This window comes from Haemaphysalis longicornis, unplaced genomic scaffold (genome assembly GCF_048455015.1).
Source record: "Haemaphysalis longicornis isolate Haplotype H1 unplaced genomic scaffold, Haemaphysalis longicornis Haplotype H1 scaffold_7, whole genome shotgun sequence".
Lineage (NCBI taxonomy): Eukaryota > Metazoa > Arthropoda > Arachnida > Ixodida > Ixodidae > Haemaphysalis > Haemaphysalis longicornis.
The window spans coordinates 30844495-30899494 of record NW_027526422.1 but is presented as its reverse complement, the minus strand read 5'-3'; the positions used below and the strand labels follow the sequence as shown (position 1 = coordinate 30899494).

The window sequence follows — 55000 nt, the reverse complement described above, 5'->3', positions numbered from 1 at the left end:
GATGTGCTGGCCACCAGAATGTCGTCAACGTAGGCGTAGACGAACAGTAGCCCCCGTGTTACGGCATCAATGAAACGCTGGAATGTTTGTGCAGCGTTGCGGAGTCCAAAGGACATGCGCAGAAATTCGAACAGGCCGAATAGGGTTGTGATGGCAGTTTTAGGGATGTCTTCTTCTGCCACGGGGATCTGGTGGTAAGCACGAACTAAGTCTATCTTAGAGGATATTGTGGCCCCGTGGAGAGTGGCGGTGAAGTCTTGGAGGTTGGGTAACGGATAGCGGTCAGGAACGGTCTTGGTGTTCAAGGACCGGTAATCTCCGCAGGGGCGCCAGTCATCAGTTTTCTTGGGCACCATGTGCAGTGGTGATGCGTGGTTACTGGATGATGGACGGATGATGCCCAGTTCCATCATGTGCTCGAACTCCACACGGGTGACTTTGAACTTGTCAGGCACGAGCCGCCGTGGTCGAAAAAAAACGGGAGGGCCAGTGGTGATGATGTGATGACGGACGTCGTGACGAACAGGCTGAGTCCTGTCAGGTGGCGCTGTCACGGTTGGGAAGTCCCGCAGCAAGGAGGCGAACGGTTCATCGGCAACTGTAGCGCAGAATGGTGCTACATTAGCAGATGCCTCCGCTGACACACCTTGCACTGAGAGGAGTGTGGTAGCATCAAGTAGACGCTGCCGCTTAAGGTCGACGAGAAGGCCATGTTTTGCGAGGAAGTCGGCACCTAGAATGGCGGTGCGAACGTCGGCGACGAGAAAAACCCAGCGGAAAACTCGGCGAAGCCCCAGGTTTAGAGTGAGTGCCACCTCGGCCACCTCGGCGTGTCCACTGGAAACACGAATGACTTTTTCGCTCGTCACTCCCGCTCCTCTCTTGGGGGGGAGCCCTGTAGCGGCAGCTCCAGTGACATCGCTAGATCGAGCACCGCACCTCGCGTGGCAGCCCAAGCGACATGGCGGGCAGGCGTGACCGCGCGAGCGCACGAGGACAGGGGGTCTCGCTGAGTTCCGACAAAATAGAATCTCCTTGTTCTTGCCGACGAACGGTCGTCCTGTCCGAGGCTCCAAATCCTCCCTGTTCTGTGAGGCTCCTTTCTCTCGCCCGACATAGCGCCCTACAACGCAAACATAAAATCAACGCCTCGGCTTTGCGAACTTACATCAACTGTAACAAACAGTGCATCTCCGTCTCACAAGTGAAGGGATCTATCGGAGCAGCGCTGGCAGCGTGCGCAGTGTGTAACCATCGTCTTCCAAGCTATTCGTTCCTAGTCCTCCAGGTGCGCTCTCTCTTCGCACCTTTGCAAACACGGCTTATCCACCAGGACGCCTAAACGAGCCACCACCACCCGTTTCGGAAAGGACACCCTTCCGTTCTCGAACACCGCTACGGGCTCTCTGGGAAATACGGACCATGTCAGGGATGCCTTGTCGGACCCAGCAACCAGGCATTAAAACTTGCACCATTTTGGAGTACCACACTACCGAATACATTTACCGGGGCTTTCGAATGACGAATAACCTTTGTTTGCCCTCTCTCCCTCGGAGGCATTCGCAGCAAGGGGGATTGTTTTTCGACGCCTAGCGCTGTATCCTGAATGAAGTGAAGTTGAGGCGGCAGAGTTGCGTTCAACGGAATGACAGGCGTGACAGGCAATAGACGCCCACCCACAGAGTTGAGTTAGTGCTTTCCACAGGACTGCGCAGGCGAGCATCTGTTTTCGCTGGCCACTTTGCGCAACGCACACGCTCCGGAACATTGCGTGAATGGCCGTTCTTCCACAAATTTCTCCCTTGCCAATTTTGTTGAGTTACGATACGATCACATTTTGCGTAAGAAGCGAGCTTGTACCGGACCGCACCGCGTGAATGCGCACACTACCTAGACAACTCCACCACTGATTCAAACAGCACATCATAGATTTCGGCTTGACATAGGCGTTCCTTCCACCTTCTAAGAACAGAAACATTGTCCACAGACGATCGACCGGTGTTTGCCCAAGTATAACAGTGAGCGAAAGGACCTTGACACGGGATGCTAAGCTCGTACATACGCGCTCTGCCAGAACACAAGATTTTGGGCACGTGGGCCTGACGATGGGAAGCGAAAGTACGCCGTAAAAGCACTGCTAGTATATCTCAGTGAAACCTGCCAGGATAGCAGGATATAGGTCAAGAGCCCGAACATACTGCAGGTGTTTTTATTGCGAGAGCAATAACTGGTCCACTGAGCGTAAATACCGGCGTCCGGCGTCGGCATCGGCTTCCGTAGCAGCGAACCGGCCCCTAGAGCACGTGTCTTTCAACAGTTCTTTTCGCGAGGCGTTCTATAGCACACGCAGCGCAGTCCACTATCGTCGTCAACTCTCCCAATGCACGGCGACAGGAACGAGCAGCGACGCAACGCGCGGGAGACAGATCGAAGCCACTCGAAAGCGTTAAAGCGGGAGCGGATCGCGGAGCATACCTTGCCAAGTGGCATTTAGATGAAGCCCTTCGAGAACGCGGGAAATGTCTGTCGGACATTTTTGTTTTTACAACGAAGCCGTCTATGCCAGGGCAAGCCTTTCGGCGTGTAAGCGAGGAGAAAACCCTCTGAAGCAAGGAGTGTGCATGCGCGAATGAAACCGTCTGCGAGGTGTGCAAAGCCACAAATGGAAAGGGAACGTCGGGGTCTTTCGGGGCGAAACGTGCAATGGCCACGTGTTTTTGTGGCGTAGTTGGCGAGCCACGGAGGGAAAAAGAACACTCTCGCGTCGCCGACGCGGCGTTGAGAGAACGAGAGCACGGCCGTACGGCCGAATGGAACGGTCGCTGTTGGGCTGTCTTGTGTCCGGGGAAGCAGAACGGGCCGTGACGCCGAGCGCAAGCGCCAACGTCGCGCCGATACGGCAACAGGGGAGGAAGAGCGGGATCACGAGAGAGAGAGAGAGAAATAACTTTTATTTACATAGTGGATTAGGGCGCGGTGGGCGCAACCCTGAGGGTTGCGACGACTTCAGCCGCTCGAGTCACGAGCTCCTTCTGGAGCTGGGGGTCCGAGCGGCCCAACGCCTCCATCCACTGGTCAGGGGAATTAATGAAAGGGAATGGGTCCTCTGCACAAGCCCACATTTGGTGCTGGACCGTGGCCCTTTCACCGCAGCGGGGGCAGAGGGGGGATGGGTACAGGGAGGGGTGGATGTGATGCAGGACGGCTCTGCAGGGCAGGGACTCCGTTTGCAGTTGACGCCAGAGGCGTTCTTCCTCTAGAGTGAGGGATGAGTGGGCGGGGGGAAGCTTGCGGCGGGAGAGGCGGTAATGCTGCGTGACCTCTTTGAAGGTCAGGAGACTATCCCTGGTTGATCTGGCTCCATGGAGGGTAGAGTCCACATCGTATGCCCGGGTGACAAGTGCTCGGGCTGCCGTGTGGGCCGTCTCTATCCCTCCAATGCCCGTGTGAGCCGGGAACCATTGGAGTTCGACCGTGTGGGATGGCGAATTTAGACAGAGAATTTTGTGTGCCTGGGCCGAAATGAGACCTTTGGCGTAGTTTTGGACGGCCGTTTTCGAATCGGAGAATATAATTTCTGGGGTGGGCCTTTGTGTTAATGCCAGCGCGATTGCCGCCTCTTCTGCTACATGCGGGTGTCGGGTACGAAGGGTGAGGGTAGCAAGAGGAGGAGATGACGATGAGTTAATAACGGCGATAGCGAACGCCTCTTTATGGCGATATTCTGCAGCGTCCACATAAAGGTTAGCTCTGGAAGGGGGAAATTTTCGAGCTAATGACATGGCTCGATGCGTCCGCCTTTCAGTGTGGAATGATGGGTGCATATTTTTTGGGATGGGTCGAATGAGGATACGATTCCTGATTGACGATTTAATGCTGCACACTAACGCATTCCCTTTGGCTGGGCCGATCCCAAGTCTCTCTAGGAGGAATCTGCCCGCAGAGGAGCGCGCCAGGCGGTTGACTTGGCCAGTGCGGTGGCCTTCTATAAGTTCTGCTGTCGTGTTGTATGTCCCTGTTTCCCCCAGTCTGGCAGTGGAAGCGTTCGGTGGTAACTGCAGAGCAGCTCGGAATGCTTTGCGAATTAGGCCATCTACTTTCCTTATCTCGCTGTCGGTAAGGGATAGATAGGGAAAAGCGTATGTAATCCTGCTGATTAGGAACGCTTGGACAAGTCTCAGGCGCTCTTGCTCTTTGAGGCCGTGCTCTCGAGCAACGATCCTTCGAAGCAGGCCGATTACCTGGGTTACATGTGCCGAAAGCTTTTTGAGCACCTCCGTGTTGCGCCGATTACTCTGCAGCGTGAGTCCTAGGATTGTGAGGCTAGTGACTCGAGGTACAGGCTTTCCGTCCACTGAAACGCGGATGGAAGCTTCTCGGGAAGGTCCTGATCTTTTAGCGGGCAGAACTAAAAGTTCTGACTTTGTTGGGGAGCACTGCAGGCCCGCTACTCGGGCTCCTTGTACGACGGCTCTAGCACCAGCTTGAAGGGTTTCTTCGATGGAGGCATCACTTCCCCGAGTGACCCATAGGGTAATGTCATCTGCGTACATACTGTACTGGAGGCCGGGCACTCGGTCCAGAGCGGATGCTATGTGTGATACTGCTAAATTGAATAATAGGGGGGATAGAACCGACCCCTGCGGCGTGCCAAAAGATGGAAGCTGAAGTTCTGGTGATTCCAAGTCCCCCAGTCTTAGCGTGGCTGTTCGGTGAGATAGAAATGCGCGAACATAGTTGTATGTCCGTACGCCCGGTCCTATACGCTCCAGCCCTGCCAAGATGGCTTTGTGAGATACTTTATCGAATGCCTTTGTTAGATCCAAGGCCAGGATTGCTGCTGAGTCTCGCGAGGGAGGGTCCTTTAGCAGATCGTAATATAGTCTCAGGTGGACATCGTTTGTAGCAAGCCCGGCCCTGAAGCCATACATATTGGGTGACAAGAATTCCTGTTCTTCTGCTAACCTGTTTATTCGAGTTAGAATGATGCGCTCAAATAATTTTCCTATACATGAGGTGAGCGATATTGGCCTAAGATTTTCTATCGAAAGCTGCTTGCCCGGCTTGGGGATTAGGGTTACGTTAGCATGACGGAATTCTGGAGGAAGAGTGCCCTCCATCCAATGCTTATTAAACAGCTTAGTGAGGTAGGCGATCGAGCCGTCGTCCAGATTTCTCAGCATTTTATTTGTTACACGGTCTTGCCCTGGGGCGGAAGACGTTCGCACGTCCTGTAGCGCTCCTCTGACTTCAGCCTCTGTGATTTCCTCGTCCAAGGAGGGGTTAGGTGGCCCGGAGTAGTCCGGGTGATTTTCGTGTTCGCCGTCTGGTACATATCTTCCGATGAGGTCTCGAATTGCCTGGTTCGGATCAGTCTCAAGATGTCTGGTGAGCTGGGTAATTTTGTTGGCCTGCTCCGTTTTAGAGCGGCTTGGGTCGAGGAGGTGCCTCAGAAGGGACCAAGTCCTCTTCATGCTCATAGAGCCCTGTAGCCGATCGCATAGCTGTTCCCATCCTGATCTGACTAGTTTGGCAGAGTAACATTCTATTTCCTTGGTTAGAGTGGCTATCCGTTTCCTTATGCGCTTGTTGTGCTTTTGAGTACGCCATCGCCTTTTGAGGCTTTTAAGAGCTTCCCACATATGCTGCAATTTAGAGTCGACGTGTGGCGTCGGTATTTCCGGATCTAGTTCTTGTTGATGATTTCTTACGTCCCCCAGGAGCTGATCCGTCCATTGAGCTAGGTCGAGCGTCGGGGAGGAGGGCAGGTCCTCAGCTCGTCGTGCCTCCCGGAAAGCGTGCCAGTCTGTGATGACAGTCTGCATGCGCTGTGGTGGTGTGGGGTGTTTGAGTGTCGTGTGTAGCTGTATTATGTGATGATCACTGCCTAGTGTGTCATCGAGCCTTCTCCATTCTGTATGGCCCACTCTGTAGGTTAGGGTGAGGTCGGGGGTGGTGTCTCGTTGTACACTTGTTCCCTCCCTGGTTGGTAGGTCCGGTGGTGTTTCTAGCGTCAGCTGCTGAGACTGAATTACATCCCAGAGTTGCCTGCCCTTTTTGCTATCCCTAGGATAACCCCATGCCGTGTGTGGAGCATTAAAGTCTCCAGTGACTATTAGGGGTGAGCCCGAAGCGGCTTTTTTGGCGGCCAGGATCAGTGATCGAAAATTATGTGCGCGTTGCTTGGGGCTGCTGTAAACGTTTAGTATGTGAATGACCTGTTGTGTCCTACGCTTCGGGTAGACCGTTACAAAGTCGTGAGGGATGAAACAGCTGTCAAAGTGTGTGTGTTGGGCAGATATGTTTCGTTGTACTAGTACTGCAGTGTCGTGTTGTGTCTGCAAGGACTGGTATCCTAGACATTTGACCCGCTTTCCAGGTTCCTGTAGCGTAATTATGTCAGGGGGATTATCTACTTTTTCTAGCAGTAGCTGTAGTTCCGCCCGTTTCCGAGCAAAGCCCCGACAATTCCACTGCCAGAGCACGACTCCCTTTTTAGAGGCCTTCATCAGTGATGTCATACATTGGGGCATTTTGGGAGTTTATCCGTGCAGCCAGGTCTCTGACACTCGACAACATCTCCTGGTGCATATTTTCAAATCGAGCCTGCATTTCGCCCTGGGCGGTGAGTATGGCTTGTACCGCTTGAGTGTATTCATACTTGTGCTCCGCTAGCGACCTTTCTAGACGCCCTAGTCGCTCCTCCGAGGGTGGCTCGGGCGAGGGAGGCATTTCCCCTTCGGGTGGGTTGGGTGCTTTCCGTTTTGGCGGGGGGTCCTCTCGCTTCGCAGTGCGTAATAGATTGATCTCTTTTTTGAGGGCGGCATTCTCAGCTCGCAGCGCGGCCATTTCGAGGCGCATGGCTTGTAATTCGCGTGCTATGTCAGATGACAGGGAAGGGGTGGGTTGGATGGGGTTGGATGATGAGAGGGGAAATGCTGGCATGCAGGTTGGGTTTCTGACCAGGGGAGTAGAGGCGCTGGGGCCGCTCACCTGTTGCCGTGGGGGTCTTCCACCTTGTTGGAGGGCGGCTTTGTAGGTGCCTTTGGGTCCTGCCCCGTGCTGGTTTTGGGGTGGGTGCTGCCCCGTCTTGTGCTCGTTGCCCTCAGGAAGCTTGTCTCGGTCCTTGGAGCTCCGGGCCTGGTGCTCTGGGTGGGCAGTCCGTGTTCCGTGATGGAGTCCAGGAAAATCTACGTCCCGGCCGTCCGGACCTTGGAGCAGGTGTCCTTGTTCAGAGACCGCCTGAGCATACGAGGAGGGTGGCTTGCGGGGTTGAAAGCGTCTTGGGCAGTCCGCGGAGCCCGTGGAGTGAGGGCCCTCGCACACTATGCACCGGGGGGTGCACGGGTGGTCACCGGAGGGATTCGTCGTGCCGCAGCGGGAGCAGCGCTGGTGGGAACTGGCGTTCGGGCATACGTCTTGTCGGTGCCCGGCTTGCCAGCACGCGGCGCAAGCCTCCGTCTTGCGGCGAAAGGGTTTGCACCGGTACGTCGTTGCTCTGTATCGTACCCAGAAGGGAACTCGGTGACCGTCGAACAGAATTTGCACCATGTTGGAATTGTTCAAGCGTTTGGCGTCAAGAATTGGTAAGTCCTGGTTATAGTTGAAAATGCTGTCCTGCACTTGTTCGGGGGTGTCGTCTTCTGGAATATTGAAGATGATTCCCATGGTCGTATTAGCTGGCGCGGACACGTGAGCGGCTATTTCGAATTGCTGACCGCGGAGCACAAGACTTTGAATGCCGACATATTTGGTGGCACGGTCTTCTGAAGGTGTGCTGACGAGGAGATAATTAGCCACGTGGTGCACTCGAATTTGATCCTCACGGTTCGGTGGCACTCCCGCTTGGGCCAGGATTGCATCTGCTAATGTAGCTTGCGCTATAGATGAGAGCGCGAGTCCTCCTCGGGGGCGCAGGACAATTTTCACATCAGAAGATGGGAGAGGCGAAGCCGGCGGCGGGCGACGCGGGGAACGCTTTTTCTCTTTCCTGGGTGCTCGTGCGGCGGCCGAGGCGTTCGTGGATGCAGTAGACGCACGTGCTTGGTCGCGCAAGGCGCTTTGCCGGTGGCGAATCGTAGCCCACCCGGGCTGCTGTAGCTCCTCGGGTTCGATGTCCTCCCCTTCCACGATGCTTTCCATGCTGGGTCTTGCGATGAGCGACGATGTGCCGGAGCTCACGCCGCCGCTTGCAGATCACGACGCCTAGCGCGAGAAACAGCGGCGAGACGGCGAAGACGCTGTTGCCAGTAAAAATTCATCCAAAATGTGTTGTAAATGTATTCATACTGTTGTCATCGTGTCTCCAATGTAGCTGCGCCGGTCAATAACCTTCACAGAATGGAAAGGCCGATCAATTTTTTTTAAATATTTTTTTTTTGTCTTTAGTATGGATATTGCTGATGTGGAGTAAATTGGACGGTCGTACTGTCGTTTCGCCAATACAGCTTCGCTGGTCAACAACCTTCACAAAGTGGAATGGCCAACGAATTATTTAAAATTTATTTTGTGTCCATGATGTGGACATCGCCCGTGTGCAGTAAATTGGACTGTAGCACATTTTTCCTGTGTCATTCTTGCCATATTACATGCTAGACGTGCATTGCGTGCACATACCGCTTGCTTTCGTTGTAAGCTCACGTGCCTTTGTATCATCTCCTTTTCTTTCTCCGTCCTTACACTTGCGCTAGTGGGACGTAAACGACCAAGAATAGTCTTCCAAGCCGCACTCTCTTTCATTTGATGAGCCTTTCTCTACCTCTACCTCTTTATATACATGTTTGAGACACGTGCTGAAGCCGAGCTATGAAACGCACGTGTTGATCATGGCTTAGTATTAAAGCGAAGCTGTAGTGTCGCGACTGATGCCGTTGTACACCAATACGCCCTGCAGTAAAGCCAACTTTCTCTGACGATGATGATGAATGATGGTGGGTGAAGTGAAAGAAAAATACGCTTCCCGTGGCCGGACTCGAACTCGGGTCCCTCGCGTTATGAAGCCGACGTCTATCCGATTGCTCCATTTCGACATGGTAGAAGAGGACACCAAGCAGCACGTACCGATTCGCGCCGTACACCCCAAACCCAAACGTTACGCCTATGGAGTTCACACCCGAGAGTTGCTGTGGGTTTTCTAAGAAAGGTGGTGCGGACCAGGCGGACTTCAAAAGACCCCTTACACACCAGGGACACGCCTTAGCAGCGTGGGACGCCAGAAGACCACCAGTACTTTCCGATTACCCAGTCCCCATAGCACCCCGGCAGCGACCAGCAATTGATACTTCTACGCATAGCAGACCTATAGAGCGTACTAATAGTCTATTGCGACAGCGACGAATTCGACGCATCCAAAGGGATCGCCTTCAGTAAACCAGTACGGCGCGGGCCTTGCTTGGACATGCCCTGAGGCACCGGTTCTCTCAGGGTACACTACCATACTTGGCAAATAACTTTCCAGCCTCGATGCGGAGCTGTACGCTATTAACAACGCAGTGTCAGCTATCGCCTTTGACTGTGACCCACCTCTAGCGCCCTCCATACGCATACTCACAGATTCGTACGAGGCCCTCACAGCTTTGCGATCGTATGATTCGACCCACCCTGTCGTCCACGAAATTCTGTTTCAAATTCAACTCCTCAAACGGAACAACACCAACATCCGCGTCGACTGGTTACCTGGCCACGAACCATTTTCTTCAGGCAACCAGGCGGCTCATGTGGCCGCTCAGGAGAGTTCCCCCTCTTATCCTCCACAGGTGCCTGGGGCAAGGCCGTCGCGGTCCCCCTCTCCCTCCCCAGCGATGCGTATTCATCAGCACAAGAAGGACCGACGCACACGTCTAAAAGCCCTAACTCCAGCTGGCTACCTCAGCCGCCTACCTCCTATTCCCCGCTCAGGCGAAATTTTTATTAACAAATATATTGCAAATTCAGCGTACACACCTGAAACACTTCGCAAGTGGTATACCCCTCACCTGCCCCCTCGATGTCCTTACTGCCGTACCACCACTCCATCAGACCTCACACACCTAGTTTGGTGGTGCCCAGCTTTCGCCACGCACCGTACATTTAAATCTCCCCAACCCCATCCCGATCCACAACAAACTGATGCACAACTATTATATGAAATAGCGGTTTATTCAATTAAAAGCGGTCTGGCACGGGTTGTTTGAGCGGGTCCTCCCCCGAACGAACTGGTGTATGTGCACAAACCCTATTGCGATCACCATGAACTGGCCCATGAATTGCAGGTTACAAGAACTGGCCCAGTTATTGAGTCTACTGAGAACGACCAGCATTTATTTGTTTATTTTCTCTTACCCTCCTTTCCCATTCCTTTCCCCCATCGTGACCAGTGGTCATCCTTTTCTATTAAAGGTTGTCTCTCTCTCTCCTCCAGTGAAGCACATACTCGCCGCGTGGGATTGGCCAACCAAAGAATCCATCACGAGAGGGTGGGTGGAACGCAATTTATTGGCCTTTAGAAGGGGAAGGGGTTGGGGAAAGGAGGCCGGGACTCCGGCTCAGGGGAATCCGAGTGCCATGGAAGCGGCCTCTGCTCTGCGACCAGTAGCAGCATGGTCCTCGAGGGAAGGGCTGTCCAGGATCAAGGCCTAGGAGCATGATGGGATGGAAAAGGGATGCTGTTGTTACTGCTGGCTTGTTGGGGTGCCTGTCCCGAAAGCAAGGGAGGAGGAGTGCCGATTCGAGGAACCGGAAAAGGGGCGGGCCGGGGTGTGTCTGCAAAGCCACACCATGTGCTCCACGGTTCCGTCGCCTCCACAGAACTTGCACTGAGGGTTGGTGAACTTCGTTGGTGAACGAGAAAGCTACGCGTTCAGCCATCGTCGCCGCTGGACGGAGGGGCGCATGTCTGTTGAGCAAGTTTTTCAAACAGTAACAGGAATTAACGAATGACAGAACACTTTTTGGTCATATTTCCTCCTTGTCGCTCTGTTGATCTTAGTTGCATGTGCCGTCACAATCATCCGGTGACCGTCTGCTTCAGTAGGGGTTTTACCGGAAAAACCCGACTTTTCTGTTGAAAGAAAAAAAAAGGTGATTAAGAACGCGTTCAGACCATTTCAACCCTGACTGACTATGTAAGGTTCCTTGCGGATTGGGCTTTGTATTAAGGACTAACACATCGCAAGCCAGGAAGGGCGGGAATAATATGGGAGAGGATGCGTCACAGACACAAACAGGCTTGTAATGATCACGACGATGATGTTATTTTGTGGTGGTGGTGATGATGATGATGGTGGTGGTGGTGGATATATCCGGCCGACTTGCGTGTGTTGCAACTTGGCATGCTGTAAGAACCACTTTTGTGAGTTTTCCTGCGGCCTTTGTGAAGTAAAGTAGTCAAGTCAATTTCATGCATGATTATACCAACATGAATAAAAGTGGTTACTGTGTAGAGGAGGTCCAGAAGTTAGAAACTGTTGGGGGGGGGGGGGGGGTCTTCCGCGAATCAACACCTTTAGCACAACAATAACTCAACAAGCAGTGAAAGCACTTCTTACGAAGTTAATAAAAAACGATTACAAACTTCCGAAAACACGGAAAGATAATTCAATCAGCCGCCGAAAAACCAAATGTTTGACGCATGGCCGGTGCCGTGTACGCACAGTTCGGCCTTAAAGGGACATGCGTTCCAACTCTGCCTCGAATGCCCACTGCGGGTCTCACGCAGCCATTGATCTTTGTTTTGGATGTGACTCTATATTATGGAAGCTTGCGATGCTTTTTACGCCTGCTTTTCAGGTGAAGGCGAAAAGCGGAAATGCCCGAGTGTCCAGATTTCGGCGTACGTTAAAGATCCCCAGGTGGGTCAATATTAATCCGGAGCCCTCCACTACGGCGCGCCTCGTAGCCCAGGTGTAGCTTCGGCGCGTTGAACGAAATTTTTTCCTGCATTTTTACCCGCAACAGAAAGCCGCCTGGAAGGCTTGAGCGCAATCCTAGCCGCTTTCGCTTTGACGCTCACGTGACGTTCTAATCACGCGATTTCGTTTCCGGCCTTCACCGGGACATACATAACCGCAACCCCGTAAGGGCCTTCCTCTGTCGTTTTTCAGCGGAACTCCGAACAAAGCTCAGCGGTGGTGTCATTACGGTGTTAAAACTCATTCCCTGTAAATTTAAGCGTCGGTTAGGAAAACAGTACAGTGAAAACTTGATTTAACGAAAGTCTTGATTTAACGAAGATATCCCGATCTCCCCTCAGACGCCAATAACGAAACCGATATCATGATATGTCCCGGTTAAGCGCACCTTTTGTCAAAAAATGCAGCTCAAAAAGAGTTAATTTTTGGTCTATTTTGTAGCGAACGCCTCAAAATTGATTCATGCCGCACCAAAGATAACATCGCGGAGCACCTTTGTCCCGCTTTTACGAAACTGCGTGACGCAAAGCGGGAGAAGGAGGAGGAAGCGGTCTTCAAATTTACGCATGCACGCCTTGCCTTACACCTAGCGACCAGTGCAATGCTTCCCAGCACGTATAAAGAAATCTAAGGTAAATTGATAGCAACTGTGGTTTGCCTGTGAGACATTCGTCTCACAAGCGCACCACAGTCTCACATTCGTCTCACAGAGACATCCGTCTGTCTGTCTGTCTGTCTGTCTGTCTATCTGTCTGTATGTCTGTCTGTCTGTCTGTCTGTTTGTCAATCAATCAATCAATCAATCAATTGATTGATTGATTGATTGATTGATTGATTGATTGATTGATTGATTGATTGATTGATTGATTGATTGATTGATTGATTGATTGATTGATTGATCAAATTATCGTAAGTGGGCAAGAGGTGGCACAGCTTGTCGCGGCGCTGCACTCTCCTGCGATATCTAAATTCTCGCCTCCAAACCACGGTGGGGATCAAGTCCATGTTTTACGAGACAACCTGCTTCTACAATGGCGGCGCGCAAAAGCCACGCACGGCTATGTCCGTTTTCCGGTTCGGATCCTTGAGCGAGAGCGCGAGGCTTCAGAAGCCATGGGTGCGGAATGCTCGACTGCCAGCCGTTTCACGTTAATAACACGGTCATCGACGCAGTATTTACGAGTAGTGGGCTCAGCATATCCTGTTTGATCTATGAGTCGTATTTGTCCTTGCCCAAGCAACAGCTGGTCGTTGCACAACTATGACATTGACCCAGTGCATCGAGGAGCTTTACTACTGCGCAGGCCGAGGAACACCAGCCAACTTTTGCTATATGCTGATCGCCTCGCTGTATACGTGCGTGCGTCAGCTGACCGTGGTGTACTTCATTTCTTCTTTTTTTCTTCTTCTTTTGCCTGTCCATGAGTAACCCTGTTGCCTCATGGTGAAGTGTTGCATACGCATAACTCTTATTTAGAAGCCGGTGATGCTTTGTAGCCTCTCTTTTCATGTCAAGTCTATTATGCGCGTTGACAATGTGCGGTTGCTTATATGTTGTTGCTGACTTACCACCTTGTTATTCTGCCCTCACCAAATCACTGTTGTACCAGGTTTATGTATCCCCCCGTATGCACTGCCCTCTGGAATTTTAAGGTAAATAAATAAATAAATAAATAAATAAATAAATAAATAAATAAATAAATAAAATATTAAATAAATAAATAAATAAATAAATAAATAAATAAATAAATAAATAAATAAATAAATAAATAAATAAATAAATAAATAAATAAATAAAACTCCATGCAGCGTTTATGCGTTTGCGTTGGAAGCGTGTTTAATAATAGTTTAAATTGCACAAAAAGTTCGTTTCTCGTTCCTCGTGTGCTGCTCTGCGTGATCTGCCATCCTATACGTCTGTGGAAAAGAGCCGTAGCTCTACTATGAAGTAAATTGCATTTCGTTTACCCGCTGTAAAGGCTCTATAACCGCGGAAATTTTTATTACGCTGGGTAGCTTAGATGTTCGTACAATCACAGTTTCAAAACAACTTGTTTAGCTTTTCGGGACTATCTATTTAGCCATGTAAGAGCAACTCGGTGACTGACTTTTGCGTCTATAACTGCGCTGCGCAATTCACAGTGGTAGTCACGCACGTTTATAACGCTCCCACAGCACTGGAAGTGACTATGAGGTCAGCGCCCATCAGCTTCCCATCGGAATAAACGGGCCGGCTCGGTATCCGCGGAAAGGCCTACGCGCAGACCACGTCACGATGTGCCGCGTGAGCATGAACCGCCCCTGTTCACGTATACCGTTTCGAATACGTAAAGAGGGACTTCGGACCTACGTTGCAGGTATGCTTATGGACTCGACCGCGGCGCGCACTACGTCGAGGGACGTATTACATCGCGCTTCGTGCGCTGGCATCTACAGATGCAGTCTATGCCATCGTTCACACAGCCGTTTTTCAACCCGTCACGTCCCCGTCACGTCACCGTCTTCCGTCATTGGCGACGGTTTCTTGGGCGATTTCCCGCTGAAGACGGTGCGACGGCGACGGGAGGCCGAGCTCTGCGTTTCCGTCATGTCAACGCGACGGGACCAGGCCCGCGGTAAACCAGCCAATCAGAAAACTTATTCTTGCATTACAGCCTTGTATCATATATATCCCAACAATTTTTTTGTACTTTTCAAATTAAGCACGCTCAATTCTAGGCTAAACTGACCACTAGGCAAACGACCCTGTACTCTGACGGAGAGCTCCACTGCGAACGCTACTCCGTTACGTCTCCGTCGCGGTTTTTTGAAGTGACGGTGACGTGACGGAGAATGTGACGGCTATGTGAATGAGTCCTATGGCGAACTACATCAAACGTTGAGTCCGCACGGCGGTTGAAATGCCCATGGATACAAAAAATTACCCCACCTTCCCGCGAGGGGAACCCTGTGGAGATGCGACGCATCTTGGGGCACTAGCGTCGGCGTCGGCGTTGGCGTTGGCGGCCGCTCGGCCGCTCGCTTCTCGCGTACGGCAGCGGCTTCACGCTGACGAAGTTCAGCATCGGCTGCTCGCTTCAAACGTTTGCGTTCAGCATCACGTTCACGCCGCTTCGCAGCCTTGTCTTCAGTGGTGCTAGCCTTCCTGTTATCACAGTGATCGGTGCTTGTTACGGTTGCGCGGGCGATAGCAGAATTGTTAGGCTCCATTCAACGCATCGGTGGAAATCGGAACGCCGGTGCTGGAACGACCGCGGCTATGACGCAACGTGACGCGGCTATGACGCAACACGATCCGACACAATCCACTTTAATCCAATCCAATCCAAGCTAAGCCAAGCCAAGCAAACCGAATCGAATCCAATCCAATGCCCCTCGCGAGAGAGTGTTCGCTATCGGAGAGGAGAGCGGGTGAGCGACGGAGAGCGCAGCTCGCGCGGCGAGGAGAATGGGGGAGGGGTGTGGACGGACAACAACAACGCCGTATGGAGGGACAAGGCGAGTGAATGAGATGCAGTCGCATCTAATACAAGTTGCGCTTAATAAAAAGAGCGTTTTGTTTCGATAACAATGATGTCAATTTTATTGTAAACTTGAAACACATAATTGAGACATTAAAGAACACACGTGAAGCAGTGGCTACTCCCCAAAAATTTTCCGATGATTTCTCAGTGGCATCCCAACGACTTGTTTCGGCGGATGGCGGCCACCGACGGATGCCATCACAAGAAATTTGACTCAGCCATTGTAGTAGGATTTCTAGTTCCGCCTCATCTTATCACTTGGATTCTAACGTGCAGTTAACGCGCCGATAACTATGCTTTCGTGATGGCCTAAATTATCGCACTCCGGCCCATATTACGTCACTGTAGCGCGAAGCAATACCGCAAGTTGGGCTGGTTAGTGCATGATTGGAAACTTCAAAGCGCACAAATAACGGGGACAAACAGGAGCGACACACACGAGCGCTTACTCGCTTGTTCTCTGCAAAAGCAAAAGTGGGCAGTCTCTGCCGCATTGTTAAAGGGGCCCTGAAACACTTCTCTCAACTTTTTTTAGAAATCTTAAATGCTTGCAGAACATGGTCACCCAACACACCCAGTACTTAGATTAGAAGGTCACAAAGCACCTCAGCCAAACATTACTGCTCTATGCCCATCAGATAACTTGTAGACTCGCTCAAAAGATTATTCTCTCTTTCCCGGTCTTGATGTTCTTCGACGGCTCGAATTACGTCACTGAGGCCAAGTAGCGGCTGTTGGCCGGTTTTCCTTCAGTTGCAGAAATGAACGCTTTTCGATAGCAACTTTAACAATAAAGGCACAAAAACAAAGCAGAAATGGAAGGCGTATCTGGTGCGACGAGCAAATTACGCAGTGCCGCTCCGTGCTTGCGATAAATATAACGTTCGCAGTGCTTCCAGACGCGAAGGAAAAGGGAAAGCGTTTTTTTTTAAGTTTTGCAGGGTACCTTTAACTTCGCCCTGTGCGAGATGCTTAAAAAGAGGCAAAGTGGCATAATGCGGGTACAAAGCAACATGATGTGGGTACGATGATGCTATCGAGGGTCTCCAATAAATTCGCTGTGCTCTTAATTCGTGATTGCGTAGGAATGCTTAATTGTTTAGTGTCACAATTTACCCGCAGTAAGTTAATACATTCGGTATTGCTCGCATGCGAAAGCCTTCTATTCGCTGACTAGTGTGTGTGCAACAAGACCTCTGGCTCCCGTAATTTTAATCAGCGCTGCCTCTTTCTTCATTTCATTCTCTCCTGCAGAAAATGGTAAGGATCGAATAAGAAAATCGAAATTTCTTTTCTGAGAAAACATTTCGTTACAACTAACTTCTTTTTTCAGCAAATCTCTCCAAGTTTGGAGGGACCGGTTACTGCGCTTTCACAATTTTTCATCCTTTTTTTTTTTATGTGAGGATTATTGCTGCTGTGAACGCCCATAAGCTGAATTTGGGGAGTTACTGAAATTAATGCCATGCGCGTTGAGGGAATTATGCCATACGCTCGGTGAAGCGCTGCATTTTGAAGGCATTATGTTCTGAGGGCCTTTCTTTTTTCGTTATTCACCCGCCGCGGTGGCTCAGTGGCTAAGGCGTTGTGCTCCTGTGCACGAAGACGCGGGTTCGATACCCGACCGCTAAGCCCGCTTTTCTGACTGAGGCGAAAAGGAAAACCGCCCGTGTCTACGAGATTTGGGCTCACGCTGAAGATCCCCAGGTGGTCAAAATTAAAGGGACCCTGCAACACTTTCGATAAGCCCTTTCTTTTTTTCCTTCGCTCCTGGAACCACTGCGAAAGCAATAGTTATCGCCACCACGGAGCGGCATCGCGGGATTTGCTCGTCGCACCAAATAAGCGTGCCATTTCTGGTTTGTTTTTGTGGCTATATTTTTAAAGTTGCCATCGAAAAGCGTTAATTGCTGCAACTGAAGGAAAACCGGCCAACAGCCGCTACATGTCCTTAGTGACGTAATTCAACGCGTCGAAGAACGTCAAGACCGGGAAAGAGAGAAAAATATTTTGAGCGAGTTTACGAGTTATCTGATGGGCATAGAGCAGTAATTTTTGGCTGAGGTACTTCGCAACCCCTAATCTAAGTACTGGGTGTGTTGGGGGACTACGTTCTGCAAGCATTTAAGAACTCGAAAAAAAGTTGAAAAAAGTGTTTCATAGTCTCTTTAATCCGGAGCCCTCCACTACGGCGCGCCTCATCGCCTGCGTTGCGTCGGCGCGCTAAACCCTACAATCAATCAATGAATCAATTGGTTGATATTTGTAGGGTTTAACGCGCCTACTCAACGCAGACGATGAGGCGCGCCGTAGTGGAGGGCTCCGGATTAATTTTGACCACCTGGGGATCTTTATCGTGCGCTGAAATCTCGTACACACAGGCGTGTTTGCTTTTCGCCTCCATCAGAAAAGCGGCGGCCGTGGCCGGGAATCGAACCCGCGACCTCTTGCTCAGCAGTGCAACTCAATGAATCAATCAATGAATCAATCAATAAATCAATCAATAAATCAGTAAATCAATGAATCAATAAACAAATAAATCAATGTATCAATCAATCAATCCTTATTTTTTAATTGAAAATAACCTTGCTTGATACAACTATTACCAGGCTTCACGCTAGAAAGTTGATCCTGTTGTTCCGTCTTCCCTTTTTCATGGGCACGGTCATAAATTTGACGTTAGTGTTCTAGTGGGCGAGTAATGAAGCGAAATAACTCCTTGGGTACTTGAGTCTGCTTACACGTCGTGTGTACGAAATTTCGGCGCACGTTGAAGATCCCCAGGTGGTCGAAATTGATCCGGAGCCCTGGCGCGCCTCATCGCCTGCGTTGCGTTGGCGCGTTAAACTCTACAATCAATCGAGTCTGCTTACGTGGATTGAAGGCCAACGCCTATAGCGAGTATCAGTCTTCATTACTTCCGCACACTGTGTTCGCGTCTCTTTCATCGCTTTCGTTTTTTCTGTCTTTTGACGCGGATTACTCGGAGAGGCAGAGGCCGCGATTCACCCTGCAGCCACTGGCGGTTCTAAAGGGGGCGGGGTCCGGATGGGCTGGCCCCCCTCCTTAATTTTTGAATTGATACCCCACACTATTGGCTGAAAGCCTCCAGCGTCAATTAGTGTCAGTGCTTCAGCGCGCTAGGCATACGTGTCTGCTCCAACTTTTCTTCATTCTTTCCTTTCTCTCGTTCCCCCACATTTTCCCTTTCCCACGTGCAGGATAGCAAACTAGGCTCGAGCCAGGTTAACTTTGCTGCCTTCCTTCTAACTCCTTCCTTCCTTATACCCCCAGGAAGACGACCCCTAAGGTCGTGGAAAACGTCTAGGAGATTGTTTTTTTTTCTATTTCTTGTAGTTTTGGTTTTCAAAATTTCGGTGAATAAAAAGGATACCTTTTTCATGTTTATCTAATCACCTTTCGTCATCATCAACTCATACCGCCTTATCTATGCCCTGTGGCAAAATAAGCGCGTTTTAAAAAAGGATACGAGCCTCCTCCTCCTCCTCCTCCTCCTCCTCCTCCTCCTCCTCCTCCTCCTCCTCCTCCTCCTCCTCCCCCTCCTCCTCACCATCATCATCATCATCATCATCATCATCATAATAATCAGCCCTGATAGAAGCTGACCCCCCTATAACAAAAACCTGGATCCGCCCCGGCCTGCAGCGTCCCACGGCAGAGCTCTCCGCGTGCGCTAGTTCCGCTCACGTGCCGTCACGTTGCCGTCTTTCGCCACGCGCCAGGCTACTTCTTGTTCCCTTCTCGCAGGATGTCGGCTTATCGCCGTGGTTAATGCGCGTGGCTCCGCTCTGGCGATGCCGTTTCAAATCCCACACGAACCCAAATGTGTTTCTACTTATTAATTTTATCTTAACAGCGACGGCTGTTTTTTGTACCATTGGTGTTGACGACGACAGTCACTTTTCATGTTTGAAAGGGCACCTAAACCTTTCGCCTTAACAAATACCAGTGGTTTTCTCAGCTAACATGGCACGACCGTTCAGATGCATTGACATCTAAAATGCAGCTTGGCTCAGTTTGGTTGACCTTAAGTTTCCTTACCCTTGCTTTGCCCATAAACGTTTCTCGGACCAATATTTTTGTTGCGCTATGAACCGATTCTTGGAAAACTGTAGGTGCAAGAAAAATATGGCGGTATGCTTTAGGACGTTCCGAAACCAGGAACCACAATAATGCTCTTGACACTAATCCCCCCTAAGGCATGTCAGGGAGTCTACTTGAAATATGCTAATTACAAAAATGTGCTGATGTGTCGGATTTCTCTATAATTAAATAAATTCACCCTGCTAAAATCTCCGGGCTGACAAATCCGGCAGATAGCCCGAGCTCTGCTTCTGGGCGAATAAAGCTCTCTCTCTCTCTCTCTCTCTCTCTCTCTCTCTCTCTCTCTCTCTCTCTCTCTCTCTCTCTCTCTCTCTCTCTCTCTCTCTCTCTCTCTGTCCGCCAATAAATCCCTACCTCACCATGTCACGATGCATCATGGCCCGCATGCCGCTGCGACTTGTAATTACTCATTTTGAAGTATAAAAACGCGGTTTCTGCAGGAACGCTTTCTTTGTGTTGTTTTAGCCACTGTACAACCATTCCATCACGTACCTTTCCACGACTGAAAGCGTGTTGTTTTGTTTATTGTTGTGTATATTCCATCCAAGGCCACAGTCTCCAGTCGCGTTAACCTGCCTGTGCGGCTGAACATCCCGCAGAAATAAAAAGAAAGCTTGTCGGGAAAGGGGCATTGTCGTCACACCTCCGTTTCGAGGTGAAGATTAAGGCCGCTTGTGTATCACCGTGTTAAGCAACTTTTCATGGCTCGCCATGTTTGTTTACGTTGCTACGCGGTCCGCGAGCCCCGAGTGATAAGCCACGCATGACAACTCGCTCGTCTACATCGCATTGTTCTCGCGCCATGTTCTCCCGGCACTCCATCGATCTTCCTTTCCTTCTTTTTTTTTTTTTTTGCACAAACGTCAGAAGTGTGCACCCCCGTGATCCGCGCACGCATCCTTCTTATTCTTCGTTTCTCATTTTGGTATTTTTTCGCAGGGTCCGTAACCACGTTAGCTGCTCCTCGCTCGCAGAAAAGGAAAAAAATAATTCGGCGAAAGAAATAGTGCGGGGAATTTTGACATGTGTTTGCGTTACGAGCGAGGTATAAGCATCTGCGGCTTGTCGTCGTCTTCCTTCCTTCGCCCTCTCGCCTCGACAGTTGTAGAGCACGGGCACGTTTCTTTTCGCACCGTGTAGTACTTTACTTGTGCGAGTGGGTATTTCGCAGCCACTTGATTCTGAACTTCGTGAGTAACGCTCGTTCATTGCGCTTTCCACTTTTCTTTTCCTTTTTGTTTTTTTGAAGTGACACCTCGAGGTTACGTTTTTCTTATCCGTTATCGATCCTCCCCCTTTTCCCCGCTTCCACAGATTATTCTGGGTGTAATTTCGGACCCATTCGTAAAAGCTGATATTTTGAATTTTTTGTGTGTTTGTTTATGTCCGTTGTGGAGAGGCGAGTGTGGCGAAGATTAGTCGGGGTGCATCACGGCTTCCGTGCTCCCGGGACGCTGCGGGTTGGACCGACCGGGATCACGCGGACGACTGAAGCGGCGGCCGCCGAGGAAGTGGGTGGGGAGGTGAGGAGCGAGGAGTACGAGGAGCAGAGCGCCGCCCAGCGCGGTCCTCGCCTCCCTCACCCTCTCCGCGCATAAAAGGGGCCGGGAGCGACCTGCCGGACTGCATTCGGAGTGTGATCCACGCGCGCGCACCGCACACACGGTGCACCGACGCCGCCGATGTCGTCCGCTGCTCTCGCCCGGCGCCTCGCGCGCCAAGCCGCGGCCGGAGTCGGCCGGCGCGCGCGCTCCACCGAAGCCGCCGGCGCCGCCGGCTGCCCATTCCACCGAGCAGTCCGTGAGCAGCAGCAGTCGCCGTGGAGCAGCGGCGGTGAAGTGCCGGAGCAGCATCGCGGCGCCGCGCAGCCCTTCTCGGCGCTGCCCCGGCCCAAGGGGCTGCCCGTGCTGGGCACTGCGCTGGACGTGCTCCGGGCGGGGGGCGCCACAAAGATCCACGAGTACTGCGACCGCAGGCACCGCGAGCTGGGACCCATTTACCGCGAGACGCTGGGCAGCGTAGACGCTGTCTTCGTGGCCGACAGTGCGCTCATTCAGAAGGTGTACACCAACGAAGGCAAGTTCCCCATGCACATGGTGCCGGAGGCGTGGCTCATCTACAACGAAGTGAAAGGGATTCAGCGCGGACTCTTCTTCATGTGAGTACGTTTCTTCCGCACTGGTACTCTCCGCCTACCGCGGCTGAGGTCGCCCGTCGACCCGCTCGACACTTGACTCGGGTTCAGTGGAGAACAGCTGTCCCCCTCCTTAGCGCACGGCGACCTGTCAAAGGCTGACGTGACAGGCACTCTCCGTCGTAAATCCTCCCATTCCCGCAGTGAATTTCGTGTCCGACCTTTCTTTTTCTCTCTCTTCCAAGGTTCGTCTCGAATAAGGCGTATTTTCAGGTGCAAAATTCTTTTTTTTTTTTTTTATTCACGTGGCTAAGTGTACAGCTTCAGTCGGTATCGCAGTTCTGACATCATTCTAATGGGACGCCTTTGGCTATTTCTTCTTACTAAGCTGTTAAAACTCTCATTTTTCTTTTTCCGCGAAGCCTGCTTCTGGCAATTCGTAGTTACTTGATTGACAGAAAAAAAAGCAGCGTGGCTGGAATGCCGGACAGCAGACGGGACAAAAACCAGCGTTAGCGTGTATATCTTCTTACCTTCTGTCTTCGTTCCAGCCAAGCTGTTTTTTTTTTTTCCTGCTAATTATGCCCAACCAACACGCCCAAGTAGTCATGTTAACACTGTTTGTTTCTCTACCTCTACTCGGCACACGCGCAGCAGCTGTCATAACGGCCCGGTGGTCCATATGACGTGCACTACGCACGCTTGCATTGATACGGCATGGATTTCCATTAGTTTGCTTGATATCTCGAGTCCTCCGGAAAGAATTCGACCGGCGCTTGTCGCTTGATTGTCGCGTCGCCGCCTGCGCGATTTTTTTAATCCTTGGGCTATCACTCAACACCGAGAACAATGAAATGGTAGGCAACAATTTGCTACTACTGCCCTCGACGACGCTCTCCGATATCCCTTTCCAGGCAAACCAAAGCGTTTGCTGTGGAGCCATTCATACATCTCTGCTATCCGTGGACAGCTGTTGACTTCAGAGAGCAAGTTCCGTACATGACATCGTTCCGAAGCTAATTTAATTACGGCGCTAGGTTGCTCCTTTCAGAGGGTTTGGAGATCTGCGTGGTATCATGCTTATCAAGAGATAAAAGTATATACTTTAATTTATTGCGGTTCCGCTTTGTTTATTTCTGAAGTGAAGTTCTTGTAACCACTAGGTCACCTGTTCGCCGGCTGCTCTGTGGCGGAGGGCGAACTATATGCCATTGATATGTATGCAACAAAAATGGAAATAAGCTCGCCTTCACATGTTGACGGCAACTCTATTTTAAAGTCTTATACACAGATTAAAAAGCGTTACAGTCGATCAAACCTGCGTTCAGTTCTCTTTAAAAACTGTTCGACTCAACCTTCGACCTTTTCGTTCAGTCGTGCCATTTCGATTTCATTTTGCTGTTTCGACTACCGACGAACATACTGTCATCGCCTATATATACGCGGGGACAAGTTTAGCCACAGAGAACCGCCCATGCGGTTTTTGAGACTACAATTAGGCTGGCGGGTTGAACTCGAAATGACGAAACTGACCCGAGAAGTATCCTGGCGTTGGCTTCCCCGCGGTACTTCCGTGCGTGACATGCTGCCAATCTTCTAGGCTCGTTTACTGGTGGTCCGTGTGCTTTTCCAACTGGTTCTCAAAGCTTTTCCATCGCCGTCACGTGGCTCCTGCTACGCTTCTGAGTACAAGTGAAAAAAAAGGAAAGTTAATCGTCATGCAGCTGTCATTTGTTCTAAATCTGGGCCCAGGATGGCTATTATAGCTTGCTTCTGTATTCTGTATCCTTTCAATTCCTTACTAGACACGCTCTGCGTTTGCTGCATGTGTTAACTCGTAGCTCCAAGACAAAGTACAAATTATTTGTGTTGATTTGACATCCAGTGACAATCACGTGCTTCCAAATGCAACGAAGTGTCAGTGGACATTATTTCTTGTAAAAAGAATGCTTCGCGCGCAGCTGTTAGTACGAGGCATTTGTCACAAGAAAAATGCCTATCGCTTTCGGGAGAAAAAAGCCTTTTCGAAAGACCAAGCCTTTCAATAATGTTACCTTAAATAGCGCATTACAGAGAAACCGTACAAACTGTTTGTTGGGAATGCGTTTCAATCAACAGAAAAAAAGAAATCCTCGCTTCTCCTTGTGTGTTCATTCCGTAATTTTTCTGAGGTATTTTCGTTCTGCTCGAAAACTAGTCGCTATATCGTTGATTGACTTTGTTTGCTTTGTTGTTGCTGTTATTATACGCTTTACGATTGTCAAATCCAACGAGTTAGTGGCTGCATGCAACAACAGGCACCATTTCTTGACTTCTAGCGCCGGAGGTGCTTAAAGGCAGCACAGTGTGGCCTACCATGTTCCATGACATTCGCAAATTTTAACGTAGGTACTGTGAAACTTACAAACGGTGGAAAACCAATTGTTGTGCTGCAGTAATTCCGAGAAAGCCATGATAAAATTGGCAATGCGTGAGAATTTGGGTGTATTTGGAAAGAAATGAACAGCTGAGCGTTTGGAAAGCCGTTGTATACTTCGCCTTTAACTGTGAATGCGTACTTATGCACAGGTTTCCGACATTCCTGGCTCTCCGAAAATATTTTACTGTACACAATCCGATTTATTTGTTAACGCGCTAGTTCTAAAAATTTTGTCCCCGATATCTCCATCCCCGCTTACCGATTCACGCCATGCAAATACCTGCCTTAAGTGTCCTGGGATTATTTTTTTAGTTGTAAATGCCACATTTGCGCTCCTAGTAAATTTTTTTGACTGCACGATTCGAGTGACAGCACATGTGAACCTGCGGTCAAAAAAGGAATCGCTTCAGCAACTAACCCAAAACCTTTAGCGACGCAGCGGGCACCGCGACGGGTGGTTTTGCCCGCAAATAAGGGCAAGAAATTTGCGTGCGAACATCACTACGTTTGCATATCTTCGTTGCCGAAACTTGGCAAATAAAAAAAAAGAAGCAACATAACGTGACTCATAAAGCATCTTTCGGAATGCCTTTTCGTTTGTTACTACGTAGTTCCAGACTGACTGCGGTTCTTTCTTCTTTGTGATGTCGCTTCTCGCAAATTAAAAGTCAACCTGGCGCCAGCAAGACAGACGTGCGGCAATACCCGCAGAAGGCGCCGTGGGCGTAAGTGCAGACGCAGTAACGGCGAACTCAAACATGAGCAAAAGGTCGCGGAAAAGCATGAAGATGCACGCGTGCACACACTTACGCACGAGAAAGTTATAGCATTGTTAAAAAGGAGCTTGCGCTGGCGTAACATGTGGCGCAAACTATATCGTTCACGGTCACGGCGGTGGAAGTTTCGGTGGAGGCGAAATTAAGGAGGGTTTATGAGAATGGCATTTGCGGGTTAAGTGGTCCCATGCGGTCAGCACTAGTCTGAATACGTCCGCAGTTCTCTTAAGAGCACAGGTGTATGCGGACTTCATTTAGAGCGCGAGAAATTACCGCATTTGTGGGGTACATTTTTGGCGACCTGTCCGATTTGGGGTTTCTTCGTAGGCCGCGTGATCTTGTAATAGACAATGCTGCGCTGCTTTTTCGCAAAGTGTTAATCATTTTATTCACTCGGAACGAGAAAAATGAATGAGACGCAACAAATCGCCATGAACAATTGTCGCGCACATTTCTAAAATTTATGTGGGACACGCTACTGATTGCAGACGCTGTCGTATTTGGCGTTACCTTTATCTTAAAAAATAGTCAACAAAAAAACGACCCCAAAATTTCATTCCCCGTAGCGCCGCTTGGTTGTTGGCACGCAGGTGACGATAACCAATTATAAGCGCAACCACCATATCCTTTTCATTCATCGCTGCAATTCTCGCAAGCCAGCTTTTTCAGGAGGGATATTATTATGTAGAGAAAATTTTTCGGTTAAATTTAAGCAGAAAACAGGTTAAAATGTGTGGAACGGGTCTGTTTTGAGACCAGAAGCCTAATACAGTGGTAGCGCCAATGTTCGTGTATCTCATTTCTGGGACCGAAGCTGATCAGAAAGCTGAGACTGAACAGTCACTAATTTCTCCTCGCAAATGAGTCGAAAGATGTTTTTTAATGATCGTTTTATCATTTTTAGCATGCACCGGTTGTCAGCATCGAAGGCCTCTTAGCAACTGCATACTAATTCGATGCTGCTGCGGTATACTTCTTAATTACCACTTCTAAGGGGAGAATATAAATTTCCTTGGACACTTAAGGAAATTCTTGTTGACGCAAATTTGTTTACACAATTGACGTTGGTGCATGCAAGCCGCTGTTGCATGACAGATCCTGTTATCTTTCTCTCTTGCTTGGGGCTTTTGCGCCCCGCAGGTGTCAAGTGCTGAATATTAATCGCCAACCCTTAACCTTTGTCGCTCTACGTTCCCCACGCTAACCCTCGTGTCGTCCGTCGCCGAATGAAGCTGTTATGTTGACGTACTGGTCTGCGATAAGTTGAATATAATTAGATTTTTCTTGCGCGACAAAATGTATAAAGGAACGGAAGAAAAACGGAAAAGAAATGCTGCCACATTCTATGCTAATTTTCGTGTTTCTGACGGCCGGGCTTCACGTTGCTCGCGCGATGGTTGTTGAAATTTTGCCGAGTTTCAGTGGCGGCAAATCCTGCCCACCTGTCACCCTAGTTTTCACACATTGCTCATGTACCCGCACCACAAATGTTGTAGTCAGTTCCATAGGGATGTAACGCATTAGAAGAACACGGACGCAAACACTCGTTCCAAAGGCCCGCTTTATTAGCAAGAGTTTTATGCAGTGCTTTGCAAACACATTTTAAACTTTCGTCGGCTCACATTCGGGAAACCACGGGTAGGAAATATGCAATGTATGTCTCACAATGAGAAATTATGATATGTTTAGCCGCGCAGCGTGTTGATGTGAATACGCAGTGCACATATTGTTTTCGTGCTAGCTGGAATCGCTTTCAACGGCTATGAGTGAGAATACATTGGGTCCACATGGAAATCATCTTTCGAATCGTCTTCGATGTTCCTCCGTTGATCCGACATATCCTGTTTTAGAAATTGGAACAAATGTCGTCGAAAGACGCAACCAGAGTCCTTCAATGCTTTGAGACTCAGACGATACTCTCCTGCCGGTCCTGCCGAGTAACTCCCTCTCCCCTACTCGGTCTTCCATCATCTACCCCTCTCTCTTATCCCATGATGAATACAGCGGAGTTTTGTTCCATTCAGTTCAGTTTCCCGCCTTCGCACTGCTTGCGCGCCATCTGCTTGGAAGCGCGCGACCTTTTCTTTATATTACTTTTGTTTTTGCAGTTTTGCATTTGCCGAAATCTCTTGTTTTAGTGTTTGTTTCTATCTCGCCTCTCTTCTACACCGTTTTTAACGCATTTCTTTTCTTGCATTTGCTATCGTAAAGACCAATCCAACGCGCATCCTTACAATTAAAACTCTGAGTCTCGGTTATGTACTAGCATTTTGCCTTAAATATGCTCGTGATTTCCTTTGCTCTGATTGTGGGCATGTGTGTGCCATGGCAGTTTAAGTACTTTGAAACGATCCTGTTCGCACGACGTACTTGTTCAAATATTTACTTTGGCCGGGTGTCTAAAAGTATTGAAATCGCTTTATCAGTTTGTTACGGAGATTTCTTGTTTTTTTTCGAAATAAGGGAAAACAAGCTTCTTAGGTAATTTTCGCATTTAAAAGGTAAATTAAAGCTTGTTGGTTTTCCTACCCATCAGTCCTCGCGAAGGCTAGAAAAAAAGCCGAGTGATACGACTTGACCGCTTACTGCGGTTTCCCGCGCCTACGTACTCCGTAATTTATCATTTTCTGCTGCTGTTCGGCTTGTACATCGACGACGTATACAAGTACCGATACGAAGTGAGTGCGCTAAAAAAAAAAAAAAAAACGGGGTGAACAGAAAGACGCACCACTCTGCGCTGGGTGGCGTGCCGTTGCTTTCTGAGTGACTGAAACACTTTATTAAAGACGAGAGGCCATAAGGCCCTGCGGGGAAGTGAGGATGGGAAGGGGGAGGAGAAAGCGAAAGGTCACAATTCACACAATGCACACAGTTATAGTCTTGGGGTCCAATTCACGGAAGGCACAGTTCACTGAGTCATGAGTGGCAATGTTGACATCGGACGTGGATAAGTAAGGTCAGTCCGAGAGAGTCTGTGAGACCGCTACACCAATTTGTAAAGACCGTTTTCAAGGGCGTACTGCGTTATTTCTAAAGTAGCGGGGTCCTCACGGACACGACTAACGTGCTCCAGTTCAGTCACAGGTGCAGGACCTACTGTTAGCAGCTGATGGCGGTTACGGGCGAATACAGGACAGAGCCAAATTAAGTGGTAGAGGTTTGGTATGGTGTCAATATTACAGTGGGGGCATCGGTGCAATTGAGAGCCTGCTGGGGCTGACCACTTATGTATAATGTGTGGTGTATACGCTGCATTTGCATACACTTTATTCGCGAATACCTCGCCCGGATGCGAGAAGGGCTTTCTGTACCATTCTTTAACGTTTGCTTCTAATCGTGACATACCGACTTGCCATTAAGATTGCGTTGAACAAATATTGAATTTTCTCTCGTTGCGAACCTTTTATGGTCTGTTTTTATTCGCTTCTTAGTGTTGGTCCGGCGCTAGTAATGGCTTTGTTTTAACGGGACAGATCTCTATATTTATGAGTTTATTCCATGCATCGAATAAGCCTGACAGATCCGGGTTTGAAGATAGCCAGATAATTGGGCCTCGCCTTTACGTTGTAGACCGCCTTCTATATTTTTTTCTTTTCCCACGCCGCCATCGTTGGCTGAGTGGCCGCTGTATCAGAAGAGCATTTCGCGTTCCGAGTCTATACGCTGTGTTCATTGACACTTGAAGCCCATTCTTTTTCTTATCGCGCGTGCCGGAATTGAGGCCGGCGTGATATGGGACGCCTTAGCGGGTTAAACTGCTCGCCCTTGCAGTCCCGCCGTTACGGTACCGCGTTTTTCAAGACCACCTCAGGAAGCAAACAAACTCTTGCTCTATATCAAAGTTATTCCTCCTCCGCGAGACGCGAAACAACGTTCGCGCAAAGAATGTCGGGAGCTGCCTTAACGTGGGCGTCAAAACTCCGACGCTACGAAAACAGTCACCCAGAGTCGCTTGTGCGCATTTTTGTGGGTTTGTGAGGACAGAATACTACGGTGGGGGCGTAAAGAACTTGCGTGCTGCAAGTAATGCCCGATATGCGCGTTCTTTCATGGCTAATAGTTACCGCTGTGTGTGTGGCTTCACCGCATCTACTCTCATAGCTCCTCTGCAAACACATTTGTGGTGGCGGTGATTGCAATAGAACGCAGACCTTGCTATTAGCAAGAATGTACTATCGGTGTCAACTGAAACGCGAATACGGAAATATGAATCTGAAAGCACAAATAACGCGATTTCTTTCTATGCAAGCCAAAATGACACGTGGCTTAGTTACAAAAACGAAGTTAGGAAAACTGGAAGTTCAAATATACCAATAGCGGGCCATTATATGAACTCTACGAACAGTATTTTTCAACTTTGAACGTTCTGGTTCATATTTTTTGTGTTCGCGTTTCATTTGACGCCGATATAGTACATCACTGTCTTCGAAGCATGTTTTATTGGTTTTAACGCGCCGACACTACACTAATCTCGACCACCCGGGATCTTTAACGTATGCCGAAATCTCGAACACGTCGGCGTTTTCGCTTTCATCACGGTCGCTTGGCAGCACCGCGGATACCATTCGCTCCTATTATTCCTCCTTACACGCCATTGCGAGCAATAGTCGCCCCTACGAGCCTCAGGCGCGTCAATGTTATACGGAGAATCTATTTTACGGACTTTAAAAAATCAAGTAAGCAGGGATATCGCATATGGGGGTTTGATGTCGCATGTCGAAAAGCAGTACCACCTAGGGTTATCTAGCGTGATTACAAAGTTGGTTTCCATCAATGGACATGTGCTACTACTGCGGACGAGAAGGTATGCAGAAGCCTGTCGCATTATGGGGCCGATTGTTCTAGTAAGTGTAATAGTGAGCTACGCATAGTGTAATCACGGTTCACGGTTTCTTAAATAAATTAGCATGTGTAAAGGAACTTAATTTATTGGAGGCGAGTGAGTGGGTTAAATTAGCTTTCAGACCGCTGAAAGCTTTTTTGCGATTTCGCAGATAGAATGAACGGAGGGTAGATAGAGCAGGTTTGCTTACTTTGCCGTCAGCCAAAGGCAGCCGCTGTTGAGGAGAAACGAGCCTGTTACTCTGGGCTCTTCCACCCACACCAATATAATCATAAAAATAAAACTTCGAGCAACTGTATTCCTGTCGGCGCGATTACGGCCACCTTGTGCTGTTTTTAGTGCCGAAATAGTTTCGTGCTGTTTAACAGTGCAGTCCTACTAAACAGATATGATTTTGCGTAACTAAGCATGGTGCTGCGTCAGATAATGAACCACGTGGCGTTCGGTGGTACTCGCAATTTTTTGCGCATTCCAGCAGCAGTTGCTCGATTTTTAACGTATCGTGTGGGTTTGAGCCCTGCGTGCTTCGGCGGTTTTTCTGATGAAGGCGATAAACAGAAAAGGCCGTGTGTACGAGGTTTTCGCGCGCGTAAAGTGTCCTGCAGGTGCCTTCGGCTACGGCGTGCCTCATATATTTCTGATGTAGAGCTTGGGCGCGCAATAGCAAAAAAAAAAAAAAAATCGTGAGCCATTAAAACTGTGAAGGTGGAAGGTGGATGGAATAATCAAATATTATTTCTTTGGGTATTTACGGGCGGTCATCCCTAAGAGGGGGGGGGGGAGGGGGAAAGAGTCTTTATACTATCTTTAATGAAGTCTGGCGATGTTAGCCGGGCTAGATGCCTAACTTGCTACGCCAGTTGACGTGATGACAATGATGGCGATGATGTTCAAGAACTTGGATGCGCACAAACGTTCAGTTATTCATACACACACACGCACACACCTTTATTTCTACTCTACTGATCTTGGAAATGCATTTTAAGTGGATCAGTTATAAGCAGGCAGATTTTCAAGTGGTAAGCCCTACAAGCTTGAGGTCCAAGTCATTTCTGAACTACGTGCGTCTTTGACGGTGACCGCACGCTACCATCACGCTCACCAGGATGTTCGTTTTACAGCGCCTCGCGCTTGATAGACACGTGGAGTGTCGGGAGTTTCGTTGACGGACAAGAAAAAAAAGCTAACCATCCAAGCTTGGCCCGAAAGCATTACTCACTGTGCACTTCACGGTCGTAAAAGCGCACTGTTTTGCTTCTGAGATATATCGATCGTACGGCTATTCTTCTTTCCCGTTATCTTATTCGTGCTAAGAACACGTGCGGGGCGCACGATTGAAACTCGCATTGGTATGCGAGTCTGGGGACGTCCTACGGTAGGTGAAATGACCTTACGTGATGATTATCGCGGTAGCGGAAAAAAAAAACATAAAAAGACAGGGAAAAATCTGAACTGGCTCTGCGCCGCGGAGGCCATAGAGGGGTGGGGGAATACGCAAAGCAGCACGGAGGGGGCGCGTATCGCTTCATCTTTCCCACAGCTTCTCTCGACTGCTGGATCAGTCTCTTGTTTGTGAATGAGATACCTAAAGTGATAAGCGTAACACTTGAACGGATGTCGAATGTGCGGCTTAGGAGCGCGCGCGTAATAGATCGGCATTGCGCACTGTGTGATCCGGACTTGTTTTGCGCGACGGAGCAAAACGTCGTCCACGTCTGCGCGCAGAAGCCTTAGTTTTCCTCCAACCCTTAGTTCTTCTGTGGAACGATGACCGCCACGTACTGCTCGAGGATCTTTCGTATTATCACGGGTCGTTATGGGCTCAGCTTAACGCGAGAAGGAAAATGAAACGAGGCGTAAACGTAGATTCCTGATGGCGTATTCGGCATGAGGCAGAGCTGTCATTTCTGTAGATGAATCATTAGTCGACCTATTGCAAAGTAAGACTGCGATGCTACAAATATAAAGTCTGGTCTGCAATGCAGTTTGTAGCGTCGTCATTTCTCAAAGGCCACGCAATTCACAAAGCAAGTCAACCCCCCCCCCCCCCTTTTCCAAAAAAAAAAAACCCTCGTGCGCGTGCGTTATCCGAATTGTGCTAATGAGCGTGGTCCCTGCTGCGCTGATAAAATAGAAGTAAAAATAGCAGGGAAACAAACAAAACAACTAGAAGGAAGCAGAATTTGTCGCTCGCAAGGCAGAGACTGCCTATGTGGAGGCGCCTCGTCGTGCAAGGTGCGATCTTCGTTTACCACTCCGTTACCCGTGTAGTCTACCTGTTTTCATTCCGTGTCCAACTCAACACTTTTTTTTTCTCTTAATTGGAACTATGTCTTCCACCCGAATTATCTGCCTAATTTAGGACTCTCTTTCCCTACCGCTAAGCGTTGTTCCTGTCATTCATCTTTTCATATCTCGTTGCGCCTACCTAAATGCTCTTCCGAGGTGCTGAGTAAGTCCCGATGTTTCTGCCTGATACATCGGAAGTGCGCATTGGTTGTATATCTTCTTAGCGACAGAAATGGCGTGCGGTTCATTACTTCGGAGTGTTTGCCGAATGCCCTCTGCAGCCCGTACTAATTAAATGCCTGGTTTCCTCCTCGCGGTTTAGATCGGCACTAACAATTTGCCCGAGATAGTTATGTTCACCCATCTGTACTAGTGTTTGCATTTAGACTGGACTCTTCTTGCGTGTCTTTGTAACATTACTTTCAGCTTGTTCATAATATCCGTAACGTTCCTACTCAACTACACGGGTGCAATTCCTGAAGCTTTGTTTGCACGTTTTCACCCGACTCGCTGGACAATACAATATCATTAGGCAAGCTCAAATGACTGCAGTATTTCCAGTTTACTGGTATCTTTGGCTCACCCAACCAAACACCCGAAATACCACCTCTAGGCACGCTCTAAATATCAGCGAGATGGTGTTCGCGAGATGGTGTAACTACTCGCCGTCCCTGCGATACCAGCATTCCCCCGTGGCCTCGCATAAGTCTTAGCATCACGAGAAATGTCAACGCGGGCAGAAAAAGACGTCAGTTGAAAAGTTGTCAAGGCCACAGAATGCGCAAATGAATCTCACGAATGAAGATGCCAAGAAAAGACGAGCGAACAAGTTGGCATTCATGGCACGCAAATTGAATCCTATCTTCTTCGAACTCCGTGGGGAATATTTGAGAACATTTTCAACGTCTGTCTGCTACGTAAAGGAGACGCCATGAACGTCTTTGAAACGAGGGAATATCTAACTAGGTTAGATTAAAAAAAAAAAAAAACATTGTCCCATTTGAGTGTTGACGCAAAGCGCGCTCAACGTTGATGAATGCGTTTGGTTTTGTGTAGCGTGGTTAGACACATTACATTAGTGTAAATTCTGGTGTTCTTTCGTCGCCTTCACGTTGACTAGCGCCATCTGTTCGCTGCTAGCTACGCCGTAGAATATGCGCAGCTCTTTTATACTTGGCATTTGCCGTGACAAATCGGGGCGCACGTACGTCAAGCCTTTCACAAACCCGCTTTTGTTACGTCAAATAATTGGAAAGAGCGCGTTTTCAGCAGCATCCGTGGGCTTCCTTCAGTCGAAAAAACGAACGCGACGAACCTTTCGCGAAAGCAAGGGTTAATTAAAGACGGCGTTGCTCTTGTCCCGGCAAACCTTGCGCGCTCAGAATTCAACTCCGAAGGAAACTACCGGGTGGGCGCCTGAATTCACGCTATTTTTATTCCCCCGCATCCACAACTCCCTTACGTTAGTTGAAACGATCAAATTCAAAACGGCACAGCGCGATGTACCTGTTTCTGACGCGGGTCATTACGATTGACGTAATTTGGTGTCGCAAGCATCGGCCACCGTTTACGTACTCGGGTGTTCCCCCGCCGTTCACCCTTCCGATTTCAGTTGCCGGCGAGGAAAAAAAGCTAAAGATAAACAGCCACCAGCTCCTCGGAGTCTTCCGCTAGCGTCGTCGCTGCCTGCGGGCACATTCATCTGCTTCGCCTTACTGCGCGTAGTTCCGGATTCTTCTTGTCAAAATATGGCTTCAGTATGAACCAAGGGCACTCGGTTGAAGCCGTCGAGTGGCTTTGATTGAACGACCGCTCGTTATGGCAGAAATCGTAGAAAGAAATCTTCTTGACTGTTTCCAGGAGGCGACCAGAAATAATTTCTTGGCACGAGAGAAGCAGTCTGCGTTTAATGAAGACCCTTCCTAGCGAGAACCGAATCGGCCTTGCGAACATCAGAAAATGCAGCTTCCCTAAGAAAGATGTGTCCCTAGTTAAGTCCTTATGCCACTGCACGCGGCTCTAGCTGCGCGCTTCCAGCTGAAGAGCTGTTACAAAGCCACACTGATGGAGACCCTTAATCCGCAGTCCCTCCCAAGAATGCGACATGCAGTGATTCTCAACTTAGTTCTACCCGCAGACCACCGATGTTCTCGTCAAAAAAAAAAAATGCTTCTGGCGAGCAGTGGCAGCAGTAATATGGGTAGTAGTAATGGTGGCTGAAGGTGCAAAACTGCTACGTTTTAACTAGTAACGAGTACTGGAAAGACATTCTTGATTCCGGGCTAGCCAAAACGCCTTACTTCGCATTTCCCATTGACCCGATCAGACTGCCCATCTCCTCCTTTCGAGGATCAGAACTAGTACAATGCGCCAATAATGCCCTAGAGAAGGGGTTAGCATTTGCTGTAGGCAACCTGTGACCGTGTAGTCCGAACCCCTTTGGGTTGTGAAGTTTGTCTCCCTTGCAGTCAAGTTCCACGTTGAGCCATCAATGGGCTGCTCACGACGAGTGTACATAGTTCCCACGTTAGCGAAGGTTACGTGGTGTTCGCCTTGTTCAAAGGTCACCCCTGGCGTAGGCCCCCGCAGCGAGAAAAAATAAACGAAATGACGTTGCCCGGGTGGCTTGTGGGTCAAAGAGTCAAGGTCCCCCTTCGGGGTGGCCAATTTGTCCACCTGCAAAATCACCACCGCACGCGCACATGGCTTCAGTGCCAACATGTGCTTCCCGTGCGCGCGCATGCGCAACAGTGCGCTCACCAGGGAGAGGCGCAACCAAAGGAGTGCTTGCTGCCTGTCACGCACGCGATGGATGGGACACGTGGGAGGGAAGGGGGCGTGGTGCTCCTCGGCTGAACCGTTACCACTCGGGCGCGGCAGTGCCCTGCAGAGCCGCCGCCGCCGCGCCCGCTTTGCTCAGTCAGGCAGCAGCAGCAGCGTCGCAAGCCGTCCGGTCCGGTCCCGACTGTAAGTGGTTTCAAGGCCAAGGTTAGGCCTCCGCAACAGGTGCGCAGGGGCCGACCGAGCGAGACAGCCCTGATGAGAAGTTCTGCTGCCCCCTTGGGCGCGCTCGCACGCGCGCGCGCCCCGGAGGGGAGGCGCCCGTGGGCTTAGCCGACATTTATCTCTCGCTTCACGGCATCTTCTTCTTGCTGCTCGGGCTCCCCACCTTCGCGGCGGCGGCCCGAGAAGTTTCGTGCTCGCCTCTGTGACAGATATGTAGTGCGCCGAGGCTCGCACTCTTTCCTCTCGGTTTCCTCGCTTTATTTTTTTTAGTTCCCTCCAGCCGGCTCGTCTATCTCGCGCACGACTTCACGGCTATCGCCGACTCGTTTACACCAACTTGGCGTCTTTCTTTCCTTTTCGTTGGCGGCTGCCGCTTTTTCTTTGTTTTTGCTTCTCGACCCCCTACTCTTCTGCATCACCGTCGGAGGCCATCTTCTTCCATCGCTTCAAAACCCCTTCGTTACTGGTACACGCGATGGTTTGCAGTGCCAAGCGGCAGGTCGTTAAATTGAGGTCACGGTGTGGGGGGCGTGGACGAGACCTTCTTCAGGACTGAGGTTTGCGAACAAAGACCGGGCCACATACTTCCCTTTCGGTTAAGCTTTGACGCCTCGTCATCACCTTCATTACGAACCTCAACCGTGGCGCTTCGCCCTGCACGCCGAGTGGATCCGTGTGCCTTTAAACCACCGCCGGTTTATATCAATGTTCCATTAGGCAAATATGTTCCACTGTTGATAGGCGGGGAAGCAGAAAAAAATGCAGAAAAGGCTGATTTGTGCTGATGTCATGTGGTGTGCGGGATATTTATGTGTACGTGTATGTATATATTCGTCTGAAAGTAAAGCGAACTCTCAAAGACGGCGGCAAAATGAGATGAGAAATTTGAACACCTGTTGTTGAAACAGCAGGTTTCATGTGTCGGCTAGTGTCTGGCCTTTATCAGTCTCTCTAGCCTTTATCACCCCACTGATGAAGGCCTGGCCCTGGCGTAAGAAAATCTTGTTATTTCAACGTGTGCCCGCATTTTTCTCATTGTATTCATCCTCGTCATATCTGAAGTACATCTTCAGCAATATTGGCAGTAGCAGTGTTTCGCATTTTTATCATCATCATCATCACCAGCTTATCTACGCTCACTGCAGGTTGTGCGGTTCAGCGGTGGCGTAGATGTAGAGCGTCCGCCCCGCGTGCAGACGGACCTTGGTTCGAATCCGGTGCCGGAAAATTTTCACCGGATTTAAAAAACCGCGTGTTGATGGAATGGCAGAATGAGGCTTGGAGTGCGGCCTGACCCCGGCGACCATCGCCGGTAACGCATTCCCTCACCAGAGCAGGATTGGCCACCCTGATGTTGGCCACAACCTCCCATGAATACGCCAATTGCTCATTTTCGTTGCCTCTCAAATGTGGCGCTTCAAATTCCTATTAGTTTTTTTTTAGTTACCTCCCTTTTCGTTCACTTGCTCTTTCTTTCAGTCTCCCGTTCATTCGAATCCCATTTTTTAGCAAAATCTCCTTCATTTGTCTTTTGTGCTTTTTTTATGAGTTTCCAAGTACTTTAAGCATCAAGCCATACGCTTTCGTATAACCTATTTCAGAATTTGAACTAACCCGTTTCTGTCAGCAGCCCTCCACATTTTTTACTACGCGTTTTCCTCTCTTTCACGCAAGGGAAAATTTGTTTAGCAGTGCCAAGGCAGGTCATAAAACAAGCATTCCTCGAGGGTGCAATTAACCTCGCAAGTACTCACCTGTCCTCTTGCTTCAATTCTTCCTCTGCCCGCAGGGACGGCCCGGAGTGGATCGAGAGGCGCCGGAGCCTGAACAACGTGTTCCTAAAGCCGAAAACCGTTACGGACAACGTACCAGTTTTCAATGACGTCATCACGGACCTCCTGGAGCGGTGGCAACAGGCTAGAGACCGAAGCGGCGTCTTACAAAACGTCGAGCGGGAACTGTACAACTGGTCCATTGAATGTACGTGCACCACTGACGTAGTTCACACATTTCTTCATTTTGTCACACGCGGTGTCGCGTCTTGGGAAGCCTTAGTGGACTGTTTGAATGTCTTTGACACGCAGAGTATTAAGACTTCTTCGACATTTTGAGACACTTTGCATTGAGTGCGCACCCGATTTTCTCGCAGCACTGGGGTCAATGATCTTCGGCCGGCGGCTGGGCTGCATTGCGCAGACGTCGAGCATGGACAACGTGCACGAGTTCGTGTACTGCGTCCAGCAGATCTTCAACGAGTCGGCCAACATGTCTATGATTTCCCCGCGCGTCGCCTACCGGTTGCGGCTGCCCGTCTGGAGGCGCTTCGTGAAGGCAGCGGGGCGGGCGCTGGAACTCGGTGAGTGCGAGGTCCTCCCAAGGCCACCTCCTGCAGTCTCTTAGCGTAGACACTGGCTGTAGTGCGTATACACTGGCTAGTCAGGGAAGCAAGAAATCGGGGTCCATGGCTCTGCGGTATCTAACCTTACACAGCAGCCCATAAGTATATAGTTTCCTGTAAAGGAACAATACATACTTCTCTGAGATGAAGGCACAGAGCTACGAAAGACAAGTTTCCTCCTCGGAAAACTTTGTAGATACCGAAAAATTCGTTCTGGTCCGGGGTTCAAACTCGGGACCACCTCCATTTTAGGACAGTCGCTCTACTAATTGACCTAATCAGGAGGCTAGTTGTTTGTAGCGTGTAGGATATTTGACTTTCAGCTTGAGGAAGAGGCAGGTGGCAGTCGGATAAGTTTTTAGGAATCCCCAAGTGGAGCAAGCTGCGGCAAAGAAAAAAAGACAAACTTGTTCCAACTCGGAAACTTCCCCTAGATTTGTCTACTTGCAACTGCCTTTTTTTTTTGTTTTTTTTTTGTGACCAGTCGTTCCCAACTGCTGCATTGTGCACATTCAGCCCAACAAATGCCTGGCACACTTTGTCTTCTGTGAACTGCCCTGTCGTAGCTATGCTAAAAATTGGCAAATCTAGGTGTTCCGTTCGTTCCGTGACCTTCTGTGTGGTATGCAACTATCCTACAGGTTGCCGTTTTTATTTCTATCTCCTACAGCCACGAAATACGTCAAGGAGAACGTCAACGACATCACCAAAGAAATCGAAGCTGGAGGCCTGATCAACCAAGGCATTCTAAGTCAACTCCTGTTCAACGAAAACATGACCGAAACAGAGCTCATACGCATCGTGACCGATCTTTTCCTGGCGGCTGCAGACACGGTTAGTTTTTCTTTTTTTTTTTATGGTTCCACACTTGGCATGGCCAATGCCTGTACAAGCGCTATATTGACAATTTACTTTTTCTGCCACGATTTATCGTACACTATTTCTCGTGGACGTTTCTGACGATACGCAAAGCTCTTGCGCAGCAGTTCGGTAATATGTACGCGTGCGTTGTCGGCACAGTCAGATAAACCGGTATTCCGCTAGGGAAACCAGGCACGCATGCATGGTCAGAGCGTTCTCAGGGGCGCTCACTCTTTCATACAAGCGAACGCCAATTGAAATGTGCGCTGTGCAGTAAAACTGCAGTACGCATTAGCTTGCGTCTCCGTGTTGTCCCGCTCCGCTGCCGACTAAAGGTTCAGGCTGGTGAACGGACAGTTGCAGCAGGAGTCTCCAATGGAGTCCTGAACTTAGGACCGCACCCTACATTTTGATGCTCTCGGTAAAGTTTCTCCCCTTTCCCCCTGCAGACGTCACACGCCACTCAGTGGGCTCTCTACCTGCTGGCCAAGCATCCAGAGCAGCAAGAACGACTGCTTCACGCTGTGCGGAGTGTGGTTCCCGACGGGCAGCCCATCAACGAAGATTCTCTGGCGCGGCTACCTTACGTCAAGGCGGTCATACGGGAAGCCCTGCGGTGAGTTATCACGCGCTCCTCGCTATGCACGTTGTCGGCGAACCCGTTGATTCCATTAAAAATGACCGGTTTAAGGCCGTGTGACACCACTCCTAGACATCGTACTGTGGCGCAGTGACACTTGCAACTGACCGCCACCTTGTTGTTCCTTTAAACGGTGCCGCTTACTATGTATTGGAACTATGGGCAGCATGTCGTTGCCGCTCGCATTTTCGAGTGCAGGCTCGATCAAACGCTGCCTTGCTATCGATCCTTTTCTAAAAAAAAATCGAAGTGTTTTAGAGTTCAGCCTAAGCTTATGGAAAGGCCGGATGAGTCATTTTAGTTGGTTATTGTCCAGTAATGACTTAATACAATACATCGCAGGACATTTTGTAAGATTTTGTCACGCCTTGATAAGAAGTACGACGGCATGAAGCATTTAGACAGGTCTGTGTATACAAGCAGTCGTAACGATAAATATTTGACCCCCATTACAACGACGTGCTGTTACGCTGCCCGAAGTTCGCGCAATGGGGTAGCTAGGTAACATTACTCTGCAATCTGAAGGGGCCTGCAGCTGCGGCCTGTCAAGGCCAATGTCTAACCTGATCCACTCTGTATGGTGGTTCTTACAGATTGTACCCCGTGGCCCCATTTCTGACGAGGATCCTGTCGGAGGACATCGAGCTCGGCGGATACCACATTCCCGCAGGGGTAGGTACTAAACTCATTGCGTGCTCCATCACTCGACCTTCTTCTCGATGATAATGATGATTCCCAGCAATCACGTGGTGCTGCTGCAATCTTTCTCTTCGCGTACATGCCTTTAGGGGCAAAGCCCCTTAGGGGCTGGGGCTGTTGACGCCTCCTACCGTCGTCGTAATCGTCGTCTCATGTAGTCACGGTACTTAAACACCGGGAAACTCGTCTACGCCTCGCCCTAGAGAGCTTCGTGCTCTAAAGACACCAGGCTTTTACAGCAAAGCTGTATACCTCTGCCCCCCAACGGTTTCATCTCCGTGGCCAAAAACGCCAAGGCGCCAAGAATACGCTTTTGCACTGCATGCTTCGCTCCTTCCCAGGTTTCGCGTTAGTGGAGATAACCCGGGATTTTCTTCTTCTGTGTAGACTCGAGGTCGAAATCTGGTTCCCTTCGACGTTCTGTAATTTTATTGGCCACGTTTCTATCCGCCGAGGCGCCGTCACGGCGTCCAGGACACCTCAATAGTGCGGACCCCGCGAACCTCTGTTCCGTGTCTCGCGCGAGCTTTCCCAATCTACACGTTCTCGGCGGCTGCAGACACGGCTGGCTCTTTTCTTCGCAGTATCAAGTTCACGCGGTGCGTAAAGTTTTCCGGCGCCCGGCCTGGCGCTGTCTTGCGCGATATTGCTGGCTCGCATGACGCCCTTGACGGCAGCCGCTGCGCAACGCGCGGAGGGGAAACGACACTCGTGCGGAGAGGCTGTTGCCTCACTTCAGTGCAGGGGCAGCTGCAGTGCAGAGTCATGGTTGGATGCGCAACGCGGCAGTGTAGTAGTGCAGAGAAGGGAATTCTTGAGAGAATGAACACTGCTTTGGCAACGTTTTCTGGCTCCCTTCTAGCCCTGCCCTTTCATTACGGTATTTGTTTCTGTGCTCTGAATCGTTGACTACGAACCACACCCAGAAGCTCAAAAATATCAACGAAGTCAACGAAATAAAATTTCGTCCCTAGTTTTGAATCAAACCCCCGTGGTGGTCGCATATTTCGACGTCGGTTGTCTTGAAACACGCAGAGAACTCAATCATTTCTGCATTCGCGTTACTTAAAAATGAAGCTTTTATTCCGCTGATTATTTCTGGGAATTCAGTTTTTATTTCTTAAACATGTTTTTTTCGAAAGCCTTATGCATGTGGTCTTTACTGTGTGCTCCGCTCATGCAGGAGCATCATGGCGATGTGGCGTTTCATGTTAACACTTGCTGTGCTCTTGACGTCTTTATAGCCTAAACTGAAGCAGCGGAACGGCTGCCTAGAGGTAGTTTATTTCGTAACTGGCCAAGAAAAAAAAAAACAGAACGAGAACAAAATATAAGCCTTTATGTAAATACTATATACACCCGTTATCATATCAGATATTATAAAATTATATAACTATTGTATAAATATAAGCCCTCCTGTAAACGCTGTGGTATTGTAGGGCATAAGTTTTGTTCTCGTTCTTTGATTTCCTTCACAATTAATAACTACCATCTACGGGATGCCGTTTCGTTGTTTCATTATTTTAGCTTAGGCTGTCCGTGATTGTAGGCTGAATTCGACGAGTTCTATAGATGTCGGCTGTGCATCGATGTCGACGTACAGTCGTGTACAGACGTACAGTTCTATAGATGTCGGTACACGTTCTCCCTCCCTCCCACTCCGATGGAAAAGCTGCAGTGGGCACGCATAGCGAGAAATGTCCTTTTATTGGAACATAAAAGTTTGGTTCACAGAGCCATATATAGCACAGCGGCATGTGCAAGGGTATGAGTCTCCATCTTTCCTGTGCACGGGCTGTGGCTTTTTATCCCTGCCACCGCCACACGTGGATGCTACCGGACATCGAAGAGTATAAAAAAAAAAACAGGAAAAACAGGGCGTTAGATTTCCCCGAAAGCGACAAAAAAAAAATTTTGTTCCTGTGGTTACTCATCGATCAGAGACTGGTTTGGAAGCAACTTCGCTGCGTGCGGGCTCTAGATGCTGGAGAGTCGTATTAGCACCCTCTTTGGCGGGGCAGTTGAACTGAGAACGGAACGGCAGGCTGTGCCGACGCTACGCAAACGAACCGGGAAAAGCTCGCTGCGAATTGGATGTCCGCCATATGTCAAAACTTTGTAGAGAAATAAACGCACAGCTTTGTTGGCGAATTGTGCGTCCTCGTAAATGTCTTCGATAAAATGAAGAATTAGAAAAAACGAAGAACGGAAGAGGAATCTTATAACGGCGAGAAAGACTTCTTCTGTGCGTGTCCACCCCTCGTCGCCTCTCATTGGTTTGGTTTTTTACAAGCCTCGCCGGTCGGGACCTGCGCTTTGATACGCAGCTCATTATACCGGACGCAGAAACCTGATTGGTCTTCATTGTAATAATGGATAGAAAGTAACGTAAATAAGCATCAATGAAGTGAAGTCTTGTAGTTGTAATTCTTCGTTCTCTGGCTGGTGGCTCTCGGAGCAACCACCTGTTTTGCGCTGTGGATGTTTCTCTCCAAGCGTCAACGCTTCATTGCCGCCAGTTTCACTCATTGTTGTTCGTTCTTTTCCGCTCTTCAGAAGCTGATCTTGATGTCTCTGTACACGACGGGACGGGACGAACGACACTTCTCCGAGCCGAACCAATTCCGACCCGAGCGCTGGCTTCGGGACCGTGACCGCTCTGGCCAGGTCAACTCGTGGGCTTGCCTACCGTTCGGCCTGGGCGCCCGCTCCTGCATTGGACGCCGGGTGGCGGAAGTGCAGATGCAGTTCCTCATCGCTAGGGTGAGAATGCTTAATCTGTATACGCGGAGATATCTCTGTGCAAGGTCCGAGAAAAATGTCGTAGTATCTGCGTGCATGGCTGCGTCCGCAGATTGGTGAATTCCGTTCGTTCCAGGAGTACGAGTATGGACCTTGGATGATATTGTCTTGACACTTATGTGCGGCAATTTTTTTTTTTGTTCAGGAAAGGCGGGCTTTAAGCCTGTTGGGTTAAAGGAGGTTAGAGGGTGGTAGGAAGGGGAAGTGAGCTCTTGCGCTGAGAGGGTTTCAGCCTTAAGGTAGCGGGTCTTCTGGGGCAAGGATGAGTCTTGTTGGGATGGCGTTACGTAGAGGAGAGCGGACCCGTCGTTCTAAACTGCTCGTGCTAGGAGTCTTGGGAGACAGAACAGTGATTAGGCGAAGGGTGGAAGTGTCCCCGGAGTGAGTTTGTGTATGATAGGATCGTATGTGTATGGTAGGCCAAACCGATACAAGTTTCGATAACAAGTGAAAATTGACCTCATCCACAGCCCTTACGCAATGATAGGCATGAGTAGTACCCCTCCGGAACGACGTAGTTACACTGTCTTTTTAACCTAGATTCGAAGGTCACCAAACCAATTCGTCTTATCAGTAGCAGTAGCCTTTGTGGTCGAAATTCTCGCGTTTGTTATTGCACACATCTGATCCAGACAGCTTGTGCGTGTCACATCCCCGTCGTACTTGTTTCTAATTCCATGTCCTTCTTCCTCATTTTCAGACGGTGCAACAGTTCCAGCTGGCTCCGAGCACGGACAAGGACGTCCAGATCAAGATGCGGCTGATCACCACTCCCGAGGAACCGATCTCGCTACGGATGACTCCGCGGTAGCGCACCCGTGGTCGCCGACGGAAACGAGCGCGCCACGGCCGTCCTCCTTGAGGATTCCGTGAACTGGTGGTGATCCCCACGCTGCCGCCGGACTGACCGCCGGCCGTCGCTAGCCGCCATCTGCCGGACACTGCGGGACGAGCAGCGCCCAACTGCCAAAGATCAAGAGCAGACCAGAGCAAGGCAGCTGGGGCTGAGCCCACTACGACGTCACTTCCGCTGGCCGGAAGTCGGCCAACTCTGCGGGGTCATGTGATCGCCAGAGCCTGCACCCCGAAAAACACTGACGCTTGGCAGCTTTTGCCCCTGCATGATCCGTAACCCGGTCGGTCGATTGCATTTGTTACCATGTGTTTAAGTGACGAACAATTGACCGCCGTCTCCGGCTCACTACTTAGGAAAGATGCGCCTTTATATCAAAGTAAGCCGTTTTTTGTGTTCACGCCGGGAAACCCGAGTGGAGGTCCACTTATCTGCCTCAAATGCGGCACTCATCTACTCAGCGGAAGCTACCTGGGGGAGGTACTGAGGTCCGTCTCCATATTGCAGCGTCCAGTTCTTTCTAATGAGCCACGTGAACACGCAGCGGAGCTCCAAGCTGAAAGGTGTGACCACTGGATGGAAATTTGTTTCCTTCCGTTTGGCATCCTGTTGCCGAAGGTTACGAGCCCGCTTCGCGTTGCTTTAGAAATGCGAGCGCTGGACGCGTGATGTGACGGACACTGCGCTTCAGAGACGTGTGTCCGCTGGACTGGCTGCTGGCTCCACGCGAGCGCTGAAACCGGAGTACTCTCCTCTGATAAACACGGCATTAACATCGCCACACATTGCTCCACTTTAATCTCACGAGTGGTCTCGCCTCGCTTGCAGCTATTGGAGCCCCCTCCCCCAGTTGCCGCTTTGAGCAACGCTGTGCCTTATCGGCTTGGGCCGCATCCCGAGGAGGCCAATTACTTCCTGGCGTTGAGGGCTCAACTAGCAGGGCCAGTACAGTTGTACAGTGCCGCCGTTGAATTCCGAGACATCAGTTCAAATCGCCGTTGAATGGTGCTCGCCGACGTTTTGAGTATTGTTAACGAGATGCATTGTTCTACTGTTCTAAGTGAGTATGTACTTTAACAGGTGGAAGCACTAGTCCGTTGGTGTTCGTTGTGATGTCCAGTGAGCCAAGCGTGAATAATGTCTGGTGCTATACAACTCAACCCTGAAGTGTTAACGAGTTTAACAAGTGCGCATCACTACTTTCTCCTTTCCTCCCTTTGTTCTTGTGTTTTTTATCTCCGCGCGTAATATCCACTAACGGCTCAATCGTTTCGATCTCATGTGTGTCTTGTCAAGTGCGCGACTGACAATCTGCGCGAGATGTCGCTCAGGGGGTAACACTGGGCTCCCCACGTGTTGAGACTGTTCTTTTTTTCTTGTACGACGGCGAGTCTCCCGCTGTCCGATTCGCAGTCGAGTGTCGCCACTGCTCGGGCGGCTTGCTGCTACTATTTTATGGCAGCCGATAAGTGATCTCTACCAATTTCCAAGTTTGTGTAATTACAACGCAATCGCCTACCTGACGAAATGCAGTGCTCTGAAGGCGCAAAGGATTAAGGGGACATTTCCTTCCTGCTTTTTTGCCTTATCTTATCAGAACGTACTTACCGTAGTAGCGAGTTTCGTAGCCGTCTCCGGCTGAAGCACCAACTTAGATTAGCGGACCGTAATGACCGTAACTGCACGACCCGTAGCGCCTTATAAACGGCCAAAAACTTGCATTCGGCTGATCGTTTATTTAAATCAAGTATGTTTTCAAAGTAACGAGTCTAAGGCAGCCTTGTGGGTCTTTAAGTTCAGACGTCAGGCCGCGCGTTGAGCTGGAAATACGAGGCGACCGAGTTTGGGCTGGGAAATATTTCACTAAATCTTAATCGCGAGTTCCACAGGTTTTACTAGATCATTGATTTCTACGTTTTACCGAAGCGATGTTTGCTTCCTGAAATTTCGGCACTAACGAAAGCGAATGTTACTGCGAGAGTGACGAGTCTCCGCCGCTCATAGCAATCTTGCCAAGTCCTATATTTGCCCTACGTGTTCGACACTTTGCAGAGGTCCTGTTTTTCTGTCGCTGTTTGTCCATTTTTTTTCTCGTCGAGTATTTATTTCCTGGCCTTGGTGCGTACACTTGAGGAGCCTTGATCTCTACCGAGCGTTTTGTGCCGTCCTTGTACCTGTTCTGTGTTACCGTGTTCGAACAAAACATCTCTCCCAAATTACCGAACATTTGTGGCGAGCTACTCTGTGCGTTATGCGTTTACCACCATGCAAACGTTCTCGCTTGAAAGACTACTTTCAGTCAGTCGAGTTTTCGAAGCAGGATGGCGCACGAACAGCGTCACAGCTGTACGAAACTTAGCTCATTTTTTTTTTATTCATTCCAGTGACATTGTATTAGTTAGCAGTGAAGCATTCGTCCAGTCACTGCGCCATCTCATCTTCACGGACGCTGTAGTGTACTCGGGTTAACAAGCTCACCGAGTTGACTGGCACCTTTTTAACACAACTCACCTCATTGCACATTGTCCTATTTATCTGCGCATTTTCATACCAACCAGTCATCCAGTAAGCTCATGAGTGGCAATGCGTTCGTCCGCGAACGCCTCTTAAAGTTTTTTTTTCAAGTCAATGAAGTGCTCACGAAATGCAAGTCTGTTCGACGATTCGCTTCGTGTCTCAACAGCCCACCGATCATGGTTGACACATGCGTTGCTCTATTTTATTTTTCTGTACTTGGTGTCTGGTCTCTACATTGGCTTGCACAGTATGAAGCCTTACGGGCTACCTAATTGCTTTGCGCCGGTATGCGACGTTTCGGGCGAGTTTGGCGTTAACACAGAGCTTTCTGGTTGGCTTCTTTCTCTGTTTCGTGCTCTCCGAGTACTAACATGTCGCACACCAGTGTTGTTCACTAGATGCTCGTCGCGTGCAATGTCTTTACCATGTTTGCTCGTCTTGCCTTGGTATGAAAGAGAGCACTGTGATTTTATATAAAGAGAAATATGGCTGTCACTTGTTGAACGATGAACGCCTCAACGCCGAAGCTACCGCACACTGTACCTTTTCACGCACTGCTGCGTCTGTCCCGACATGCAAGGGACAACGCGTGGCCTGTAGTCGCCTATACTTACGCCTTAACCTATGCACAGAAACCGAAGAGGATATTGTTGTACATGACATAGCGATGCTTTGTACTGGCGTCCTTTCATTCCGGGATAACGAAAAAATGGGGTACCGCCTAACCAGACAATCGCAGACACCCTCCCTTTTTTTACACGAACGAACGAACGAGAATAAACGACCTTGTATTTCTACGAATCTGTGTGTTGGTTGTTTCTTGTTTGGCAAAATAAAGCGAAAGAAAAGTGAAGAGGAAGAAACTTTTATTGTGCACACCACGATGCGCTCAGCCTTTGGCCAAGTCCAGTAGGGCCGCGAGTCCGAGCTACGTCCAGAGCTCGTTGCACCAGGGCTTGCTGTCGCTCTGCTGCTGAGCTGGTCAGCTCGGACTGCCACTGCTCAGGGTTGGCGGATGGGATGGGATGGGGTTAGGGTGGTGAGGACAAGAGAAAGCAAGGTGGTAAGTGGCGAGAGGTATGAGACAGTGCGGGCAGTTGTAGGGGGAAAAAAGAGGTAAGTGAAAGTGCGGGCAGTTGTAGTGGAAAAGGGACGGCGAGATGTGTAGGAATGGGGTGATTATAGAAGGTTTCAGTTTGCAGGCGGCGATAAAGGGTGGCGTGGTCTGTTGGGAGGGTGGGGTGGGGCGGGGCGGGTGGTATATTCTTCGTGTGTGCCTGTAGTGGGACAGTATAGAACAGAAGGTGGAATCAAGGGGGAAGGAGGGTGTCTTCAGTGGTTGGAGGGTAGCACCCGGTGTCGGTCCTTGAAGTTGGGAGTGCCCGGTAGTGCAGATCGCGGGCTGCGGCATGAGCCGCTTCATTCCCAACCAGGCTGGCATGGCCAGGAGTCCAGACAATGGTCACTTCTAGGTCCGGAGGCAGGCAGCGTAGCATAGGTGAGGCTTGCTGTGGGGCGAGACCGGCCTGGTAAAGGCGGCAGGCTTGCTGTAAATCGCTAATTATGTGAGATAAGGCTGATTTCGATGTGTAGTAATGGCATGGGCAATGGTCAGGGCTTCGGGTGTAGGCATATTTCGGAGTATTTCGCCAGAATTGTCCAGGGTCACAAGCGTAGCCGGAGAATTGTGGGAGGGATGTGCAATATCCGTGTAGCGGGTCTGCGGGTCATTGCCGTAACGCTTCTCGAGGTGGCGTACTCGAGGTTCTCTTCGCGCCCGGTTGCCCGCTAGCCCCACGCTTTCGAGCGCTCGGCATATCGTGGGTATTTTTTAGGTGCGGAGCACCTTAGGACTTCACCATGTCCGTCCGCGTCTGTGCGCATAGCATTTACAATCGCAAAAAATCACACAGGCACCGGCGGGATTCGAGTCGGCGTCTTGTAGACCAGACAGAGTTAGTGTCAGTCATCTTACCCACTGGGCTATGAGCGTGACATAGTACCCGAGAGTCAAACGGCTTACTCCCTCGCCTGTAACGGTGCGGTGTACATTAGGGCCTCCCAATGTCCGTTCACGTCCATTCATGCGCAGACCACCATCAAGAGAAAATGTGCGCTGAAACTACCTAAAAGGGTACAAGAACACTCCAAAACACTCGTACACAGGCACAAACATAACCTAGCAACGAGAAAACGCGCGAAAACACCGGTGTATTCAGGTTGTGATCAAGTTGTAATGCACAGTGACCGCATCGAACTACGCAAGATGGCGCTACGCGTAAACACGAGATGGCGCCGCGGTGCACCGCGTATATAAGCGGGTTCCGGAAATCGCACAGCCTCATCCCGCCATGGACGGAAACGTACGTAAGCGTCACGCTGCTGCTAAACGTCTACGAAGACAACGAGCTTCCCCGAATACGAAAGCACGGCAAAAAAGCGACTAAAATCGAATGATGGTCGGGGCGCAAATCGGATGTCACTCGGGGCGCAATTTGGATGTCATTTCGAGTTCCCGTATTCCTCACCCTCGCCATCATCCACGGAGTGGAGATGCTGCCATTTTTTCTTGCAACGGGGAAGAAACACGGATACAATCAACCCTCTGACGAGCAAGGCGGCGAACGCCTGCGGGCTGCTCAGAAGAGTGACCTCGAGAAGAGAAGGTATGAAGGAGGACAACCTCGTCCGGCTAATACAAGCCTTCGTGATATGTCACGTAACTTATGTGGTGGCCTACCACCAGGGGCATCAGAGCGAGAAGAAAAAGATTGACATTCTCATACGAAAGGCGCACAAGACGGCACTCGGTCTTCCCGACACGGCAAGCACCGAAAAACTGCTTGAGATGGGAATTCACAACACGCTCGAAGAAATCGTTGAAGCGCAGCAGACGTCCCAGCTCGAGCGACTGTCGAGGACGAAGGCCGGCCGCCACATCCTTGACAAGCTACGAATTGGGTACCACAATCAGCAAGGAGTCAAGACCACGCGGCGCGAAGACGTCCGTCGGGCTCTACGCGTGGACCCAATCCCGAGAAACGTGAACCCGGAACACAACAACGGCAAACGCCGAGCCAGAGCCAAGGCCCTCACCGACAAGTTCGGGGTGGACCCCGGCGCACGGTTCGTCGACGCAGCGGAATGCCCGAACAGCTCAAGCTATACAGCCGCGGTGGTAGACGCGTACGGAGTCACGAGAACGGCCGCAAGCATCAAGTGCAACAGAGCGCAAGAGGCAGAGGAAGTGGCCATCGCCCTGGCACTCGAGACGGGGACTGCGCCACGGGGCTCAGCGACTCTCGACAAGCCATTAGAAATTACGCCAAAGGGGAGGTATCACCCGTCGCCGAGAAGCGCCCCGTCTGGTTTCCAGCACACGAGGGCAAGGTGACGGAAAAAAAGGAACGAGTCTGCTCACGCCGCGGCGCGCTCACTATCCCTCCGCGCCGCCGGCAATGAGGCAGACGCCGAAAGACTCTGGTACAGCACGAAGGACAGAATGGTCACCTACAACGAGATCCCCAAGGCGTACCGACTGGCTCGAAGGAAGCTCCCTCCACCCAGCGAAAAGCTGGACAGAGCCCTGACGCTAACATTGCTACAACTGCAAACGGGGACTTTCCCGACACCACTACTCCTGCACAAGATGTATCCCGAAGCGTACCCTGACAGCAAGTGCAAGGTCTGCCGCAGGGAGACGGCGACTCTCACGCACGTGCTTTTGGACTGCAGGAAGCATCCCGAAGAGGCAAAAACAGGAACTCTGCCGCCGCGACTTGAAGCGGCACTGTCGTCGTACGATCAAGACGACCAGCTCTGGGCCGTCCAGCAAGCCCGAGAGGCAGTGACTCGACAGGATCGGGACGCTCCCTCCAAGGCGACCTAGGCCCAGTCGACGGGCGTAACGCGGGCCACAGCTCGCGTCGCGTCGGTTTTGCAGGCTAAATAAACGTTTCTTCCACTCCACTCTACTCCTGCAACGGCGAACTTCGGGATTGTTCACCGGAACACAACAGTGTGGTACCGATCCCCTGCAACGTGCATCCATCACACCACCATGAGCGCAGACAAGATGAGGCCATATGTACACACAAGCAGTACCACTCTAATCCAGGGGTGTGCTATGTAGACTGGGCGAGGTACCCTGGTCGAAGCGCGGTAACGGCTGTGTTGGTTTACCAGCATAGTAATGCGATATCCTTGTATTCAGTCATCACGTCCCGCCCAGAAACGGGAGAAGTGGGCATTGCACTCGCTATCGCGGGTACACGGGCCAGCACCATAGTATCAGATTCGAAGACGGCCCTGCGCAACTACGCAAGAGCGAGTGTTTCTACGGACGCGGCGCATACACTACGGACCTGCTCTGAGTCAACAGCAACACAAGTCCGCCTGATTTGGACACCAGCGCACTCGTCCCTCCCGGAAAACGAGAGGGCACGCGAGGCAGCCCGAGGATTCTGCAACGAGGCTGACCTCGAGCCTGAAGAGGTGCCGTCTGACACAGGGGGGAGGGATAGACTCTGGACATATCAGGAAATTATAAAGCACTAGTTAAACCTCGATATAACAAAGTCGTACTTGCGGGCAAAAATTTAGTTAAATCGAGAATTTCGTAAAATCCAGGTTTCAATTTTACAGTTAATTTAACCAGTTATTGAGGTTTCAAAACATTGACCATCGCTCAGAAACAACTTCTATGTAGTTACCTCTCCACTTAAGCCGAAATTTGTACTAAAACTGGCCGCGAAAATTGTGTGAATTAAGAGCTTCAACACTTAGGCAATGGAATTCGGATAGCCGACAGTAGTTCGTGTCGTCGTAAAACCGGTGCTTTTTCCGCAACGCCACATTAAATATGATAGCAGACTAGGTTTACACCTTTTCTTTTTTTCATTTCGGTCACTACTAAACGCCACTGTTAGTCAATTGAACCCGCGTTCATGCCCCGTGAACTTCACCCCGGCGAGGTGCTGGTTCGAAGTTACGCCTCTTTTCGTCCGTTCAGTGGTAGGCTTAGGCGCGGTGTTGAGGGGTGCGGCGGGCCAACAGCGGAATGGGGCTATAAAGCTTTCGAAAGACTTTTCATGCACAAAGGCTCTGCAGTATGGATGCGTGGTGCAACCACGACACTCGAGGTAAAGCCATGATTGAGAGTTGAGCGGAGTACACACGGACCGCTTCACTTTGTGGAGCAGCGCTTACGCGCTCCCGCTAAAGCGGAAAGCTTACATTAAATATCTTCTGGCCAAATTTGATTAAGCAATTACTTTTATGCCCGCTGAGCCCTAAAGAAACCAATTTCTCCGCATCACAGCTGTCTAATGAACACGTTTTGACCACGTTCGGAGAGCAATTTATTGCCACCAGCACTCGATGTTCAAGCCGTAGTGAAGAAGTCTGTAAGCAGTGCTTGGCGTTTATTGACCAGGGTGGGCTTTACGTGACGCTCGTATGCTGACAGCGCTAACAAGGCTTGCTCTTCAACATTCGCGTGCGCCTGCGTGAATCCGCAGAACGTCGATGGCATCCATCACTTCAATGGCCTTCGGTTTCACCGACGCTTCCTCAGGCTCTTGTTCGGAACACTTTTCTTTCCCTTGGAGTGCTCATGCTGCTTATAAGACTCATCTAATAATGGACGAACAAAATATTAATGTGATTATCAGCGAGCACAACCTAGAGCAGCAGCACCGTGAGCAAGGATGCGTAGAAAAAGACACTTGAAGTAGGCTTCGGCCTTCGGCAGCCTAAGCATAGAGGGCGCTGGCGTAGGCAACGATGGAGATGTCAAAATGGGGACCGCACTATTAAACAGTCCATGACCGCTAGCGGTTTTTGAGAAGCTTCTTTCATCGCTTTTAATTGTTGTCAACCGCATAATTCACCGCTTTTCTTTCATTTTAGCCTTTTAAGAGTTAATGTGAGTACTGAATGTTTTCAATGTAGGCTCTGAGAGGCAAAATAAAACGTGCCTCGACCGGAATTTCGTTCTTCCTTTCTCGCCATGACTTAGTTAAATCGAAAGCGCCGCACGAAATTACTTCGTAAAATCGAGATAAAAATACATGGATTTAGCAAAATCTTGATAGAAAACTTCAGAAAATTCGTTATATCACGAATTTCGTTAAATCTAGGTTCGTTATATCGAGGTTCAACTGTATAGGCTCAGTCGTCTGAAACTTCCAGCCTTCCAGCAGCTCACAGCCTCCTTATAAGAGGGCAATCAGTAGCGGGGCGTAGGCTGCAGAAATACTTTCCCCCACCCCGCCATATGCCATCGACAGTACCCATAGAGATACCAGGACACGTGCAAAATGGTGTCTACTGTCAGCTGCTTCACTCACACACATGGTTTGGGCCTGCCATCTCAAACCCCAGCTTTCCAGGCCAGGATTTCACATATTACAAGCAGTGGGAGGCCACGATTCTCAGTTGCATCCCTGAAGACAAGTTGCTGTCGTCCAGCTGGTGGAAGACGCCGTCAGGGACCACGGGCTCCTTCCTGGCTGTCGTTCGTCGTGGACGCCGTTCGACGAAGAACCCACCCGGAACCTCAAGAGTTGGTTACGCCCAGCAAAGCTCTCTCTCTCTCTCTCTCTCTCTCTCTCTCTCTCTCTCTCTCTCTCTCTCTCTCTCTCTCTCTCTCTCTCTCTCTCTCTCTCTCTCTCTCTCTCTCTCTCTCTCTCTCTCTCTCTCTAGCTGTACAACAGCTACGCTGTTCAAATCTGTTCAAATCTAAGTTTGTCACACACGGGGAAGGACACCGAGACGCCTACTAGTGCGGTGAGGACAGAAGGGAATGACTGGCTATATCAAAGGAGAACGTAAGTGGCTACAAACTACGTACACAAAACATAGGCACCATGAGAAGCAAAAGAAAAAAAATGGACAAGACGTATTTCGCGTTGTAGTCCTTGTTGGGGCTCCACAGCATAACGTCGCAAAGAGCCTAAATTAATTCCCTTGCGATTTGTTTCGGGATAGTTTCCGTAAAACAGGAGTTGCAGCCGTTTTCTGTAGCGGTGTATTCCGGCTGTAGACGGATTTATATTAACAGCAGACGGATTCTGTAATGTTTACAACTTCACTGGTGAACTAACTATGAATCTGGGCTTATTGATGGGGTTGCACCTATAGAGGTCAGTTTCAGTACGATTAGATTGAGAGCTACAGAACATTTTACATTCCCTCTGGAGCAAGCGTCGCGATTATTTTTCGACGCGACCCGGTAGAAGCACGCCATTTTGGCCAGAACCTAGCGCTGGCCAGCTTCGCTGTAGAAAAGAAAAAGAACGGACGGATCCCCTACAAAGCGCGTACGGGGAATTCCGCGAAACCTATGCTGCTGACGCGGCGAGGGAGAAGACGACGCTTTTATGACGGTTTGTACACGCTTAGATTCCCGGCCAAGCTTTCGCGTGGGCGACAGCAGTGACGATCATAGTTTTCGAATTGGCGCACGCTAAAGTGTCGCAAGAGGAGGGTCTGACTAGCAGCCTTCCCACAAGCTGCACATCTCCCAGCGAGAATGCGTCATTGCTATACGTGCCCGTCAAATCGATGATGTACTGCTTAACACAAGTATAGCAACGTCAACTTGGGCTCAGAGCAAACGAGAAAGAGCATTTTAAATGCGCTTGATGATCGTTGTTAAAGGTGAAATAAAAGGTTGCATTTGCTTAGTTTCAATCAAGTCAGTTAAGAGTCTAAGTGGAATAGAAGAAACTTAACAGGGATATTTCGACTGTTCAAACGCTCCAAATTATTAATTTAGAAGCTGTTACTCGAGTTATACGACAGGATAAGCAAACGTCCAAGGATAATTCAATAGAAAATCATTTCTTCAAAGTGGTTCAGCTCAATCGTACATGAATTATCTTTAAAGTGTTCGTTACAGTTGATTGGAGATAATGTGGACCATGCGGCCATTTTGTATTAACCATTTAATAAATACTACGGTTTTTCTTGATAAGCGACTATTTAAGGAACAGACGCAAAACATACAGGCACCAGATAAACCACTTCACTTTGATTTTACGACAGCATCGAAGTTTGGCTCAAGACCCTTGGTCACGCATCAGCGCGATAGCGTTCGGACAAATACTTTTCGACGCAATTCTAAAGCATAATTATTGGTGTACCTTGCGAACGGTGTTGTTGGATATCAACTCAATAAGTTCCACAAACACAAACAAATCGCGCGTGTACCGCCCCGAAGTTAACCAATATGAAATGTCCTTGCTGCTACCTCCTCCTGTGTCCGCGGCATGCTCTGGAGAGAGGAGCCGGCCTACCTAACACGGCATCCCCTGCGACAAAAATGGCTGTGGCATGCGTTGTGGTGACAAAGACTTGGCGTTGTTTCCCGCTACAGAAAATGGCTGCTGTTGTAAACAGTCAATAAAGATCTGAAGAAAATGAGAGAATTATCCACTAACGCGCAGCATTCTTATGCCGCTTGTGTAGAGTGTGAGTTGTTTACAGCCAAATATGGCTATGAGTAGCGGAAGACGTTGGATTATTTTATTCTTTTAAAGTTCTCTTTTGTTTCTTTTCGTCAATGATGTCAACATACGCCATTATAGCGACTAAGTGCCTTGGATTTTTCCCCCTTGAAGCAAGGGGTACTGCACGGTTGGCCCATTTATGCTATTTTTGCACGTATTTACAACGTTCTTTAGCGGAGTTCTTCATTATCTTTTTGGTTTTTGCCGATGTATAAGATCCATATTTTTTTTTATTTTTTCAGATATTTTTTGTGAATTTTATAGTCTTTATTTTTTTTATTTTCAAGTTTCTCGAAATTTTGTTGACCAATTATCTCCATTTACGCTATTACAACGATTCTTGGTGTTCTTTTTCAACAAATATGAATTTTTGTGGAAATGCATGGCGGTACATGGCGTTACTTCAGATTCCAGCGTTTTCGGGGATTCTGCACGAGCGGTAAGCCTTTTGAGATCACTACAGCGTGACCATTCATGACAACGTTGAGCTGACAACAATCGAGAAATTCGAGTACCTGCTGACGTACTTGATCGGCGACGCCAGGCGAGCCATCGAGGGTATCCGACTCTCGGAAGCAAACTACAACGTTGCGGTGAGCGCCCTCGTTCAACGCTTTGGCCATCCAGAGTTGCTCATTAACGAGCATATCGATCAACTGCTGGCATTCACACCGATACGTAGCTCGACGAATATCGACAGGCTCTGCGAGTTG

At 49.7% G+C, this 55000-nt stretch overlaps 1 protein-coding gene across 2 annotated transcripts; it reads left to right on the top strand.

Annotated features, from left to right (window-relative positions):
• The first annotated feature begins 20965 nt into the window (after positions 1–20965).
• On the top strand, positions 20966–46575 carry LOC144145054 (cytochrome P450 315a1, mitochondrial-like). 2 transcript variants are annotated; one of them, XM_077676561.1, is made up of 8 exons: positions 20966–21695; positions 36794–36984; positions 37154–37360; positions 38073–38236; positions 38713–38879; positions 39497–39575; positions 42159–42365; positions 43105–46575. In XM_077676561.1, the coding sequence occupies exons 1-8, from the start codon at positions 21220–21222 to the stop codon at positions 43213–43215; spliced, it is 1602 nt and encodes a 533-aa protein (XP_077532687.1). In that variant the 5' UTR covers positions 20966–21219; the 3' UTR covers positions 43216–46575. The 2 variants fall into 2 exon arrangements, with proteins under 2 accessions (XP_077532687.1, XP_077532688.1); XM_077676562.1 differs by lacking the exon at positions 20966–21695 and adding an exon at positions 34703–34965.
• The last annotated feature ends 8425 nt before the right edge of the window (positions 46576–55000 follow it).

Excerpts from the sequence above, each read along its gene's own strand:
- LOC144145054 (XM_077676561.1), top strand. The coding sequence starts at position 21,220 with ATGTCGTCCGCTGCTCTCGCCCGGCGCCTCGCGCGCCAAGCCGCGGCC. Across the intron at positions 39,576-42,158 it reads GATACCACATTCCCGCAGGG|AAGCTGATCTTGATGTCTCT; the intron begins GTAGGTACTAAA and ends TCCGCTCTTCAG. Across the intron at positions 42,366-43,104 it reads TGCAGTTCCTCATCGCTAGG|ACGGTGCAACAGTTCCAGCT; the intron begins GTGAGAATGCTT and ends CCTCATTTTCAG.